At 26.3% G+C, this 72,089-nt stretch overlaps 2 protein-coding genes across 2 annotated transcripts; both read right to left on the bottom strand.

The window, feature by feature from the left end:
- Positions 1-24,675: 24,675 nt before the first annotated feature.
- Positions 24,676-33,489, bottom strand: LOC105362004 (acid sphingomyelinase-like phosphodiesterase 3a). Its single transcript, XM_011499329.1, has 5 exons — positions 33,457-33,489; positions 31,371-31,551; positions 29,254-29,363; positions 28,066-28,241; positions 24,676-25,370 (listed from the first exon to the last, which is right to left on the bottom strand). Exons 1-5 carry the CDS (start codon positions 33,487-33,489, stop codon positions 25,127-25,129), a joined length of 744 nt encoding a protein of 247 aa, XP_011497631.1. The 3' UTR covers positions 24,676-25,126.
- A 5,877-nt stretch (positions 33,490-39,366) lies between these two features.
- LOC105362003 (acid sphingomyelinase-like phosphodiesterase 3a) lies at positions 39,367-47,896 on the bottom strand. Its single transcript, XM_011499328.1, has 6 exons — positions 47,786-47,896; positions 47,623-47,691; positions 45,940-46,117; positions 40,910-41,115; positions 39,675-39,913; positions 39,367-39,375 (listed from the first exon to the last, which is right to left on the bottom strand). The coding sequence occupies exons 1-6, from the start codon at positions 47,841-47,843 to the stop codon at positions 39,367-39,369; spliced, it is 759 nt and encodes a 252-aa protein (XP_011497630.1). The 5' UTR covers positions 47,844-47,896.
- Between the last annotated feature and the right edge of the window lie 24,193 nt (positions 47,897-72,089).

Raw genomic sequence — 72,089 nt, 5'->3', positions numbered from 1 at the left:
TTTAAAAAGAGATAAAATAATATTTATACAAATTGACATCGTTATTTTGCAACATTCAAAGAGTTTGTTCGACTATGTATTTATTATTTTACCAAAATAAAATCTACTCCTTTCACTTTCTTTCAACTTTTTCTCATTATATTAATTGATGAAGATTTTAAAATTAAAATACATGTACAATACCACGTAGAAATAGAGAAAATTTAACATTTTATTTTAATATTTATTTGCAAAATTAATCGTTTTGAAAATATAATATGTTTAATAATAATTTGAAATATTATATAAAGATACATGCAAAATTCATTGTTTATGAATTATTTAATTTATACAAATTTTTAGGGAAGTTGAAATTTTTTTTATTTATTAAGCGATAGTCAAATGACTATTTGACATTTTTTTTAATGTTAATTATTTAATAAGAAAATGCTTCTTAGATATAAAAGACAGCATAATTCTTATTATTATTATTGTACATTTTATGTAATAATTTATTTTTCTTCTTGTAAAACATATTTACCGATATTTATAAAATAGTAATAATAGATATTATAATAAAGTATTTGAAAACATTAATTGCTTATATTTTATACATGTGTTAGTGTCTTTTATTCTATATTATATAAGTACGCCTATGTAATTGAATGAAAGTGAAATATATCGATATTTATAAAATTCTATTATGAACTTTAATTTAAAGATACAAAATTATATTTTATTACGATTCGATATAGATTATAATTAGTCTATACTTTCACGAAAAATACTTAACTTTTTAAAGATTGTAGCTGAGTAATACACTATTATGCATATTCAAATAACTAAGAACATTTATTGTTTAAAGTAATATTAATTATCGTGGAAAATTGATAATTATTTTCACTTAAAGGAATCAAAGGAAATAGAAATAATTTTGAAAAATTTTAAGAGCATAATTCATAATAGATTGTATGCATATGAATATGAAATTTTTGAGGAAATAATTGACGAGATGCAATAATCTTTTAAGTAATTAAGTAATATTTATAAGAGGTAAGCTTTGTTTTGTATATAACATGAGCTTTGAGAACGAACCAAATAATTAAGAATATTTCTTATTTTTCTCGATATAATGTCTGTTCTTTCGAAGGATTCGTCAATTTAATATCATGAAATTGTCTGTCGAGTGTTATAAATAATTTACATATATCGCGTTAAATTATTATGAAAAATATCATATTTTAAAAAATAATAATGGGTTGATACATCTTATAAATATATTTAAATATCATTTATTATGTAAGTTTAATTAATAATTAAGAAATCATAAAAAATTATATAAAGTTTTAATACCAACTTACAATTTAATCATGTAATTTAATTTTATGTTGAATTTTTAAAAATAATTATTATAAAAATTAAATAACAATTAATAGCTCAGACCGTAATAAGTTAATATCTCCTAGATATCTCTTAAATTCATATTAACGGTAAAATTTCAAAAGTGATCTCAGAAATATTATATCTTACTTGTAATAAATATTAACATCACATGTTACGGTAATACACAGAATGTACATTTAGACTTTATTATTAAGTATACTCCCAAATATATTTATGCAATAGGAATGTTATAATGTAAATATAATTTTGTGATTATATACAATTCAAGTCAATATAAGAAAGTGTACAATATTAGATTTTGAGAGAAATTGAATTACATAGTGGCATATTTTTATCTATGAGATAAGGAAATTTTTATTTCAATAAGATCTGTATTCATATGTAGTAAACAAAACATTATCTGTATAGAAGTAAATATGTATTTATTTTATAGTCAATCTTCATCTTGTATTATATATCAAATTAAAAAGGATAATAAATATAATTTATGTAAATAATGTGTGTGTGTGTGTGTGTGTGTGCGCGCGCGCGCGCGCGTGTGTGTGTAGCCAAATTGACAGATAAATAGCAGTATAAAAATAATTTCATATATAGTAACATAATTAAGCATTAAGTTAAATTATAAATATCTTATAAATTATAATAAATTGGTAAAAGAAAATTAATCTTTTGAGGATACGACATAACATCGTAGTAAGAATACTCATAGTACTAAATAGTATAAAAAATGTATTCGATTCATAAATAATATTTAATCATACTATTGAGAATGACTATAAAAAATTAATTTTCTTCAAAATAAAACGTAACAATAAAAACGGAAGTTTGTAGATTATATAAAATAAAAAAAAATCGCTAAAATAGTAGAGAAAATAAGTGTAAATATTTTTCAATAAAGTGTAAGTAATCGCTTAATATGTAATTATGATAACGGCAATAAAAAAAAATAAATATATATATATATCTTTCTCAACTTGTAGCTTCGTTGTTTCAATAAGCTTTCTCCACACTTAGATATATTTAAGGCATAGTTACTTTCCTTTGTAATATATATATATATATATATATTTATATATTTAATTCAATAATATTACGTAAATAATTATGAATTAATAAGTACGGATGTTGAAAATGTATTAGTAATCTTCGACAAAATTTTAAATTCTATTGTCTCGTCTTTTTTGTAAAAGATTTATTCTTATGACTAGATTTCCAAGGATATAATTATAATTTATAATTAGATTGTGTTGCACTAAATTTTTGTTCTCTAATTCTTCTAAATTAAAAAATAACATTTGGAAAATAATTTTTTACACAAATATAGAATAATAAATTTCGATATTCTATAAATAAATTATGGTAATAATATATGTCAAATTTTATACATAATATTAATAAGAAGTATTCTATATTGTCTTGATTAATAAACGTATAGAGTATATTTTTTTCTAAAACTTTTAATTTTCAAATAAGTAATTTGAATATTTTATCAAAAAAATTATATATGCGAATAACTATGGTTAAATTAGGAGAAAATATATTTGAAATTTTATTCTTAGAAAAGAAGTTGCGTTAAAAATTCTACTATTTTTAAGCTATTAATTATGAATGAATATTACGGTATACTTTCATATAAATTATGTCAGCTTGGATTCATTGGAAACGAAATAGATAACTGAAATTCGTATGAATTATGAAAAATAAATCGATTCTTCGATTAATTTTAGGCAATTACTTTCCTAAATGGTTATTATTGTGAGAGAAAGAAATTTTATGTTTTTATATACTTTTATGTATACTGTTATGCAGTACTTTTTAATTATCGCATAGAGATTGTTAGATTAAACAAGAACTTTTAATATTATATTTATAGTAAAATGTTCATGATCAAGCTACGAAAGTATTATTGTATGGAAGGATCATAAATGTCCTAATAAAAGCTAATATTAGTTTTATTTATTACATTATAGAGTTACTCTTCTATGATTTAAATCACTTGAAATAATGTTTCAGATATACATAGTCTGCTAATTATATACTGAAATATGTAAAGCAATTCATGAAATATCCATATACCGAATACATACGTCTATCAAATTAAATGTTGCACTCTCATTAGTGTGAAAGTTTAAGTATTCAGTATTTCAAATTTACTGTTACAATAGTTTTGCTTCGTATATAACTATAAACGCAACACTATCGTCGATTTTCACAAGCCTTTTATGTTGGTATTGGGCTTTGCGTATGATTTTGAGTTTACATACGCACTATAGAGGAACATAATACTCTAACGTATGTTGAGTTCTATCAACTTTGATGAAATACGAATTATGTTCTTCGCTAAATACTGTATTGATCCACGACTATAAAAGAGAATATCTACAGCTTTTGAATTAAGTAAACTCAATGTACTATACATTATGGCAGTAAATGTAGACGATTTATAATAAACTAGTATGTAACTGCTGATATAACACATTATATTGTTATACTTTATAATATATTATAATTATATTAAATTATAATTAGATTATAACTGATTATACTCCAATTTTCCTTTATTAGTTACAGGGTTTCATGTTCATGATAAGAAAAGCGTTGTACATCTTTTGTACATTTATTTATAAGACCGTATATTTTAGTGTAGAATAATTATAGTTATTTTAAAAGTCACTTATCTTGAAATGTAATCATATCCGTCAACCTAATTTCTAATACTTAATTTATTTATATCATATTCAGTGTCTAGAATAATCTTTATACAATACAATATTTTGAAATATATATTTGTTTGTAAGAGAAGTAGTATGTGAAATATCATAATAATAGTAGAATAATTTTGAATGTATGATTAATCATATTTCTAGTCATAATTAATTATGAGAATTGAAAAAACTATGTAAAAATAAAAAAAATAATAATTTGTTGCTATCCACAAAGACAGACATTACATTGTGAATTTAGAAGTAGTTTATTCCTAATATTCAATTGAAAAAGAAATATGGTGACTGTTTATGAAGATGTATATAGAATATAAAAAAATTAATTTCTCAAGCATAGTAACATTGCGAAGTTTGCGCGATTTCCCTACTAATTTATGATTGTCAAACGTTCACAAAGTTTTTAAACATTATTATTTACTTGTATATGTACTTATAATAACTGTAAAGCTTTAATACATACAAGAATTATTAATAAATACAAGAGTAAAGCAAGAGCTCATCAACAATATAAATGTATAATATACATCTAATATCAGAATACTACTTTTAATTAAAATTAATATGGACAACAATTTAAATGATACATTTATGAGAACAAATTTCATACTGCATTTAACATAATTATGTATAATCATAATGATAATGATAATACATTGTATAAAATAATATTAAATTTCGAATAGGTAGAAATTAATACAGATGTTTTTTTAATTTCTTTAAATACATATAATTTAGAACAGAATATCAAGGTTTTATTATTTATTCAATAATACAATTTAAGTTGAAAAAAAAAACATATTTGAACAAACGAAAATCGGAAAGAGAATAGGTCAGTGATAGATATATAGTGAGAGAGAGAGAGAGAGAGAGAGAGAGAGGGGGGGGGGGGGGGGGGGGGGGGGGGGGGGGGGGGGGAGAGATCGTATGCATAAATACTAGATAGATATAAAAAATTGTGAAAAATTTATTAAAAATGTTCTGCCTGTAAATCGTCATTGTTGTTTTCAGTATCCAACACTATTTTTACATAATAAAAAATAATTTTGAAATGACTAAATAAATGTTAATAAATAATTCATAAATTACCAAAACATGTCCTTATATGCAAAGATATTTTTCTGAATAATTTCTTAAAATATCGCTAATTAAAAGGCCATTATAGCTAATACACTTTGCATTACCGCTGTATATTGATTATCGTTATTGTTGTCATTTCTTATCTTATTCGTGACAGGCGACTCCGTATTCGTAATATTACTTTGACGTAAGTGGATGTGACGTTGATGGCTGTACGATGATCGGTTAAACTTCCCCTATGGCAGCTTGTTGGACAAAGATGTCTATCGTGAATGACTATTGGATAGTTGTGAATGTAGTCTAATGTGAGTGTTTTCGTTGCTTTTATCGATAATAAGTTGTTTATCAACTCAAGGTTTATCTCGATTCATTGTTGCTTATTGTAGGGATGACAGAGCTGATTTCTCAAAATCTCATATCTTCACTTAGGATCGTATCGATTGTTTTTAACTCTCTTACAAAAATACGGCAATTATTTTCGCTGACGTTATTTATTATTATATGGCGATGAATATTTTCTGCATTATAGTTTTTAATGGAAATCGTTTCGATAACTTATAAAGGGAGAAGCGTATTTCCGTCATTATATAATAATCCCTATCCCTAACTATCAACTTGTAAGAGCTTTCGCGTATTTTAAAAATCGCGAACTTATTTGCCTTTATGCATAGCAAACTTTTAAAGTAAAATTTTATCTTAAATACTGTATTGAGCAAACAAAATTGCATAAAAAAGGTGAAAAAAAAAAAAAAAAGGTGAAAGGTACTTAAAAAATTATGCGTACCTGCTTATAACAATTATCTGTTAAGGGGAATGTCTAAATTACATACTCCAAATAATCGGTTATTGTGTTTTAATTTTATTGATATTTGTTGCTTTAATTAACATTAAGAATTATATCTTCGAAGATTAAATATTATATTTAATGGGCTATTATAACTTGATTTAAATGATTTAAAATGATCAAAGTATTGCTAAAATCATAAATTTTTATTTTGCTCTTTTTTATTTTTGCTCTCAAATATCTGCTTTTTACTAAAGTTATAAATATATTTTTGGTTCTTATTTTAACGTAAGGTTTCTTTAGTTTTGATATAAAGTTTATTTATTATTTAAGGATTTATGTAAAACGCTTTCCTCTATTTGGCTATATTTATTAAAGAAAACTAATTTTGTACTTTAAGTGCTTGAATAAATATAATAATGTAGAAAGTTTTATTCTTGCTTTCCATTAAATGATAAAATCTCATAATTGAAAAATACCTTTTCCAATACTTTTCAAATGGATATTTAAATTATTATTTTATTAATCAGTTTCAATAAGATCATACCAAACAAATCATTATAATTATTAAAAAATAAAATTATTTTTAATTGAGGTAATATTATTAAGGTAATATTATCCTTCATATAATATTAAAGATAAAGTGTGGAATCGATTTGAATTTTAAAAACTTTTACTATTTAACTTCAAATTACTACTTTTAAACTTTTATAACTTTAACAAGTTTCCGTAGAAAATTTTTTCGTTTTTATATGTACATATACGTTCTGTATTGAAATAATGGAATAAGATTATTTATCATTATTAAAAATTTAATTAGTAAACATATTACGAATTATTTCAAAATTTATTATTACGCTCATAGTGACTCCATTGCGGGTTGAGAAGCAGAGAACTCGGACATATATTCGTAATACGTTGTTCAGGATTTTGTTAATAATTATTTATATTGATTAATTGAAGCATAATAAAATTACATCAAAGATAAATCTAAGTTAATTAATATCTCAATATATTCAATTATTTATGTGAAAATAAATTATCATTAATTGTAATATAATCTGTAGGGTAATATGGGTTTATTCCTAAATCATTGCATTTGTAGTTTTCAGTCGATCGTTTCATATTGAAATAAAAGTCTTTTATATAGATGATTCTGGAAGGAATTTCTTTTTCTTTTCTATTTTCAATAATAGTTCGTTATTATTTCTTATCAGTAATTTTATCTAAAACTTTCATGCAGTCTTTAACGAATATCGACGAATTCATTTATTAACCATTCCGTTTTCAAGAACTTTGAAATATAACATTGCGAAAAGTTTGTGCTTTCTTTATACTCTTTATTTCAAAATTTTTAATTTTAACTGTTCGAGGGTGATTATTTCTATATTGACACAGTTCGGTGAAATAAATATCATTATTTTAATCAAATGTATATTCATAAATCAATTCTATTTTAGATACTTAACAACATTTTAATAGGATATTTATAATTTATCTATTTTATATTTATAATATGTATAATAAATAGCATATGAGTGCTTACGGTGACGTTCTCTGTGATGTCACTTAACAATTAAATTATTTGTAAGAATGCATAGAGTTGAGCACGATGTAGGTTTTTTACAGGGGCCTTTATGATAGTTCAAACACGATTGGCACATTCCTCTTCTGCGCACTAGATTCAACCTTTCGAAAATAGAAAGGTTCCTAAAGCCGAAGCACATCGTGATGTGATGTCGTTTGGAGCAGCACGTGCAGCTGTTTGTATGCGCTGGAGCTGTGGATTTGTTTGCGAGTGAGTTGTTGGTGGATACCTGACTTATAGGAACTTGATGTTTCTTTTGTTGGTTTTATTCGTAATTTAGTGGGCATGTGAGCACGTTGGGTGATGGTTCTGTTTGTATTTGTTGTTGCCCTTAATTCCTTCAGCGTCCTCGCTCGAGCCATTAAGAATTTATCCAATCTTGCAAGTGTTGGATAGTCTGTGTTTCTTCGCCGATTGCTGTCTCCCATAATTCTTGGATGGCACGGTCAAGGCGACGCGAGGCGAGGTATACCAATATAGGGTTCCACAGCTCCTCGATTGTTCCAAGGGCTGTTAACCTTCTAGCTGTTTCTCCAACATGATAGTTTAGCGCTTCCAGATCTTCAGGTTCTCCCTTGACTCTCGAGCTGCTAGAGAATGCATGTCTGAAATATGAATGGATCATTATTCGCTTGTTATCATACTGGGATTTCAGCGATTCCCATGCTGGCATTAATGCTACGCCTGTTGATGGAAAGCTACGCATTAACCGAGCTGCTGTACCATGTACTGCGGTGCGGAGGTGATGCAATTTCTTCACATTAGTTTTTTCTGCGTTGTCCATGACTACTGCTTTAAAGAGGTCATTGAATGCTTGCCACTTCTCCACTTTTCCTGAGAATTGCGGTATGGTGATAGTTGGTAGTTTGCTCCCCTTAGGGTGTGTCTTGATTGTAGTTTCTTTATTTAGGTTCAGCTGAGGGTTCGTTATCTGGGAGACAGTGGGTTATGACTGATCTTGCTTCTCTATATAGGTCTGCTTCTTCTTCGAAGGTCTCATCAAAATATTCGTGCCCGTCATCATTATCTGTCCATTTCGACACTAGATATTCATGTTTCTTTTGGAATATCTTATGTTGTTCTTCTACGTATGCTAATGCTTCATTGATATCATGGATGGTTTTTTCTCCCTTAGATGCCGCAAATTCTTCTACCAAACGTTTGAGGCGTCCTACTCGGTTAGATTGCATGTTGATTCTTGTCCTTTGTTCAAAGGATAAGTTCGCGGATGAGGCCTCTTGGTTGTTCAGTATGTTCCTTTTTTTTTTTTTTTTGTTGTAGTTTCGCAGAAATGTGAGAATTCAAAGCTCTCGCTGTTTATTAGTATGATGACTTCTCTTGTGACAATAATAGTGATGAACTTGTAAAATATAATATTAAACTCTCACGGTTGCACAGCACTGTTGAGATATACTAATTGACACTATATTCGGGCAGTCGAGATTGAATTTTCCGTGAATCAGTTGACCGGCTCTTCCCGTTGAATCTGCTATCCGACGGTGCGGCTCTCCGAAATATCCGGCTCGAAGGACCAAATGTTCGAAAGATGTAGTAGTGATGTAATTCTTGGCAAGAACTGCCAATGCTTCAATAGATTAGTTTGCCGCCCGCCCTAGCAGACGCTCGGGAAGGAGTGAGTTGTAGGTGGAAGGGCTGTACGAGAGTCGTGAGAGTTAGTTAATTATATATTTATTATACAATTTATTACACAATTTACATATGGATGTTGTAGAATCTTCTTGAATCTTATATCAAGATACGATTTCTTGAAGATCGGCTTCTTATACAGGAGGTGTCACTACACAAGATGCCTTGAAATCGCTGAATTGATAATAATTGCACAGACAAATAATTACTACACACTTCTGGTTGGAGAGTGTGAGATAATCTTGTTGGTTGTCTTATGCCGGTTCTGCCGCAGGCTGACAATAATTGAAGAGATAATATGTGTCAACGTACTTACAGCGATGTCGTAATTCAATCTCTGATTCAGCGGTGAGTTGGACACAATTGCACGCAGCAAAGTGACTGCGTGCGGCGTGACTCTTATACTCATCAGGATGCAATATTCTTCCTCTGAATTACCAAAACTTATTTCTGCGTCGAGTGAATTTTAGACTTTGCTTCCATGGACCATTAATTTCTATTACTTGACTTTTCTTAAGATAGTCATAGACTGCTCACTCTAGCCCTTTCTGATTTGTCTTTGCGGAAAAAAAGCGAATTCCGCTTTCTTGGCCCTACTTTTAAGGCCTCTTGCCACGAGCCCCTACTCGAGGAGGCCCTGATCTTAGTTTTCCAATCAGAGCTCGCCGATTTCCAAAATTATGCTAATTGTACACGCCCTTTTCCCACTTCCGAGGAAATTAGGCATTAATAGGGAGATGTCGGAAGGGTATCTTTGGTGGCAACCCCTAAAGTGGAAGTTTTGTCCCCTCTCCTGGTGTTACCGTGGTGGGGAGTGATTCGTGGTCAAACGTCTTTGCCTATCCGATGCGAACGGCAACATTTGGCGTACTTGACGACAATGCATGCGTATGCCCTTGTGGCATTGAAGCCACACTTGCGACGCAAATGTCGAGAGTCCCGCGTGCCGAGTTTCGGGTTGCAACGGATTTTAAAAAATGTTTTTTATTCAATTGTCTTGAAATATTTTAATCCTCAAAATATACTAGTATAAACAGTCTAGACGAGTTTTGATGTGAGCTCTCAAGGGTCGTTTTATTGCTTTAAAAACAATTACTACGTCTGCAGGTCAAAAGACCATAAATGGCTGTTTATGAGTTCACAGATGTACAAACCTTTTCAAGTCTCATGTGATCTTGGCGAGACTTTCCTTAGTCTTTCGTATCCGTTTGATAATCCCCCTTTTGTTGATTATTGAAGGTTTTTCTAGTAAATATAATTCGAGAGATTTTCTTTTCACTCTCGAACATAATCTAATAATCCTTTATAATCTATTGCTACTAAATCATTAAATTTTCATCATTGATGGACTATAATTTCTGAAGTTTTATTTTACCATAAATATAAAGTTTTTGAGCTTACTAAATTTGGACGATATTTTATTATAATATTTAAATATTTTTTTATATTCTTATAAATATTGAATATTTTGTCTTACGATATAAATCACAATTTAGCTAATTAATTTAATTGAAAATACAGATCCGGATGTAGGACAATTGAATTTATATTGCTTTCATAATAAATATAATGTGTAAATAGGAATAATTAATATTTATTACTATAGAATCAATTCATTAGTTATATTTATAGAACTAGAGAAACGTTCTATATATATTTTCAAGATTAATTCCATTTTCAAATCTCGTTTTATTAGATCTCGTTGGTAATACGTAGGAGTTACTGTACACATATAATTCGGTAAAAAGATTCAACTACATTCTTCAAAGTATATGGCGTAATAAGCTTTAATAGGAATAATAATTTTGTATAAAATTTTGTTCCCAAAGTTTGTAGCGTGATAAGCTTTATTATAAATAACAATTTTTTATAAAATTTCTCCAAAGTGGGAGTCGAGAATGAAATTACTGATGTAGAAAAGTCGTCTAGCACCCATGAAGTTTTCCAGTAAGAGATACGTAAACTTACAGGATTATTCAACTTTTTAAATTGAATTTGAAGTTTCATCAGTCACATAATTTTAAATAACTAAAAGGTAAACGTTGACTATCAATACTGTGACTATTTTTTGTAAATATTTTCTAGAAAGTCAACTTTCTTTCTAAAAGTTTTTAATTAGTTTATAAATAAATACATCGTAACATTTTTACAAATATCTGGTATAATTGCGTTATATATATATATATATATATATATATATATATATATATATATATATATATATAATAAAAATATTATTTGATATACAATAATTAAATAAATATAATACAAAGAATGAATACAAATAATGAAAATGAGTTAGAAACCAGTTTTTATTACAATATATATACAATAAATACTTGTCGATTATTATGAATTTGGAAGCTTTTTTATTCTTTATTTTATACGCATATATCATTAGAATATTTGGATTTATTTGAATGGCAGCTTTACCATAAGCTGTTAATATATTGGAAATTTATTGACGAATTTATACATAATGAAGGGAGTAAGAGGTGGCCGAGGCGGAGATAAATTACAATAAATAAATAAATGGAGAGAATAGTGTGTGTGTGTGTGCTTGAGCGTGTGCTTGCTGCGCGACATAATAAATTTATAGTTAGACGACAAGGTTGCAAAAGTGTTAATGATTCGTGGAAAACTTCATACGAAATCAAAGTTTCTCTATCGTTCTTTTCAACGCTAGTTCAGCTTATGCTTTACAGTGAAAAAGAACATTTTAAAGCTTCGAATAGACACGTATAACTTATACTCAATGTTCTGAAACTTATTTGCTCAGGAGAATCTACTCGTCACCTCCCAAAGTACACTACGATATCCTGATATTGCAATACATCATACGACCTTCGGCTCTTTGTTGGTATTCGCATGTGCATTCATGTCCGAAGCTCCCACGAGTATTTTCAGTACCATCGTATGAGCTGCATTTCATTCTTCTTGATATATTCATGAGCTAATGCAGCCGGATATTTTGTCCTTTTCTATACTATATTTTTTATTTAACCTTTCGGGTTAGACTTCACTTAATTCTACAGCATTTGTCGAATAAAGCAATCAGCGAACAATCGTTGAAAACTTAATAATTGCATTTTAAAATGTGAAAGAGTATATTACGAACAAAAATTTCGTATGTATTATTCGTAAAAAATTGTAAATTTAAGAGAAAAATATATGCAGCGTAAATATGTTTATTATTGTATAATATTTTTTTCTTCGCACGTAAAAACGTATGAAACTGTCATATTTATAATAAATTTATGAAAAACAAGGAAAAATATTTTACAATTATTTTCTATTTAGCGGTGTCATATGATTTTAACTTTTTTACACAATTCATGTTAACGAAATTAACATCCATTTACTTTATTAATTAATACGATGTAAATTTTCGAATATAAAGACAATATTCTTTTATAAATAGTGTATATATAACTTTCGATAAGTCACTCAATTTATGTATAATTCACGTCCCTTTCTCAAGCAATTATCATCAAATATCATATAATTCAATGCGAATTTATTTAAGGTTTAACTATCATAATTATCGTAATATAAGCAATATTTTGTTATCGAGAGCCAACTAACACCAAATATAATATATTTTCTTTCGCGCCTTCGTTCGTAGCACATTCTATCACCGACCACAACCACTATTTAATTCTAATTGCCTTATCGAATTGAATTTGATTATATAGGTGTAAATTGATATTCATTTCAAATTTATAATCAAGCAATCTACCCTACATGCGCTTATAGTACAAAGCGGGAAATGCAGGTATTCGTGTAGATTTTACGCTCGCGGTGAGAGCGAGGCAATACCTATTGATATACAACCTTGTACATACATATGATGGTAAACGATACAAATATATCGCCGTGGACTGATAAGTGGGCCAACTCCCCTTTCGCGCATGTAGATACATCGATTTTATCATGTAGGTAAGCGTTCTACATGATATATAAACATTAGGCCGTGTCATCGTTAGTAGAAACCACTTATTCTACTTTTCATAATTATATAGAAAGGCGAAGCGATTGTTTCTTCTCGATGCATATTTTGCTCAATCAATCAAGTGTTGTTGTAGCATTTCTGTAAATAGCCATTGTTGTTAAACACTAGTCAAGTTAATCAGAATTTTTTATTACCCTTTTATCAATGTCCTCTTAGGTTATTAAACCGATGCTTACGAGTTACAAGCCCTTTGTGCTTTTAAAATTTTAACGGATACTCGAGCCCAGGTGTTTCTTATTTCGTTGATATATTGTAGCAACGTAACCCTTTTGTTTCTGCCATTCATCCATATAATCCAAAAACTTACCTGTGTGTGCCTTTATATGCTTGAAGTATTATCTGTTCAGTGCAAAGTGCATATTCCAACAAGTTATATGACTCCAATTAATCCAATCATTTGGAATCATAATAGAAATCAATTATTGTTCTTAAATGCAAGAGGACAAGATTATATAAATAAAATGGAAAAATTATTAATAACTTAAGACTATATTTATATGTATTTATATTTGTATATTTACTATATACTTATAATATCGTGTCTTTCATCGATAAGGAAATTTTAGTGTCATTCGGAAAGGTTTTACATTGTTCTACAATAATTTCTAATAAGATTATGAATATATTTATCTTTCTTTATGACCCTTCCCTTCTCTTTTATACAATCGAGCTATTTAAATGAGACAACGACAAAAAATTATGCTGTTTTTAATTAATTAGGCAATTTTTAATAGGAAAGCACGGAATTTATTACTTTGCTCTTCTTTGTTTAGTTTCATTAATCTGGCCATTCATAAGCTTATTACGATGGTAGCTATTTATTATGAAGTGAGAGGGAGAAAATACTTAATTCATATCAGTACAATAGTTGATGGAGGTTATAAGCGTGAAGGTGGAGGACCTACATTGAGAATAGTAGCGTGAACATGGGTTTTAGATTTAGAATTCGAATCGTAAAGTTTCACAATTATCACAATAAACGTACAATGGAGAGAACGTACAAATTAATTGAAAAATATACACTAAACGACATTTTTTGGATAAATTTTCAATTATTATCATTGCTAATATCTTTCTCAATGCACAAGTTTTTATTGCAAGAATGTTCAGATATGTATAGTTACCTACAATAAACAATGACTCGGTTATTAATAAATTATTAGTGCGTTATAAAAATAAAGTATTGTATAATATTTATTTAGTCACATAGGTCATACATACACAAAACCATAATTGAATTATCAAAAATTATAGTTATCTGTTATTAAGAGCTGAAGATAATGATTTTATTTTACTGAAAAGTAATATTTTTTCTCTTTTCAATTTTCTTTTCGATAATAATAATGTTAATCGTATTATTATCAAATATAAATAAAAATTTCAGATGCTAATCAACTCGTGTAAATTTGTATGTTGTAACGATCGTAGGGCATATTTAAGTAAAATTTATCAAATACAGTTAATGATATAAATTATTAAATGACTTGATAAGAATTTTTATACATACATTATAACATGTGGCGCATATATTAATATAAAATATGAATAACAATAAGATGAATAATTAGTAAAGCGTTTTTTTTTTTTTGCTTTTGATTTTCGTTAATAATAATAATAGCTTCATAAACTTAACTTATAATAAATATTATTAAACTCAGAATCAATAAGTATGCGTATAATTATAATAATATATATTGGCTTTATCCACCTAAAATTCGTTTGGATTTAATAATTTTGTAACCATCAAACTCTGAAATTAATTGTGATATACTATTTTTCTAATATTTAACGTTACTGTAAATTATGAGAAACATAAAATTGTATAAAATTACATATATTTATCGATATGAAAACCGATATATTTTGTAAAAGTTATAAACTGTCTGTCTTTGTATTGCAAACAATGGATTGATATTGTAATGATATTGCAAGCTTATTAGTAATAAAATTATTAATAATAAAATGAAAATTTCACAATATTATCAAGCATAAATTTGTCTTATAACTTAAGAGAATCATTTATTAATCAAACATTTAAAATTGGCGTATAATAATGAGAGCTTCATAAGAGAAATAACAGGATTGTGGTAAAATAAGTACTTCACTACTATTTCATTATAATTTGAATTCGTTGGAACAGTGAGTATAAGAGAACATTTTTATTGAAATGCGAATAAATTCAATGGCTGTTTTTAAATTTTTTTCATTGTGTTGCATAAAATGCTTGAAACACGAAATCCATTATAAGAGAAGCGCTAAATTGTCTTGTTACTTTTATCTCGTTGCGTTTATCTCACTTGTATAACTGAACTTACATTAATTTACCAAAATATAAGACTAAGATATTTATTTTATAGAAAATTTATATAAAGTATATTATATGTTATTATTTTAAAATATTGTTAATTTACATTTACGTTAAATCATTGACGGCTTGTTATTTATTACATAGAGATAAAAGTTATTCCAAGAAATATTATAAAGCTAAACGAACAGTTATTTCAATTAAATTCGGCAGCCAATTTAGTTATATAGTTTATTAAGAGTATCAATGGAGCTTTATAATTTTTATTTAATATAATAAAATTTAATCATAATAAGAAGGAGCATACAGTTTAAATATACAATTAACACGAGTTTAATCTCTGAATTATAATTTGGCTTGCTTAAATAATTAAATAATTTATGTATTTATTTGATTAGTACTATCATGCATATTATGATAATGTATAGCGATGTATTTATATTATAAGAAACATAAATTTTAATATTATTATTTATTTTCGTTAATGTATACCTTCATGATAATATTAATTTGTAAAGGATGTTTATTTTGCATTTTGTTATGTCATACGAAGTTATTATGAAAACAATTGAGATTAGTGTTCTAATTTTAAATTGACTTTCGTTATTACTACTGAGTTTTTTGAAAAGTTTAGTCTAAGAAATTAGAAATATTGTTAAATTAGAATTTTCATGATTTGAAATTAGAAATACAAATTTAAAATTAAACGATGGTATTTGAAAATTATTACGTTCAAAAATATTATTAAATAATTATAAATACAGTAAAATTATTGTAAAGTTTTGCAATCATTTATAATTTTTCCTCATTTAGAGGAATAATTAAAAATTTACACATTGAATAAAGCTTGCACGGCCATAACATTACTTCTATTGATATAATCTCGATGATAATTAAAAAGAGTGGGATTAATTTCAGAAATTTACATAGGGCACGCAATAAGCGCGATGAAGTGTATAGTAACGAACAGTCGCGAGTCCATATATACAATTCGAAAATTTTCACGTCTACGTCTAAAATAATACAAATTTATAAAGGACTAATTAAAAAGGACTCGTATATTTCAAGAAAGAAAGCAGTGGCTCTTAAATATTCGTTTGCATTCGGTATCCCCGTCCATGCTCGCATCCTATTAGGAAGAATTAAACGAGCCTGAAAAATAAACGCAGCTGCTGTAAATCAATGTATTACAAATGGGAATGAATTTTATGTGTACTTGCGTACATCCTCCGGCAGATAAATTCGCACACCCGACTGCATTGCAGCGAATTCTCTGCCACGTTCAATGTTTAGTGGCTGTTCATGTGTTTATGCATTGCCTATCTTACCATGTGCATACGTGTTACTTGTGTGTATAGCGTTGCCATTGTTCTCCATTTGTTCGCCGTTCCTTCCTATTCCTGCCTGACATACACTACACTATTTTAAAATTGAAATTGTCCGTAATGAGTATTTCCGAAATATTGTGATACGAAGCTTTATTCGATTACAAAATATTCATGGGAAATACGTAACAGCCCCCTCTTCCACGAAGTCCAACAATTAATTAATAAATTTTAAAGATAAAATATTGTTGCACTCATATGTTTTCGATAATAATTATTAAATAATATTTAAAGGATTTTTTTTTTTTTTAACAATGGTATCATATTTATTTGCTCAACGATGTTCAATGTTGTAACGGTTTATAAGGTTACGCTAATTATTGATAACTCATGTTATGATATAAAATTTTGCAAAACCATTTTTTCATGGAAAATTGAAGAGAATGAAGAATAATGTTTAATTTAGCGAACAATATATGGCTAATTATGTTTTAGCTTATGAGGATTTTTGTAATTGACAAGATATTATAATGAAATAAATGTCTTGAATAAAGTCACTCTATTCCGTTCACGAATACTGAGTAGCGTAGAATTAGTTTAATTGCATTAATAGTTAAAAAGAAATGTTTACTTATATATTATATAATAATTAGTTGAGTCGTTACGAACATTCTCGATGTCGACTTTACTTCACACTCGTATAGCTTTAGGTAAGTAGATCAAGCACTAAATTAATTCAGCATAACATTCTAGTCGAAGTTCTCACTATTTGTACATTTTACTTACATTTGTACATTATAGTTATATTTATTCATTATAGTTACATTTGTACATTGTAGTTAGAATTTGCACATTTAGAAGTGGAAAAGTAGAACAAAGTGAGATGAGTGGAATTTTATTATATTTATGTCCAAATTTTGTTTAACATTTTTCACTAAATAGATATTTAGAATAGAAAATGTTACTATTTTAAATAGAAACAAATCTACTTTCACTATACCATGTTTTACTTATTATTTTTATTCTTAAGACTATTTATCGTTTTGATACAGAAAAGCGAATGATAAAAACTTGTTATTTAATATTCTACATATTTTTTATGCCAGTCTTTAATGTTTACATTGCTATGTAAAATACGGTGAAAGCTTCATGATTATTTTAAATTATGATTTAAAAGGAACAAGCAAGTATTTGCGTACGTAAAAATTCATAATAAATATCATACTCAAATTACAAAGTTTCGATGAATTCGCAAAAAGTTTTCAAGCAAATAGGAAAAATTATTTGGCCAAACAATTACATTGCTTACGATTCTTATGCGCTTCTGTTTTCATTAATAATGTAGTTAATCAGCATTACAGTTTTTAATTTATACTCAAACCTTGGATAAAATGAAAAAGATATTTATTTATTAAAATTATTTTTCATATGTTACAAGGTTATTATAATATATATAAAGTTATAGTTACCTATTTATATATGTTTTTGACGTCTTTTTAAATATAACGTGTTTTATCATTTTTATTTCTGTCTAATTGCTTTCCTTCTAATAAATTTCATATCTACTAATTTTATATTAATTATTTGTTTATCCTAGCTATAACGTTACATTCACATATTAAATATGGCTTAAGGGCCAAAATGAATTGAAGTAATATAATAGTATAATAAATGATATATTTAATGTACATTTTCTTATTGGTTGTAATATTTTTAAATTTATTGTAATAAAACAAACAAAATTCGTATATTTTTATTATAATTATGTCACTTGTATACACATTTTTGTCATATTAGTTTTTTAAATTGTTTAATAAATGTACTTTTTTTTTTTTTACGAAAATCCATCATTTAAATTTATTTATTGAATAGAAGCTATTTAAAAAAATTTCATAATCTTATATATCTCTTTAAATATTGTAAATACAATTTTTTTTTATTAATAAGTAATTAAAATTTTCAAAAAATAAGATCAGTTTTTCGATTATAGTGACAGCGATGAAATCGTCCTCGCCATTCAATATCAACGAATATGAATACATTGTTTTTTTCTTAAAATTCCTACTTTGGCTTCCACTTTGTTACTCATCTATACGACGAGTCATAATAAGGAAAATAAATGTACATGGAAACTGAATATTGATTATATAGCTAAAAATATATAAATCGAATTTGATTATCCATCTATTTATATGAAACAGTGTTAGCAGTTAATATAATTTAATATAATTATTTTCAAATAATTTTCGAATACTTACATTATACAATGTATAGCTGATTGGGAGTATGTCATCACCTACCTACATAATTCCTATGGATATGCAGATGTTGATTTAACAATAATAACAATAAAAATAATAATAATAATAATAATAATAGTAATAATAATAGTAATAGTAATAATAATAGTAATAATAATTATTATTATAACAATAATAATGATAATAAGTAATATTAATAATAATAATAAGGATAATGATACTGTATAAGTACGTATTAAATGCTAGGAAAAATGACGATATAATTATAATTGCTTGAATATCATCTTTATTATCAAAATGAAAGTTCATAATTACAAAAATAAAACAATTACAGAGATAATCATTATTTATAAGATGATTTTATTTTTATAAAAGAATTTCCATAGAATATATTTTCATTAAATAATAAAATTAACATATGCATCTGCTTCTTTACGAAAAATCTTACAATCAACTATATTTTACATTTATATGTTATTGTTTAGACGAAAGAATACTAATCTCCACATTTAATTTTTAAATTAGCTTATTTGTGTAATTTCTTTTATTTATTATTATCGTATATCTACATGACAAATTCGTTGTTATTAGTCTTCTACTTACTTCCGACAAAATATAAGTTGGTGAAAAGAGTAGTAGCGTGTAGGATTATGGCGTTATCAAAGAATTATTATATATCATATTCTTTTGTCCTCCGTACAGATAATCTTGTTCATGCTCATTTTTACTTTAAATAATGTTGAAGCATAATAAAATATTTTTAACCTACAAAGAATGTACATGTAATATGAAAAACTATAAGAAAATTTTGTTACCCTAGTCTTAGTTAATATAAAATAAAGAGTTAATTATAAAATCATAATATAAAATCTTTTGTCATTTTATTCGTTTTAATATTTTTCTATAGATGGTAGACTGATAATTAATTTTCTTATTAATTAAATTATACATAGTCGCTTAGAAATCGGTTTTGTATATACGAAAAATGTGATTTAGCTTCAGATAACTAAAATTGATTTGATCTGAATTTAATTTATTGCATCAATTTATTTTGAAAGCAATAAATAAAAATTAGGAAGAATCAACAGAATACACGAAGTTCCTTTTTATTTTGTCAACACTCAATTATTTTTATGATTATAATTTAATCCACGTAAATACATTGTCCTATCTATTAACTAACAAAAAAATGACGTGAAAAATAATTCAAAAGCATTTAGTATTTGATTTTTTAATTTTTCACAATTAAAGTACTTCATATTGTAAAATTCAAATTATTGAATTAAAGAGAATGTTAGAATGAGGTCATTTTTCTTATTCTCTCTCTTTTATTGTGTTTATGACCCTTACATAAATAATTATTTATATTCATAAATAATCTATGAGCTACAGCTATTAAAATTATACTAATTATTAATATTGCTAACAAATATGTAAAGAGCTATTCTTGTATACTATCAATTTGTTTATAATTAGCATCAATTTCTCAAAATTAATGAAAAATTAATTGATCGATGAATGAAATATAGAAAATGTAAGTTGGATAAATTTCGAAATTTTTAAGAAATTTAAACCTGAGTAATGTCACGTTAGTAGTAATTAAGAATAATTTAATTGGCCATTAAATTTATTATATTGCAATTATATAATAAAATATAGACAAAAAAAAAAAAGTTTAAATAGGACATTTATAGCATAAGAATTTATTTAAAATTTTTCAATATGATTTAAATTATTTAATTCACTATTTTAATATTTTAATATGATAAATAAATTTTTGGTAATGATCATAAAATAAATATTTTATTTTTTCAATTTACATTTATTAAAGTAACATATATTCACTTATAGTCAAGTGTACTCGTACAATTACAAATACGTTTATATAATTTTGATGGAATACTTTAACTAGTGAATCTATTTCAAAGTCGAATAGATTTACATTTATTTATGAAATATAAATTTATCAGAAATATATCTTAACATAACTGTAGGAGACAATTTTTATGATATTTATTTTCTAATATTGAAATTTTATATATTAATTATTTTCGAGATCAGATTGATGCTTGTTATTTTGTTAATTAATTTCTGCGGTTAGCGATAATAACCATATACTTTTATTAGATAATAATTTTTACGATATAAAAGACGCTTAATTATTAGAGAAACGTTTAATATTATAAAAGGAAGAACGAAGTTATGATATGTGTTTAAATATATCGAAAGTAATATATTTTTCATCAAATATTATTTATTTAAACATTTATAATAATTAAGGACATTTCATACCGCTTGAATGATAATGTATTAAATGTTATATTTAATTATCATTTGTATTTTCACACAGGAGACATTTTAAGGATTAGTTTTCTTTTGGAGATATAATTAAAATAAATTTCGTTTATTAACTAATTCCAAACTATATATCATAGTGTGCTAACAATGATGATTATCATACTTATGCAATTTGTTAATTATATTATTAAATAACAGCTTATAGTGTAATGTATTAGAACATAATATACATCAGTCATATTATTGATACTTAATAATTTTATAAACTTTTTACCGATATTTATTGTTATATTTTATATTACAAATAATACGCTTATCGACGATAGGGCAACTATAACATTTTTTAATACCCTCGTATTCAGTTTCTATCTTACTTGTGCTACATTCTTATCTGTTAAAACATCTGATAGATATCTATATGAAAATTAGTTACCTTAAGAACGTATAAATAATTACACAAACGCACACGCATGCGCGCTCACACACTGACTCACTCGCTCGCTCACAAAACCAATAGGTATTGTAGAAACATGTCATGGAATAACAATTCTACAGCTATTAATGCTTGAACATTATATGCCGATATGGAAATATCTCTCGCTTTTTTCGCTTTTTTTTTGTGTATTTTTAGTTTTTCAACGATTACAGTCAACATATATACATGTACACTCAATATATATACACGAGTAATATATATATATATATATATATATATATATATATATATATATATATATAATACAAATATAGTGAGAGCTCAGTTTGAAAATGTTTATGACGGATAAGCGATGCGATGTAGAGATAGATGTACATTTTATTGAGTTTATGCTACATCTTTTGACTGTCGACGTCACTTATTCTTATATTTTCAGAAAGTAGATGCCATTTCATTAAAAAAAAATGAACTGATTATAAGGTTCTTTGTGCAGTTCGTGAACAGGTTAATTTATTGTAATTCCTGTAGAAGTTATCTTTTATCTTAAATTCTATTATCCATTCAAAAGTAGATAGTTTGATATGTTTAAAAGTCGAATGTAAGTCTTGCGATTATATTCTTCATAGTCAATTGTATTAACTCGGTAACCCGATTTTTATTTATTGAATTGAATTTTTGGTCTCTCTTCAATTTATTCAGTATTACGTATAATTAGATGTGTATGCTTATAGATTGCTGTTTGGATTACATCGAACGAACATCTGTTTATTCTATAATACATTAACTGTACTTATTTTTTTTTTTTTTTAATGCAATTTAAATAGTAAGTTTACGATTATAATATAAAACAAATACGAAAAGAGAAGGGTTTAATGCTATTTTCTATTTTTTGGAAGTTATTATATAATAAGTGCGATTAACATTCTTTACTGTAAATCATGAGAATTACTAAGTAAAATAGTATTAAAATTTTTCTTTAAATTATACAGTTAATTTTGTTTTTTAGTATTCGTTGTAAAAGCTGAAATTTTATAAACTATTGACGCGATAGTATTATAGGATTACTCATAGTTTATGCATGTTTTAGTTTTAGTAGGGAAATATTTGTTGGCGGAAAAATATATATATATATATATATATATATATATATATATCACCAAACATAATTATATATGTTTATGTAATTTATTTTGAATTTAATGTAAGATCACAATGAATAAATACAATTTATTTAATTCATATAGCTTGTATATTATAATTGATTGTATATTATGATTGTTTAATTTTATGAGTTACTTATTTTAATAGATTTAATGATGTGTACTAATTTACAAACGAAGACTCGATCGGTTATAATTAAAAGAAAAATAATTTATATATAATTATTATATATAGCACTAGATATATGAATTAAGATTTATGAATTATAAGTAAAGTCTTTTGATAATTATATTAAATTTAAAATTATGAGAACAAAAAATTTTTTTTTTTTTTTTTTGATAAACACACATGTTTTTAGAAAAATTTCGTATATTTTTTATACAAATTTTTTATACAAAGTTATGCCTAATGATTGAAATTCTTTATTACATACGTTTGCATTTATTTCCCTACGCGGATTATTGAAACTGCAAACATTTATTAAGGCTAAATTATAACTAAGGTAAACTTTAAAATAGGAATATCAATATTTGTTTTTAATACATTAGATATAAACATATGTGCTACAGCTCTATAAAGTGTTATAAATCTCTAATAATATAAATTGTTATATTTTTACTTATTTAAAAATATTATAATTTTGTCGAATAATTTGTAGACAACCGATATCCGATTATTTATTTTATGTTCTTTAAAATTCTTTGAGCATGTTTTTCACTTATACTTTTTAATGATTTCTCAATTTCCATTTTCGTGTATTTATTTATACCTTTGGGATATTAAGAATAGAGGTCGTATAAGCATTTAAATGAGTATGATAATCTAATTGACTTTGATAGCGATTCCTTTTTATGTTATGCAGTTAAACATTTTGAAGTAGTTCTTGAATAATTGATACAAGTTTTTGTTTTGATGTATAAATTATTAAATTAAATTATATTAGAGGATGTGCTAGCTATTCATGAATATTAATTTTAATAGAAATTAATTAACAAACGAAAGTCTTGAAATGTGGAGGGGAGCTCGTGGCAAGTCAATTTCTATACACTTTAAAAAAAAAAAAAAAAAAAAAAAAAATTCAGGTATAAAATCGTTTAAATAGCATTTTAAAATGAATTTCTATATTCTTATTGATTTCAAATGTAATTTTCATATACATATTACATAGAATTTTATTTAGCTTCATATTTCAAAACTATATTTGCAATTTTAAACACGTACCGCTTATATTTTAATAAATGCTCGTTTAGATAGATCATAGTACGTTTTTTAGTAAATTAATAAAGCAATATTAAATATTACTAATAATAACGTTGTAGATGTATAATGCAACTTAATTTATTGCATAATAAATATTTAGTATTTCATTATTTTTAGATCCTTTAATTTATCGAAAATTCAATTTTTTAATGTTTATTATAAAAATTAATTGCTTAAAAAGTAATTAAATTTTGATCATATGATTATCTAATCATATGATTTAGCTATTAATATATTAATACGGAATCTGTATGTAAAATAATTATATTATTTGTAATGTTTCTCTAAAAAATGCGATATATTAATGAAATATCATTGGAAATTAATAAAAGAAAAATACGTAAAGTTGTGGACTATATTAATGATATTTTTAATTTTTCACGACTTAATTTTCATCCATATTTAATTATCTAAAAGCAAATTGCTATTTTAATTATTTAGTAACAGTTAATCTGTACGTCAGTACCACATCTTCTCTCGAAGATATGTTAACCCTTCTCTTCTCTAATGTAAATGCTTGTCTAGCCCAACCAACAGCATCTACAGTAATAAGCAGATACTCAACTTCAATGGATATGCAATATATCGAAAGCTTTGATTTCGTTTAAAATACAAAGCAAATACACCCTAAAATTGAAATACACGAGCTTTGCGATTAATGATATGACCTTGTACTCCATGCACTTACAGATTCACATGGAACATCCTCGATTATCGAGGTAATATTACAGCAACATCCGATTTACGACGCAATTGCTCTTGGCATCCAGCTTTTCAGTCCTGGAGCTTTTGAGTATGTACCTACACGTGAGCAGTTATTCCAGGACCTCTGGTCCTACGTTCATCCGCTCTTCTACCCTCAATTTCTACCGTCGAAATATGAGGATAGCTATAATTAGGATGAGCCTGGTGGATCCGGAACTCGGACTCCTCGCGGCCGCTGATGCGAGGGCCGATGCGTAGGAAGACACGCAGTTGCTGTAGGCACGCGTCGTCAACCTCGTGACCGCGCAGTAATGTTGAAGAGCGCAGAGGCCATTGAGGGCGCCGCCGCAGCCCCAAATTTCCTCGACCTCACGGGGCAGGGATACCCGATTTGCCTCGTAGTATCTGCGGCAAGTTAGATAGACAGAGAACGACAAGATTTAATTTTAAGCTGAAATTTTAGCGATCGTTCTGATGTGAGTTTTGGATGACGATTTGTTTATAGAGGCGATTCGTTGTTATAAAAGTTTTGCACGATGGATAAAATAATTCGAAACACATGAGTCGATGATTTATCACAGAAATTTGACAGACGAAATAATAAAAATATTAATGGCTCATTATATCATTGGAATTGGAATTATAAATGACAAGCACTCGACTACGTGGAGTAATAGTATTTTATAACAAACAAATACATGTTACATAATACCTTCCGTAATAGCAGATAAAATAATATAACTGAATTTAATAATTGATACATGTTGGATTAAAATTAGTAAAATAACCTATGGAATTGATATTTATATTTATGTTATTTAGAAATATTTTGTTGTTTCTGTTTTATTTCATTGCAATTTCAACAAAATTATTATCCACTATTTATCTTTATTTTTAGATTCTTCACTATCTTCGCTATTAAGATATAAAATTTGTTTAAAGTACTTTAAAAATTATATAATTTTTAAAATATTTCAAGTAGAAAGAATTAATGTCGTTAAACTGATATAACAATATTAAATATGTCTGGTTGTGCTGAGTCTTAAAAATTCTGAAAATGAAGGGAAGATTTTTTAAATATAAACTACGTCCTTATTTTAAGGAAAATTTTTAAGTAAAGAGACAGGTAAAGGGAGGGCAAGGGATGGAGAGAAAGATGGAGATAGGGAGAGAGAGAGAGAGAGAGAGAGAGAGAGAGAGAGAGAGAGAGAGACAGCTTTAATGCAATTATTTTGTCAGACATGAGCGTTATTATCTTAGCTAATGATGGTCTAATTCTTTTAGGAAATTCGACTGTAATTGCTTCTATCGAGTTTATATTCAGTCATAGTTTGACTAAGCGAAATTACTTTATAAACTAGATGATTAATATTATGTGATTACAAATTTTTCTCTATTTTCGATTACATTTCTAAAACTCGATATTAATGAGATTTAAAATTAAAAATTACGTTAATATTATGTAACTAATATACAAGTATTAGGCTTATTTGTAATTATTCACAGTCGTCTATTTTTGGTGTTGCATTAAAGGTGAAAAGCTCAAAATTGAAAAAAAAGGTCAAAATTGAAAAGTAACATGGGCATTAAGAACTTTGTTTCATGTAACTGCAAATATTTTAATTATTAACATGACCTCTGACAATTACATAATAAAAGGCTAAACAAGCATTATTCACATATTCACTGATGCACGTATATAAAATTTTTATGTTAAATTAAATAATTATAACTTTACATTATCATTAATTAATAAATGTTAGATCATTGAAAATTTGAAAATAAACATTATTGGAAAAAATATTTTATATTAAATATATTTTTTACATTCATAATATATGCGATTAATTTTTGTCATTCTATTATATAATAATTATTCAGTTTGTAATTAAAATATTCACTTATAGTTATAGATTAGATATTTTCAATATTTATTGATTACTAACACTAATTACAATAGTTTATAGAGTCATTCGATTTATATTAAATAAATTTAAGTAATTTAGATAGTCATTTATTTCTATTGTCTTTAACAATGTTAAATTATACTATTGGCCTTTATAAAAATAAAACATAGGAAATATAAAATTTATTGCAGTCGAATGTTTAAATTGATTTGCATTTGGCCTATTTTGTCCAATTAAAGATGAAGATTTAGTCTTTATTTTTTTGGTTTACTTTAATGGCAGAAGAACGTTGTTAATTAAATATTAAAATTTTTAATAGTTTTTCAATTTTTTCTAATAACATTATATATAATGCTTTAAAAAATAAAGGATTTGTATTAAAATTATAGTGATTATAATAATTTGCAAATTATAACTATTAATATCTAAAATCTAAAAAAAATATTGTATTATTAAAATTGCATCGACGATTGTACGTAATACGTTTGTCCTATTTCTCTACATATAATACTTTATTTATACAATTAGATATTGACAAATCTAACTAGTCAGTCATTTTCACTATGTAAAATAAAAATTATATTAATAAAAATATTAGCATTTACTTAATAAATTGTAGAATTTGTGAATAATTTGTTCATTGATTTTGAAAACATTTCATTTTACATTCAAAATCAATATCCCTAAATTATTATGCGAAGGGCAAAACAAGTTAAGAAACATTCAACGGCGTGCATGTAAAATTATATAGTAACAAGTATAACGTGTTCTTACTATTTATCTTAAAAATAGAAAAGAAAGAGAGAGAGAGAGAGAGAGAGAGAGAGAGAGAAAAGCTGTGTTTGAACGAAAGAAAACCATTGCCTGAACATAAAATATCGTTGTTTTAGCATTTTACAAGATTAATGTTACATTTGCGTTGAAAGTAAATCAATGCTTCGAAACTTAATTTTCAAAACAACGAAATAACCATTCTTAGCATTATTTTCTCTCATTAATTAGCGTACGTATGAATATGTATCGCGCTAATTTGGAGAATTCGCATTGGGATTGAGAGAAGAGAAAAGAAAGTAACTGAAATAATAGCATGTGATTAGCTTTTAATGGGCTATCTTGACACTTGATAATTTAAGACTTAAAGAAATGGAAATTATTCACTGCATGCGGAGTTTGTATTGCCTGTTGCTTTTTACCTGACGAATGCATTGTGTCTTGGTTGCGTGAATCGATCGGCAAGGTCGTGGAGACTTGCCGCTGTTACTTCGTTTAGCTCGTAGTGCTCCTTCAAGTTGTACTCTAAGCGCCAATTGGCACGTTTACCTAAATTGGCTTCCGGCAGGTTCAAATAATATTGAGCGTAATCGACAATCTATAGTAATAGAATATATATTTGACGTAAGTTCGGGATCGAGAATAGTACTTAAGGGAGGAAAGAAAGCCGGTCTCCGTACTTTCTATAATATTCTCATAAATTGCCAAAAATTCCAAATTGATTTGTTAATTCTCCTTTGGCTGATAATCAAAGACAATATTTTATAGACATGAATTATGGGAAGCTTGAAGTGCTATGCTTATCAATTCGTGTATTTAAAATTTGATTTAAAATAAAAAAAAAAAAAAAACAATTTTCTTTTTAAGTCTTTGCTTAAGACATGTTAAGGTTAAAATTTATTTTAAAAATCGTAATACCTATAAGTGACTTATCTACACTATTTATTCAAACGCAGAGCGTGCAAATGAAACAGCAATTTAAATTTAAAATTAATTTCATAATTTCAAACTAACTATACAGCAAGTAAAACTAATGGCTAAAAATATACGACTTATTATGCTTACAATATGCAACATTAATTAAACATTAAAGAGAATAACTTAGGTAGTATTTGTAGAATGCAGGTAGCTACATTCTAGAGGTCTAACAAACTGGAATTCTTAACGTTAATGCGCTGACAATATAAGCATAGGTTAGATCTTTGAAAAATTCATCCGAATTTAGAATTTAAAAGTCTTGCATAGATAATCTAGAAATTTTAATTATTTCATACAATTAATAAATTTACTTTATCTTATTATAATGTACACAAAAATTATCTAGCGAATAATTTTCAAAAAAATATATATTTTTATAAAATATTACGCGTTTCTTTCTCCTCTGTTTGAATATCTATGAAGTTAATATTTTAAAATATAAAGGGGAAATTAATTAATTCTTTGACCCTTCTTTTTTTTTTCTTCATTATATTATAGGAAGTAACAAGATTCTCTTTTAAATTTTCTTTTTTCTGTGTATTCCACTAGACACAAAAGGCTTAGCGTAAGCTTAAACATAAAGAAGGTAATTCATTGTACGGTAAAAGTATTTAAAAAAATATCTGCAGTACCTGTCCGGTGTCGTTATCAAATTTGTAGAGTCTTAGACCGGGATTATTCGGACCGACAACTCTATACGGAGTGATAGAGGGAGTCACCATTATCCAAGATACCGGTTCATCTACAAAATACAATACATTTGTTTCTCGAAAACTGTTTTCTCGAAAAGTGTTTTCTCGAAAACTCTTCCTCTCTTTCGATTGAGCTCGCAATCAGAGTTTTGTTTTTTATTTCACTTAAATTATGAAAATGCGCCACTAAATTATTTTATTATTTGTATCAATAATAAATTCTTTCGCCCTTCGTTTATTATTGTCGACGATGATGATTAACAAAGCCTAATTACGTTAATAATATGAATGCCAAATCTCTTCATTGTAATGATAGATATAAAAATTTAATTAAAACTGTACTTTTTCAATTAAAAAGTAAAAACTTGAGCATTTTAATAATACAATACTATTGCATGTAATGTATAATTTTAGAACAATTTACGATTATTACCGTCTGAAATCATGATTAAAATTATATTACACAGAGAAGTAGTAAAAGGACACAATATATTCATTAAAAATAAAACAAAAATTATAGAATAAAAACATAAAGAACATAGAGCACAAAAGTATTTCTGCAATACGAATGCCCGCGTTATTAAACAATCAAAATAATCGATAATCTATGAAGTACGATTAGTGAAAATACATGACAGTGAAAATTCTCTAACTTACGCCATTTCATAATTCATGATAAATTTATTTTCTCTTCAAGCCCGATGACGCGACCTGGACGAGTTGTATCAAACTTTCCTTCCCACTTTGTCTCTCGACTACAATAAGGAGTTCTTAACGGAACTCCACTTTACCAATGAGCTTACCTGGAGCACTTGCATGCTCCGCCGCAGCTCTTGTACATATTAGTCACGAGCATTCGGCGAATTTCCTCATTGTAGCTGGCAGTATCCGGAGAACGGCCGAGTGCAATTAGAGGGGAAAAAACTTGGGGGACAACTAACATTTTGTTGTCCCAGCCACGTATAATAGAATTTCACCGACGGCATGTCGTCCTACGCTAGGCCGTTACTTTTGAGCTTAAAAATATAGGCGGCGCAATCCCAGTGTGACAACAAAGTTTGGCGCAATCGTTGTTGGATATCTGATGTCGTTGTACCGAGATTTTGTAGCGGCGAAAAAAAGAGAACGACGACTTACCGCTAATTGGGGCGTTTCCCAGATGCACTTCGTTACTCTACTTGTTCCCTCGCTCTTCCCCTCTCCTCATCCTTCTTTTCCCATTAGCGCGCTAGTGCTTACACACCTACCCATCCACCCAGGTCGAACACATACCCACGCATGCACACCAAAACACAAACGCAAACACATACAGAGAGAGAGAGAGACAGAGAGAGAGAGAGAGAGAGAGAGAGAGAGAGAGACCGTCTACGACCCCATCCGCCCGTACTCTCGCACATAACGTACTCGCTGACATACACAATTTTATATAAAAATGTATGACTGAAGACGACACCGTCCTCAAAACACTGCATGATGTGCACTTTGGAATTTTGTAAAACTAACATACGAGGGTCGCAGATTGTCGGAAGCTCCCCTACCTCTCAAGTGGAATAGATATGACTAGCACACTTCATCTTATCATCCCTGACTCTTTTTCAACTTTTTTTTCCCGACTACTTTTACTTAGTTTTATCGGGACGACGTCGGGGCCATATCTTTTTCCTTTAGTCTTGACGTTTTCTCAGTCTCGCCGCAAAACCACGGAGGATTATCTGATTTTTCCTTCTCCTTTTATCAATCACGTACGCGATAATAAATCTGTTTTGTGTTTGTCACGAACATCCGAACAGTAAAAGAAAACCTCTATCAATTTTAAGCTAACGTCATTAAAAAGTCGTTCCTTATGCTTTATTTTACCTTTCTAAAATCTCAAAAATATCGAGCCAATTAGGAATAACGTTCCTTTAGACGAATTTTCACGTCGATAGCGAATATGTCGGATAAAGCGCGGGGACGCGGGGAAAAGCAAAATATTTTATTTAAATTAAATATCGAGTACCATAAGCGGAATCTCCCCTCCCCGCCCCGCCAATGAGACAATACAATCACGTACTAACCATTGTCATTGTATATAATCCTGAAGGTATCTGAGTGCCAATGACCGAAGAATTGGCCGCGTATCATATCAGCATATTGGCGAACTATTTGCAAGTATCGGGCGTTATGTTGCTCAGCTAAGCCACTGGCTCCAACTTCGCGATCATCGACACCCGGTGGAGTGTGACCGACTATGTATACCTGCAATCATAATTAGAAATTGATGATTAGATATTTACAGAATAGATGTCTTTTCATGCAAGCCGATAGAATGTCCAGAAATTTCGCTCTTAATAAACAATAATATGTTTAATTTTAAATTGCTGTATAATGAGCAGTAGATCTGTGTCTTGACACTATTATGATTAAATTGAGGCTTAATCGACATTTTTTTTCTCTTCTTTTCTCTATACAACGAGTCTAGAGAGGTTATCTAGTAAAAAAAAATTCAATTTCTTATTCTTCGGCTATGCTCGACAGCACTAAATTCAATAATGCAATAATACATTTTCAAATTAACACACGCAAATAAGATATTGAGCAAATTAGTGGTAATAAACATTGTTAATACAAACAAAAAGTATGACAAAATCGTGACAAAAGTGGAATATACTACGTTTTCCTACAATAATTATTTCGATAGGTCATGTGCATGTCAGATTTTATCTTATAACTAAAATAAAATTCTATATTGTATGAGAGCTTTAATTCACGTAATATAGTTTGCGTTCGCAATACGTCGGTGTTTACTTTCGTTTGATTGTAATGCTATTTTGAATGTATATTGAAACTGAATGACATTTCTATTTCTATTTCCCTTTCTTTTTATTGTTATAAATCACATTACGAAAAGAAAATATTACTGACAGCTTTGTTGCTTATATGCTATAATAATAGTATCGATAGCGTTTTAAGTCTTTGTAAATTACATTTCAACATGTTACATTCGTCGGTTTATATATCTCTATATAAAGCAAAAAAGAATATGTGATTTTAAGAAATGTTACTTATAATTAAGCTATTAATATTATCTGACGTACGACTGATAACTCCAATTTTCACAATTAATTTCAAATATTTTATTCCGACAATAAATGATTAAAGTGCAAAACAATTTATTATTTAAGTCGGAGTAGCTTATTACCGTTAGAGAGATTTGTGCCATTAATTATAAAATATTAAAGCATATTAAATTACTTAATTACATCTATTTTATTCAATTATAAATAATAAAGACAATTTAAATTCATCCATATCCCGTGGTATATTTCCATTTACATTTTTTTTTTTTTAAATTAAAGCGAGCGAATTATTAAAAGATTTTAAATATTTAATTCAATTATTTTATGATGCCTTTAGTATATGACGAATGAAATAATTTGACAACGGAATTGTAAATTTTAATAAAATTTCTACTTTTAATAAAATAAAATTTTTAATTAACGATAAGTTTAAAAGTATAAAAATTATACTCCCATATAATAATAATAATTTGTCAAGGATGAGTTAATTAATAATCAAAAAAAATTCTTTATTATTTAATAAGGAACGCATATAACAATCATTTCCTTATCACTATTTTTACTTATTAATTTCGAAAATAATTGACCCATTGGTAAATTGATCGAGAAAAATTCGATCATACGAGAAAGATTATAAACAGCTAAAATTTAAGTACTTTGCATAATTTCTTTGTCAATTGTATGATCTACAGATTATTAGATTAATCAAATATTTAAATAAATTACTTTTTATAAATGAATGCATTTATATAAATAATAAAGTTAAAAATTTTATATTACTCTACTAGGCATCACATATCGTTAATTCACAGAAGTTACTTATCAGACAATCGTTAATTACATTATTTTCTATAATTAACAATTTATTTTCTTATTGTGTTAATAGTTTTATAGAATAATAGATTAGTTTTAATTAAGAGGAAATAATAAAAAATTGAATGAAATGATGAAAAAATTCATTTCATACTTTGAGCAATATTTTTCTCAAATAATATCATATCTAAATTACTCTATTATTAATCCATAAGCAATTATAGAAAAAACAATATTAAAATATTGCAATTGAAATATTTATTTAAAATACTTGTATTTCTTTAAGTTGTAGTTTAATGTTCATTATATTAATTCAAGGGCAAATTGACGCTTAGGAAGTCAAAAATTGTCTTAAGTTATTATGATATAATTATATTTATCACATTTATTGGTGGAAATCATGATATTAAGTAAATAAATTAATATTATTAATTACGATGTAACATTGACATAGTAGATATTAAATTTCTGTCTATCATTTATATTGTACTCGATAGTTTACTCGATAAGACAGAATGATTGTGAAAACGAATTCATTTGAATGATGTACTTAAGAGAGAGAAAAAAAACTACTTAAAGTATTAAGAAATTTTAATTGTCAAGACTATTTATTACAGGTATACATTGCATTATTGAAGTTTGCATTCGTTAAGCTTACATTTTACACACACTTGTTAAACACACATATTTCGATTTTGTATGTTTTTGTAATAATCCGGGCGAAATTGCGTAACATTTATTGCGTATCGAAGAAAATTAATAGTACATTTATAGAAAATTATTTTGGTTCTTATAGGCGAACTTTTAAGATTATTATAATATAAATCTAACATCTTTAATAAGTATTATATTATCAATATAATAATAATAATTATTATTATTATTATTAAATTCATAAAAATTTGGGCATCAATGGATCATTATGACTTTGTAAATATTTTGTCTGATTTACAAATTCTTTTTGATCAACAGTGTTAGCGTGTTAGAGCATGTACTATCGGTCTATTATCAAGAGTCATTGCCATTTAAACTTTCATTTTATTTTATATTTTCTATTCCCTCATTTGATCTCTAATGTCCAATACTTTTAATACCAAAATTTCATCTTGAGATATCAATTCTTTTCGTAGTCAAGTAAATCAACTCTCAAAATACTTCAAACAAAGATGTGCATTTGCGATTTTAGTCCATTCAATCGTCAGTTTCACTCGATAGATTATTTAGTGTTGACATTTTCTGAAATTTTCTGCATCACCTTTTCGGTAATGCTATTTTATCAATTTTACGCTAATCGACTTGAAAATTGAAAGAGGACGTTGAAAAGCTATTGTTACTCGATCTATTAACTGTAGGAGAAAGAAAGTAGATTGTGTCTCTATTAATTTTACTAATTTATATTAAAAAGAAAAATTGGTTCACATTATATTTGCCGTTAAACAAAAAAATAGGTAAGCACTGTTACATTTTTTTATTGCGATGAGAATTTTATCGAAATTACTGAAATGATAATGGAAGGAAAAATTAAACAGCGAAGGAAATATATTGCAACGTTCAAGCTTTAGTGCTTCGTAAAGTTCGCATAATTTTGCACTTTTGATTAATTATTGCATACACGATAGAAGCAAATGGATCGGGTCTGTCACTTTTTTTTTTTTAACAACTTTTCGTCTAACTCTACTATTTCATGCAATAGTATTTGCCTTAATGTATCACCATCATTAACGCCAATGACTTTCAGGCGCACTTCACAGGCTTTTCCGTTTTTACCTTTAACCTTTCTCCCCGTAATTGTATACCATTTTTATTTTGTGAATATGCTTACTCCATCGATATTTTGATATTCATATGGACATAAATATTTATAAATGTGCGAAAGTGCATGCGTTTACGTTGCAAAAAATATTTTCAATATCATATCATAAAATGTAGCCGATAAAATGTTACATAATTTAGGAAAGTTATGACTACAAAATATGATTTGACAACAAAATATTTCATTATAATAAAAGTTGATTACCACATGATGCTTAATGTGCATATTCCGATTAATGTTAAAGCTTAACCATTTACATGAAATTTCAGTTACAATATACTGAATAACTAATTTGTATTATTTATTAAATAAAAACCATGGTAAAAATTGCCATTCGTTGTATAATTATCATTATATAGTCATTAAAATGACGGTAAATCCTAAATATGCTGATGTAGCATCGAACTGTATCCCGAGCGTTGAAGTAAAGTTGAAACGTGTTTCTCGAGTATAAACTTCTAAATAAGCTTCTTATTGAAATCAAACTACTTAATTCTTTTCTATTCTATTTTATAAGCATTACTTGACTCGGTAACTCAATTTTTCTTTTTGGATTTTAATGAAATAAAAAAATTCAATTATTATTATCTATGTCAATGAAAGGATCATTTATGTTAATACGATAATTTTTTTCGGTGACGTTTAAGAAGAATAATTTTTTTTTTTATTCTTTGAATATAACATCTAATATGAAATCAAAATTCTTAATACAAACAAAACTCGGATATGTATAAAAAATCCATCCATATGTTAAATGAGAAAAGACAAAATTACAATAAAAAATCATTTTTCCTATATAATTTCTAAACTAATAGTAATATACTAATAACATTTAATAACTATAATCGCCAAATACATTACGATTCCAAGATATTATTATTCGCCGATATCATATTGTTGTAAAATTATATATACAAATGAAAAAGTCCATTAAATTAATATGATGAAATATCATGTACGTCATAAAGTACCCAATTTGTATTTACATTTTATATTCAAATTCATTTTTCATCTGTCGATATAATATTATTTTATTTATACAAATGTTTGTAAAATCAAAATTTTAAGAGACGTAAAATATAAATTCAAAAATATATGTAGAGGAGATAAATTTTAATAATATAACTTCCAATGACCTTTATTCTAGCAATTTAAAATTATCTTATCTTATAAAATTATGTTAATTCTTTGGCAATAATAATCTCAAAAATAGTATGATAGTATTCATGTATAAAAATATATAATATATTTTCATTTTGTATAATTACATTTGGATGTTTGAAATCTAGATAAGAAATTAAATAAATTTATATGTTAAATTTTTTCATCTATTATTAATAATGATATATGCAAAAACTAGAACTATTAAATATAGAAATTTTATATTAATTATGATTACTAAATTGTTGTTATATCTCTTGGTATTTAGTGGTATCTATACTGGATTATCTGAACACTTTGGTTTACTTTCATTACAAGTATATTAATAATAGAAAACCTTTAAATAAATTTTTTTCCGAAGTGTATGAATGTATAAATTGAAATTCATAGCGTCAAATTGTTAAGTATTTTACTAATAAATTGTCAATTATATATATATATATATATATATATATATATATATAATTAATATTCAATAGTATTGTAACTATTTTTTAACTTCGTTTTATAATATGAAAATTATTTATACAGAATTGATTTATGTTTACATGGTATATATTACAATATATATAGAAACGTTTGGAATTTCATGTTTTCTAAATACTAAATTTAAGCTAATTGAAAGCTTTTCCAAACAATCAAACACAAAGCGTTAGTTTTGGTTTGGTAATTTAGTGCTTTTGTTCACACAAGATTTCTACGAAGCCTGTGACAGCCAGTGAATATGCTCAATATCTATTTTCTTTAAAAAATATGAAATATAAATAATAATAGAGTAAGATATATATAGGGTGGAAGAGAGAGAGAGAGAGAGAGAGAGAGAGAGAGAGAGAACTTAAAAGAGCAATAAAAAGGGTAATAAATTCAAAAAAATCATTACTCCATTGAATGCTATCGTTGCGCGAACTATCGATTGGGAAAACGATGAGCAGCGATGCAATCGTTGATTGGTCACTTTACACTCTGTGTATCCTTTCCTTTTCCATTCAATTGGTTTGAACCATAAGGTACTCGGTGTATACAAATTTGACAAATAATAGATTAGATTAAAAGAAGTATAGGTCATTTTAAATATATCTCACCTACGCATGAAAACTCGTGCACAACTACACTAATCTTCAACATTATTAAAATTAGCATTTTTAAATACGGTTTTTGGTTATTATTTCGATTTTAAAATTAAAATTTCCTTTATTTAAAGAATTTGGAACAAATTTTTTATGATATTGATATTATTGATATTATTTAAGTTACAACATTTAATTTAAAACATAATTTCGATAAATCTATAAGGATAATTAAAAAGCTTCCTAAGTAATTTCTAATAAAAAACTATTAGTAATTTAGTAAAGCATAGTTTTTAAAACGATGTGATTTTTTTTTTTTTTTTTATTTAATTTATCTTGTATCAATTAAAAGTGGATTCTTTGAATTATAGTCGAATTTAAAATATTTTAAATATCTTTTACTTTTTTTTTTAAGGATATTTTAGGAATTTAGTACTATATTACTGGACTATTGGATTTTGATTAATAATTCAGAAATGGCCTCGATTGCTTAATAAATTTTTCAGATTCTTTGAAACTCATTTCATTTATATATGACAATTTGTTTTCGTTTACCTCCTAATATTCGTATAAAAAATTTATTTTGCTTTACTTCCTAAACATCTACCATAGCTCAAAACCTTTTATCGACTTATCTAATATAAACATATTATGTTCTCTTCATAAATAAGCTCAGCGTGATATTCTTATGTTCGATATAAACTTTTTTGTTTCCTAGTTATTCGTTTTATGAAGATTTAAGGGCCTAGTAATGTCTGAAATTATTATCTCCTGATGTGAAATTAATTTTTGTTTGTAAATATTCTTAATATTTTATCGGATTAAATTATGCAATTTTTCGTGATTGTATAGGTTTATTTTTATTCTGTGATTTTATTCTTTCTTGTTCAGTGGATAGAGCAGGCTTTGCGCTATTTGGTTGTACAGTTGAATGGTTGACCTCGTTCGACTGTGAAAAGTTGACGTGAGTAGCCCGTCAGAGTGCCGCACATTTTATCAGGAAAGCAGGTCTTAAGCCCACTATGCCATGTAAATTATCAATATCAATGAACATTCATCCCTTTACATTAAGTAATATTATAAATTCCTTTCTCTCTCTCTCTCTCTCTCTCTCTCTCTCTATATATATATATATATATATATATATCTGACCTCACACACGCACGAACACGCACGCACGCACGCGCACACACAAACACACGCACACACTCTCACTCTCACTCTCTCTATCGCTTGCAAATAATAATATTGTAATTCATACAATTTATATAATTAGTTTAAGATAAAATCTTAATGAACTGAATCTTTAAATTATATTTTATAATTAAAAACTGTATCTTCAAATTTTCAAAGGAATTATATTTTATATTTGCATCGCGCTGGATAATTAGCTCAAAAATTGGCAAAATGTCAAGTTAATTTTCATTAATTTACATTTTGTTAAATGAAAGACTTTCGTATTTTATTGATCTGAGTATTCAAGCATTCAAACCAGCATAATTCTTTCCGTTTAGGATCATTTAAAAAAAAAAAAAAAAAAAAAAAAAAACTATAAAAATCGATTACCATACCAATAAAAAATGTGAATAAATTAAGCGTATTGATTTTTATAGTGGCGTTAATATATAACTTTTTGGTTATTATAATTGTTAAATTATTATCGGAATGGCTATTTGGAGAAGAACAAACGAAGCTTCGTTGTAGTTTTTAAGTAATAGAAGATAGAAGACTACTACCCGTCTAATTGCAAATTACTCTCTTATTTTTCGTATTTATTTTAAGGTAAAAAGTTTTATAACTTGGATTATAACGGCATGTTATAGTTTTCCACATCTCTTTTTAACGAGTGCTATTTCTTAACGATTCGCGCACATCTTCCTTTCGATTGTTGATTTTTGGCTGCTCTTCGCTCTCCCAACTTCGAGTCCTCGAGAAGTAGTTTTTCCGATGACGAGCAAAGCAAAATTGCTTGACTCATACTTTTCGAAACAGATTCTTCTGTTACCGATGTGAGTAATTTAAAACTTTTGTTCTAGATCAATTTGTCCTTGAGTGCAATATATCGATTATACGCTAATTTTATCAAGTTAAAATATATTTATAATCTTGTACGCTCGAAATGTTTGTAAAATAAGCCAGATTATCGCGACTGAAATAGAATTGTATAATCGTTATTTAGGAATAGCTAAAGAAATATTAATAAATTCATTCGACATGAAATATAAATTTCATTAGTTCAATCTTTGAACAATATATATATATATATAAACGAATTATCGTTGAATAATTAGAAATAATTATCTAAAAAAGGAATTTACTTGAAATAACAATAACAACCACAATAACGTCTTATATAAATTGAATATATTGTTGGGGTTTGGTGGGGGGATGAGGAGGAGGAGGTTGGAGAGAAAAAAGATAGGTTTCAAAGAATGCAATGCGACTTACGATCTTTCCTTTTTTTCGGGCCTTGTTGAGTGTCGAGCCGAACCAGTGCCACTGATTGGCCGGATCAGCGTCGCTTATGACCGGTGATGCTGCAGCCAGGGTGACACTTGCACTACTGCCAACCGCACGTTGACTGGGCATACGATTGTCAATGCCCGTGTTTGCGGCGAGCCACAGATTCGTATTCAGGGATATAATCTGATAATTTTTGGAGCGCTGCTCGATCGTGTAGTAGCCGTCTGCGTTAATGTAACGGCGGCGCGATTACGCGATTAGACTTTTCTCAACGTGTCCCATGCAATTTTGTGTGTCTTTCTTTTGTGTTTGTGTTTGTATGTGTGACGCTTTGATTAGAGGGTTATGGTTGAATTCTCTGTGAAATTAAGTGTTTATTGATCAATGAACAATTCATTAACAACTAATTCACAAGCTTTGAAAGATTATCCCGATAAAATTAGGCTATTTATTTATATTTATATATTTATATTTATATTTATTCATATATATTTATGAAAGTGTCATATAGTGACGGTAGATTTTTTATTTTTTGTCTTTGAGAGAACAGCCGGACAGTGAAATTCTCTCGTAATTGTCAAATTCGTTAATACGTATATTGATTTTATTCGGAAATTAAGAAATTATATTGTTGTATTGTTGATAGATCGCAAACATTTGCTTAGCCAAGTTTGCCTATTTACACAATCACATGTAATTTTACGCATCAGACGCGCATTCATTTTCAATAAATTCATAATAAATTTTAGAGTATTGCACTCAATGAATAAACATTTATTCCTCTGATTTAGTGTCTTTGAGCAAATAATTATTTGATAATTTTTTTAAATTATAGAAACATGGATGGTACTTGAAATATTCGATAAAATAATTTTAATGAATTACTTAGAATTTATTAGTAAATACATAGGGATATGTTATAGAAAATTCTTGCAACCTTATACATTAGTGATATCGAATTCATCAACATTTGATCTATCAAAAAACGTGAAATTCTAGAAAGACATTTATTATGATATCCAGAAGAGATGTTTTGCGTGTATGTTTTTTTTTTTTTTTTTTTTTTTTTTTTTTTTTTGATACACAAAACATTGTACAAAGTCTTTCGAAAATTTCCAAAATAATGTTCGCAAAGAACAATATTAATACTAACGTTAAATTAAATTGTTCATTATTTTAGAGAAATACCTGTACATATATTCTAGTAAAATAATGCTTACTTTCTCTAAAAGTAACGAGCGCTTCATCAGGTAACCAGTTACTCCAAAGATTAGCGATCTGCGAATAGTTTAAACCGATATCTTCGTGACCCAACACCGGAAATACAAATTGGCCCGTGAAAGTGTGCGACAGAAGATCGGTAATATTTTTCAGGTACTGTAGTCGATATTCCTCTGTTATGCTTTCGTGTCGTGATAAAGCGTCACTGTAAAGATTTATGAATAGTTAATTTTTCTACTTTATCTTCTATCATAATTTTGTTATTTTTCACAATGAATATTTTATATTGATTAATAATAGCGTTCTTCGTTATCTTTTATAAATTTCACGCTGGTTTTAAGTGAACGATGGCAATGTGTCTGTGTATATTTTAAAAATTTTAATATTTAAAAGTCGATAAATAGCCAATTATTGTTAAGACAGGAATTTACGAAAAGTATGGCCTAAATATTCCAAAAAATATTTACGTATTATAATATATTCTTAGATATCTTCAATAAAAAATTTATTATACCTATTGAGCATATGATTTATTGAAAATTTAAATTACACGTGATTATTTAATAGGATAATGTTGTTACGCTATTACTTTTTATCACGTAGATTAACATAAATAACATTATAATGATTCAAATTTCGCAATAATATTTAATTTAATGATTATTTAATCGATAATATGACTTAGAAATTTTAAGATAAAACAATTTCAAGATAGTTAGAATTATTGGATATAATTAAATATTTGTGAAATGTTTGTTGCAAAGTATATTGAAAATTTAATATGTAAGTACTTAATAGGCTATTCTTATACACTTACCGTATTAAATTACTAAATATTTATAATGTATTTTTATTTTTATAAGATATTTTTTATCGTGTAATGCAAGATACAATATTTATCTGTTAAATAAAAAGATACTTGGAAAAAAAAAAAATAAATAAATAAAATCTTGTATTTGCAATCTTTTCTGATTTTCTCTTGATAAACGTATCGCTGGCAAAAGGAAGTAGCGATGGAAGTAATTATAGGTACGGAGAAAGACTATCTCTTTAAATGTATTATGAATTTTTAGAAAAGCTCTAATAAAGTGGGCAACCTTCATTTCTTTCTTACTCGGCTGAATGTTCGTTCAAGACAATAGACTTTATTTATGCACATTACTTGCAACTTCAAAGACTCGAATCTTTACACTTGTTTAGGAAGAATAATTGTTTTGCACATTAGTAAATTAATCGAGAACGAGGCCTTTAAGCTGCCTAATTAGTTAAGTTAATAAAAGAACTTATTCTACGTTGTGCATTCTGATTAGCGAGCGGAAAGAACTAAGTCTGAGCGGCAACTCCAATTAAGGAGTGAGTTCATGCCGAAATTCTCATTATACACTAGACAAGTTGAAATAGAAGGTTATCACTTCCCGACCACGTAATTGTCGGAAATAAGGCGAAAAGTTTTATCGCAACGTCTTTGCAAACTAATGGTCAAATAAGTCTCAAGTTACAAATTCACTGTATTAATTAAGCCTTCAAAAATTTAATTATATACATTTTTTTTTTTAAATGTTTCGAAATTTTCTTCACGCGCACCAAGATAACACGCAAGGTAACACTAGTTGCCTCGAATGGCTTAGCTTAAATATCAAATAAATTAAACGTTAAATAAATACTTAAATGACATTTCGATTAAAAAGATAATGTCTTTATTAAAATCATTTGGGAACTTGCGAATAAACATAGTCGAGAAGTTATTGAGTTATAGTGTGAAAAAACGACAACATAAATTGCGTCCGACAATTTTCAAGTTTTTATTTTTATCAACCGCTGGTAGAATTTTGTTACACATCAAAAGGACTGGGATCCTTCCTAGAAGTTTTATATATTCTCAATTTTTACGCTTGAAGAAGTCTGAAACAAATATATGAAGAAGATAGGGCTTTGGAAAACTTGTCACTACCTGTCTCAGGCTTCATCGGAAGGCAATATCATATATATATGTGTGTGTGTGTGTGTGTGTGTGTGTGTGTGTGTGCGTGTGTGTGTGTGTGTGTGCCTGTATATATATATATATATATATATATATATATAGATTATATACATTTGATACTACCTCACCTACATCTTTCTTTTCTCTGTAATAAAAACCATTTTTCTAAGGGCGGAAGCAATAAGATGAGAGTTTGAAAAAAAAGTGACTCCTCTAAGGACGAAGGAATAAATCGGCTTTACACATCGTCTTATTTTAATGCACAACCAACCTTCCTCCGATATCAGTGAATTTACTTAAGAGCGAAGATGTTTGAGAAAGTTATAATCAAGATATATAGTAAAGCCTTTGATGTTAAGGCGCCCATTAAATGAGATAGCTTAGATAGGGATATTTTTCACATGCTTACGCTTGGCTTTACAGTATAGGATATTATGATGAGTAGAAATTGTTTTCCTATCAAAACGATAAAATTGGGGTTAATTAGAGAGATTTTTTAATTAGAGATTATTGATCATTTTATATGAGTTTATTTATATAAAGTTATGCTTATACGGCTCTATTATATAATTAATGTATGATCAATTAATGAACGATGTTGACTTTTATTCTCTTTCTATGCAAATAAATTGAGTAACTTTGATGCAAAAGATAAGAGGAAAAAACTTTCGGAATGAAATTGACAAACTGTTGTATCGCGTTGTTAATTATACTAGTTTTTATATTGATTGATTTTTTAATTGATTTGATTGATAAAAAACATATTTTCTGATGTATTTGTAAGGTAAAATGAATCTTCCCAAATCAGATAAATTACTATTTATTAAAAAATATTTATACAAATAGATAAAATAGTAATTGATCAAACAAATGAATGTATTATGTATGATATTAAAAGTGTAAAAATTCATTAATTCTAATACATAAATATATTGTATAATACGTTGTATACAAGAATTTAATTTAACCATATCATATTTTTCATTTTTATTTTATATTATATCGGAGCCATTACATGAGAAACATTTCATTATACTTTTACTAATAGTTTTTCCATTTCTATTCAATTTTAATTAGTATTTTAATTACTAATTTGATGTTCTTATGAACATACTCACTTATTCAAAGATATATATTCGAAATAATAATCTTCATAATTATTTCTTTCATAATTAAGATTCTATAGTTCAACTTCCTTCATTATAATCATTTTTACAATTTTATTTTACATTAATCTACTTAAAGCTGTATTTAATCTTATTTCTTATGTATCCGTTCGCTTTATATATTTACATTTCTTTTTAATTATATATTTTTAATTTATTGAGTTATTTATCATTGCTACAAATCACATAATACAATAAATTTTGCTATACCTTTTTCGTTTGTACATTTATTTGATTTATCTCTTTTTTATTATCAGCAGTGAAAATCCTTTATTTTAGTCGAGAAATTCCAACTTACTTAAAATTTTGTATCCTTATTTATGTATTAATTTTAACATTATTTTCCTATTATATTTTAAAACTATTTTCTTTTTCCAATTATTCAAATTTCAAAAATTAAAATTTTATAATTCATTTATTTGGTCAGGTTACAATTTTATTGGATATATATTCTATCAGAATTTCCTCCATATTATATTATTTCCTTAAATACCGTATTCGTTCATTTTTAAAATGATCTATTTTTACACATATTATATTTTTAATATAATAAAATCAATTTTATTTTCAAGTAGTTCAATATTCTGTTTTTTTTTCTCTAAAATCATTCGACTTTATTAATCTTATGTTTTAAAGCTTAAATGTTATAAATTTAAATTTATATGTCTTAAACCTAAAATTCTTCTCCAATTTTTATCTTTTATATTCATTCATATTTTACTTTAAATTTTATAGAAATTTATTCATTTTATTTTTTCTTTTGTTTAGTATATTTTCAATATATTTTATATTATTATCAACATTTTATATCCAGTTTAAATTATAGGCGATGAATATTATATTGGGTTATTATATTTAAATTATATTAATATTCTAAAGATTCCATCATCACTTGTTTCATATAATACTCTGATTTATTTCGAAACTTTATCATTTTTTAATTATTGATGTGAATTTAAATTGTTACTATATTTATATTTTAACGATTTTAGCATTGTTCAGATATTATTCTACTGTAGTTAAAGTATGTAAATTTTTCTGCATTTTCGCTTCTTTTATCCTTTTTCCATTCATTTCTTATATTTAATACTATTTTATATTAGAATTTTCATGTAATTATAGAATTAATACTTATATTTTTATTATTATTTTGAAACATATTATCTTTATTGACATATATTTTCAATATTATTAAAAATATGCTTTCTATCTATTTTATTTAAATAATATTTATTTATATATTTTTTATGTAATAATAATTTATTACGCATTATATTATACGCAACTTTAAATAAAATTTGTAATTTAGACATTGTAATTTTTATTACTATAATAATAGTATACAAGTATATAATGCATTTTTTCATAATAAACATTTCATTCTAATTTTTATAATTAAACAATATTATTACTTCAATTACTTTTTCATGTTGTAGTAAATATATTTGAATTAAAAAACATTATTAACGGATACGCTAATGAATGGATAATAATTTCAGATTTATTTACCTAAAGAAAATGAGAAACGAAGCTTATTGCAATTGTTATTTATTCTTGTATGGTTCGCTAAAACATATATGACTTTTAAGAAAAATTTGCCATATATGCCAAGTATTTGCGATAAATATGTGTGTTTGAATGCGTGTGCGTGCGAGTGTATGCAAACTCCTCTTCTCCACGCTATTATGTTTATTTTTACTTGAAACGAATCGCGGTGAAATATTTTGCTTTCATTCAACGTATTTCCACTAAAATTCTTCAAGAATTATGCCATGATATTTTCAGAATTATATCATAGTATTTCGAGAATTTCATTATTTCTTGCACATAACTATATTAAAGATATTAATGCGATGATATATGTCAATGTGCGCTTACTTACCCAGTCCACAGAACGAATTCTATGCCATCAGCAGGATTCGCCTTCATGACTTTCGCTGCCGATTCAATAAGAAGCCAAGATGAATCACAGTTATAGTGTCCGTAAATACCGGCACTTGGCATCTTGTCGTTTAACCTCGTGTGGCCAATATCAGCACTGTTTTTTGTGTTCCAACATCCTGCGAAAAAGACTGAATACTTTCAGGACGCATAGAAAAGTCTCCTTTTCTTTAAATGATTACCTCTACGTGTTATTATGCACATGGAAATTAAGAAAAAAAAAAAAAAAAAATAACAACGCATGAATAATAGAAATAATCTGAGTGATGATAACACGGCTTTTTTCTGACGATTATTTTAATGAAACATGAAATCAATACGTAATAGATATCCTTTGTAAGCTGTTGAAACAAGAATATAATGGATAACATTATTTATGAAATAGTAGGAAAAGACTTGTAAGAAATTATTGCCCATTTATTTGAAAATCAAGTTTTCATGAACAGAGGTACAAATTAATTATTATAAGTTGAATGTATTGTAAAATATAGTTTTTCTTAATTTCTATTATATTTAAATATTACTAGTTACATATATATATATATTTCACTATGGAAAATACTAAAAAAATTTTGACAGTTATCGTCATCAAGAAGGTATTTCACTTAAGTTAAAATAGCAATAGTCATGATTTATTTTCCAGTTAAGCAATTTATATTTTGACTATAAATATTCGTAAATTATTATTGAATTTATGTGAGTATATTTTTAAATCTAAGTAATACTTTATTTGCTTTTCCTAATAAGAAATAGGAATATTTATCTTTTATTGAAAAAATATATAAAAATTTCAAAAACACATTGCTTAAGTTTACTCTGTTTAAGTTTAATGGTTTATAATAATGACGTGAAACGTAATATATCACGGATTTCAAAAAATTTTAACAAAACATTCAATACATTATGTACATTTATGTTTTGTATAATTTAAGCTGAATTTTTAAAATGAAAAATTTGATGATAAAGTTCGACGTGAACTTTAGTGTTGTTAGCCTTGAATTTAGTAGGAAAAACTTCGATACTAACAGTGTCAACTTCGCTAACAATTCTAACTTGAGGAACCATATTTCCCGTTCAACTATAAATCACAGATTATTTCGAAAATATTTTATATTATTCTAATTTTAAATAGCTGTTTTCATTTTTTTTTTTTTTTTTTTTTTTTTTAAAATAATACGCATTATAGTGTATGAATATGTTTTTATAGATATTATATGTAAAGTTTATCAAGTTTTGTAAAAAATTATGTATAATCACTGCACTTCTTACAATACAAGGATCTAGAAATTTGTTCAACGAATTTTTTCAATCATAATTTAAAAAATATTCCATAATTATTCTTATTTCAAATTATCCCATTAAAGTCTTTTTATTTATAAGATAAAAATAAATTAATGCGAACAGAGAATAGCTCGTTAATTTTCATTTATTACATCTTTTTAATTTTTATATCGTATGATATCTATCGTGTCATATATGAAAATTTCTTTAGTATTAAATACAGTGAAAGATAAACAATTATTTGATATTATTCGTTCGAGAAACTGTTTAAACTTTTAACATTCATAATAATGGAAAACCATGGTCGTGTCCAAAGTTAATCGATAAAAGATAATGTACTCACGTCCATTACCATTACCCTGAATAGAATAGCTTGGATCATAGTGTATGTCACTGATATGCCAAAAATATCCTACAACATGAAATTATTCCTTATAATAATTGACTGTATCGTATAAATTTCTCCAATACTAAATTTTTCGATATATGTTAGGGATTACACGTACCTTCTTTACCGCTTACGGTGCAGAGCCACGACAACAGAATTATATAATCGCGAATCATCTTCGCTTCCTTATTCACAGCAACTACTTCTACTGATTAATTTTCATGTCAAACATTCTGTAATATCCATAAAATGTCAGTATAACATCGATTAGTTATGCTTATATTTTTCAATATAAGTATAATATATATTTAATATCTAGACAATTATTATTAACTTTTGAAATGTAACGTATTTATGTAGTCAATATATTAAACTGTCTATGTTAAAACGTCCCTATGAGTTATAGAGCGCGCAATGCAACATTCATAAGTATTTTTTTAAACAAACGATGACTATTGATTGAAATTAAAAATCTATTAAGCAATAGATGAAAAATAAAATTATTCATATTTGAAAATGAATATTCTGCACATTGGTACAGATTTTCATAATCTGCCTTAGCTTTTTTCTTCGTACAGTGTATGATTTTAAATTTTCATATTTCTATATCTGAGTTATTTTGAGACATTTGAAGAAATTAGAATATATCGGAAGAAATGAAATAAATTGCATTTGACAAAAATATGATAATTTATATTCTTTATATAGAATATTCTATGTGTGATTTATGTCTGTTTATAGTAATGCTTCTAAATCATAAAAAAAAAAATATATATATATATAAGGTGGATCTTTCATTGAACCTTCGTTCATTGTATACAATATATCTTATATAAAATATGGTACATTTCAGAACTGGCTTTTCCCCTATTCTACATATTTCTATTCTTTCAGTTCTTAAATATTTTTCTTATAACCGTAGCTCTTCTCACCGAATTATGTAGATTTTGTACTCTGCTGAATCATAACATAAGAGATTGCAGTGTCGGTGAATTTTAAGATTTTGTATTTATTTATGAAACGTAATTGGAGTAGAATTTTTACAACAAGTATAGTCGATCAAATAGGTAATTTCAAGGTAATAATGATATTTTAGAATTATTGAAAAATTATCGCCCATTTTAAGTAGTATGTGAACGAATTTGCTGCCAGTACAATCGTAGTTATATCTTTATTGGCTAAAGTATAGATATTTAGATGTCTTTTGGATTAAAAAAAAAAAAAAAAAAAAAAAAAAAATAAAGAAAAAAACACTTGGACAAATTTGTCATTATAGACATAATTGGAGATGAACATTTACTATCTAGATCTAGAGAAAATAATTCCATATCAATTTAATAATATAGTTTACAGATTGAAAACTGATGTAATGAACTGAAAATACAAAATCCAATTTTCTACATTTGTATTTTAAAAATGTGGCGCCAAGAATTTTGTAAGGAACTATTTAATCGATCTATCGGCAATGTTACACACTGATTTTTAATATAAACTTCCAATCCTTAAATAAAGAACATTTTTAAGACGTATATTTTTATTTTAATATTAGAAATTGGATGTTCACAAAAATAAAAAATACGACATTTATTTAAAAATCTCTAAATAAGGATGTATATATACATTTTTAAATCAAACCATTATTTTTTTTTTCTATTTTCATCAATTTCAAATTTGATAATGATTTTTAAATAGTAAGTCTTTTCTTTGTAGTGGCTCACATATATATGTATAAATCAATTAAATTTCATACAATAAAGCTTTAAGTGTTTGATTAATATTTATAAATCTTAAATATAATATAGCTTAAAAAGCTGTGATAAATACTTTATTCAAATTACTGGATTAAATGAATGTAATTTCTATGAATAATATTGATATAAAAAAAGAAAAGAAAACTGTAAATTTAACAATTTATTTTTAAGTTTGGATATTGTTTGTGTAAAACCCAAATGCATTTATTGTAACACATAATTTTGTATAAACTTGCTCTGTTCATTTAAATTAATATCGCAGACAATTCGAACGTAACTTCAATATTGAAATTAATTATATAATTACAGATGAAAAAATTGCAAAAAATATGTATATACATGTTATACATTTATAAATATTTATGGCTATAGTACAATCATTAGAATTTACATTCTATCATTAGAATTCATTCGAAACCCAGAAAACATGTAATTGTCTGTAATTAATATTCATTCGATATAAATTATATTTACTATTTAATATGATAATTACAATTTTAATATTCGAGTCATATAGAAGAGTAATTTTAATTTAACTAATGTTCTGTGGAATTAATTCTCAACTGAAAATTAGCATTTTTTTTTAATAATATAATTATTTTAAAAATATATTATTAATATTTTTATTATAGTATTGTTATCCTTTAAGAATTTTCCTATATTAATAGAAATTCAATATTTAAATTGTAGCGATAAAATTTTATTATTACTAATTCCCATTTCCTAACGAAATATTTTTTTTAAATTAACATAGTATATGTTAACATAGTCTAAGCAACTATATAGTGATGAACTTTACATTACAAATAGAATTACAAATAGAAGTTTATTAGAAGGTAAGGATTAAGATAGTATAAAATATGACAAAGAAGCAAAAAGAGGAGAATAATAAATATATATAAACACAGAGAGAGAGAGAGAGAGACAGAGAGAGAGAGAGAGAGAGAGTGCGTCGACCAATGAGAAAGAGAATGGAATATTGGTGCAAGTAAAGGATGTAAGATTAATGCCTGCGTGGCAATTAATTTATTATGATTTCATTTCATGTTTCGATACTAAAATTAATTTCTAATGAAAGGTATCGAATTTATTGTCAATTTTGTCAAATATTTATAATATTTGTGAAGAAGCTGAGGCAGCAAAACTAAAGCAAAGTGGACTTTTATGATCTCTCTTTTATCTTAGTCCTTTCCGTGCTTAAATTTCTTTACTCTCCTTCAGGGTATACAAACTCTTCCATTATATTATACGCATAGTATCCTCCCTTGTCCATCAATAACAATAAATATTTATTTTAGTTTATAATAAATACCGCTTAGTCTTTTTTTACATAGCTTACAAAGCTTACGTATTTATAATATATCATAAGTTATGAAAACGTGATAAACAATGATTCATGTAGCTGCATTGTAAACGAGAAAAGTCTAGCAAATTTTTAAATATACGATAATTTAATTAATTTTATTTTGTTTCACTTTTATTCTAGTTATAAAATAATCTCAATACTCTCATTTAAAATTTTATGGACTTTATTTAAAAATAAATACAATTATAATATTATATTTCTATTATAGTAACTTTGATATTAATTTAATCCATATATAAATATTTAAATATTTCATTATATAATATGAGTTTATTTGCATATGAATTGCTTTTAATATAATATTCTTACAAATAGATTTTTTCTAGATAATATAAATAGTTTAACATAACTATGTGAAGGCATTAATCTTTATTAACTTTATATTGGTTATAATTTTTAACAGATTATTCATCGCACTGTATGAAAAATCAAAAATGAATTCACCAACTTTTGCGCAAATCTTTTTTTTAATCTTAATACATAATATATCAACATGTTGATATAAATAGCTCTTAAGTTTATAAAATTTAAATTCAAGCCAATGAATTTTTTTTTTTTTTTGTTAAATACATTCGTCTCCACTTTATTTAGTGACAATAGAAATTTATAGTAAAAAAGTATTTTTTATTATATAAATTTATTGCAATAAAAATACTTTTTACATTTGAATAAACACATATTTTTTAAATCTCAATCATGGCCTTCCAAATTAAAATAAAGTTTTTAAATCATTTATTTATATATCACGTGAATATATTTTATAAATTATGCATATATCTATAGTCACGATATTCAAGTATAAAGTGAAATATTTCAAGTGCAAAAATAAGATACATCGTCTGAGTGGAATATTAAGGCAACTTATGGATGTGAATATTTCACAAATGATATTAAAAATTTAGCCGCTAAACGAATAAACTTAGGAGACAACTGCTAAATTTAGCAATGGTAGTATAAGAATGAAAGATCATGTTATATTACAATATTTACTATTCAACAAATTTAAGTAGAATAATAATATCGAAATAACAATAGATTTATTTTATTGTAATTAAATATTTCTTTTTGAAATTTATATATAAATATTTTAAAAAATAAAAATTTTCCATTATTACAAAAGAGTTAAAACTATTTAGAAATAATATTTTCAGATAATTAATGATTTAATTTCTTTGAATTTTAAGGATGAAAAGTTATTATTTATATAATGGTATATTTGTTCAAGTATATATCGTATTTAATTAAGCATTTAACTATGCACAATTAAAATATGTAATTGATAATGAAATTTGAAAATTTCCAAATTTCCAACATTTTCTTATACCCTGTTAATACGTATGTACCGGTTACATGAATATAGTTACACAAAAATATTTTTTTTTACATGGATCTTTTCTTTGTTTTGTTGCAAATGGATGTGTTAAATATAATATCGAAGATGAAGAGGCATAGAGGTGTGTTGAGTATGCCTCTTGAACTACTTAAACCCGAAGTAGTTTAAGATCGAGAAGATATATTAAGTATGAAAATTAAATAAATATCTATAAAATTGTAAGTTCAATATCCATTTAAACGTATATATGTATAAAAGAGATGGAAAAGTGAAACAAAGATGATATTTATATGTTCAAAATGAATATATTTCTGGTATGTGGATAAATTCATTACAGTCTGAACGTAATATGTATTTTATGTCCCATACTTAGATGGCTAAATTTAAACATTTAACATTAAAATATAAATTTTATAGTATTTTGAATTTATATATAGTATTCTGAAGAGTATTTTCTTATTAGAAAAAATATTAAAATGAGGAAAGACTGATGTTTTCAAAAACATAAATATAAAATTATATATTGTAAAAATCGAATACTTATATTCATTTAATATTTTCTCTTAATTTTATAACTAATCTTAAGTTTACAATAAAATGTAGTTGATAGAGAATCCAATATTCCTTCAAAAAATCAAGCAATTAAACCTGCAGTCTTCTGCTTACATGAAAGTTAATAAATTTTCATAAATAATATATATATATATATATATATATATGAAAAATATTTTGAATCTATAATTTGTTTTAACTTTTAGTTTTCACATTTCTAACTAATATTAATGTAAAACAATATTAACTATTATATATTTCCGATGTAAATATTGTAGATTTATCGAATTATCTATATTTTTTAAAATCATATTTAAGTATTATTTATTGATTGTAAGTTGAGATTATATAGACATTTTTATTCTACTTTCTGTAATAAATAGAATTATTAAATAGAATAGAATAGAATAAATAGAATAGTTAATAGAATAAATAAATAAATATGTATTATGTTTGAGATAATTGTTAGTTAAAATAATTTAGTCATCTGGAAGAATATTATATGTTTGAATTTATTCTATCATATTGTTGATTTACTAAAGTACGAATTAATTACAGTTCTCATTAATTAGTAGGTTAGTTTATAAAATTGTACACCAAATTAAATATGTAATTAGAGGTGTAAGTACGGACATATGCGAGACGCGCGAACACATATGTAATTTTAGAAATATCAAGAAAGATTAATAAAAGAATTTTCAAATTTATTGTTTTAATGATAGTCGACCTTTTTCATTTTCACTTAACAAGTTTTAATCAAAAAGTTTTTTATCTCTTATATATATATATATATATATATATATATATATATATATATATATATATATATAAATAGAAATTCCCTTTGACTTTAATTCTATTTTACATTTTACTATACGGATTTAAAAGTTTAAATACATTTTACTTTAGGGGATAACATAATAAAGAGCGTTATAATTGAATTTTATTTTTAATTTTCTATAATCTTGTTTCATTACCATATCAATGTAATTTTAGTATGTTGATTTAGCCCTTTTTGATTTACTGATAGGATAATTTTTTCACATTTACAGCTAATTATTAATATGATAAATTATATAGTTGAAACTTGAATTATTTATAAGCACATAAAAATTAAGGAATATATACAAATAATATATACAAATACGTTATTTCCTGCGTTATTTGCTACATATTGAAAAATTATGAAGTTTTTGTATTCATGAAAGTATGTTTTTCTTGCGTTTAATTTTTCCAGTACTTTCTCTATGTTATTGAATATATTACTTATGATCCTGTTTAATTCACAAATATTATTAGTGTTAATTTATATACAAATAGAATTTTTATTAATATACTGTTAACCGAATTTGTTGGTAATATAAATATTTGAAAGATATGCTTCATAAATGGTTGAATAATTGTCAAACATTAAAAAATATTTTTCTATATGACATTGTCGGTAACATCAATAAAGGAAGTGTAAGTAATTGTAAAGGTTAATTAATTTAATACGTTAAAAAATAACATCTTACAATTATTTATCACATATTTTTAAATTAAATTATTAATTATAGTGGAATTTTACTAATGAGATTATTGAAAAATATAATTATAATTTGCATAATACGATAACGCTGTCGGTTCACAATAAATATGAAGAGAATATTGTATTGTTCAAAGAATCGTAATAAAAATTTTTCAAGTGTTTCTTGATTATTCATATTATTTTTTTCATGCATTTTGATTTTGTTCAAATATCTTGTAATTTAATCATACTATATTACAAAATAAATTCAATGAAAATTTTATTATAACTTTCAAACTCATCTTTTATTTAGTTTATAATACGATTATATATTATGAATAGTTTTTAACATTTATTATTGATAATTATAAGAAAATTTCGATAAAGGAATATCAAAAGATTTAAATAATTAAGAAATATAATAAAGCGAAAGAAATTAATAATGAAATTCATTAAATAGTAAACTTAATTTTAATCTAAATTATGAATTAAAATTTTTCCTAACTAAGCACATTCAGTTATTCATGGATAAATACTGAATTTCAGATGATAAATAATTATGTAACTTTTATAAAAACATTATCTATGAATATATAAAAACGCGTAGTAAATTTAAATAAAAGTTTTCATTATCCATCATTAAAATGAGAATTAAATATTTATTCAATATCATAATTTACGTTATTTGCAGTGCCATAATTTAGACTTAGAATATATTAGTGCAAATATCATTTGTGTAATATTTAAATTTAAAGTTTATTCATTCCGAATACATCAATAAAAATTACAATTGTTATTCAGTTGAACACTTAATATTAGCTATATTTTTAGAAAATTCTAATATTTATATTTTTATAAATATTCCTTTGGCCATTCATTTGTTTTCATATTTCTATTTTAAAAATATCCATATTTTCAAATATGGCTTATGTATTGATTTACATTATTGTTGTTGAATTTTTCAAAAATTTTTTTAGCTTATTTATAAGAGGCGTTAGTTACGTTAAAAAATTTAGACAGATGTTTAGGTCTGTATATTTTTACTGAATATTAACATGTAATATTAACAAATGAATATTAACATAAATAATATTGATGTATTTCATATTAATAATATTTATTTATATAATGCGACATGAATCTAAAATTAAAAATTCATTACATTTTCCAATTACTGGAATTTATATCTGACTGAATAAACTTATTAAAGTTTGAATGTGAATTAAACTATTAGATTAAACTTTCTTTAATTTAGAATTAATAACTAATAATTTATTGTTAAATTCAACATATTTTCTTATAATCTTTTTATATTATACATATATATATATATATATATATATATATATATATATATATATTTCTTAATAATATTGAATCATGTTTGTGTTTACCAATATTATACTTTCTTAATAGTTTTTTTTTTGTTTAATACAGATAATTAAATATTAATAAGATTAAAGGTCGATATGAAAGATGATATTTAGTATATTCAATATAAATATATTTAATGCACAATAAACAAAATTTATTTGATCAATAAAAAAATTTCTTTGTACTACATTGTTATTGAAAATATGTCAAATTAAATGTAATAATATTAAACTATTAATATTATAAAGTTAATATGTCATTACATCAACTATTGAATATAATTTTCGTTTAGGACTAGAAAATAAATTGAATGCCCATGATATTTTAAATTATGTTGTTACTATCTATAGATTTTATTATACAGTTTTCTTTTAAAATTTCTTATTTTCCGCTTTCTACTCGTTATATAAATATTGCAAAAATGATGCGAACGATCGTTTTATGTTGATTTTTTTTATGTTATGGGAGTTTAACGTTTAACTGGCACGCACAGCTCTAGAAATTTGACAAGAATCATAAAGTTTGAGTTTCGCATTTACAATGAAATATGTAAAAAGGAATAAAATTTTTTTTTATATTTTTATATGCCTTCAAAATCTAGTAAATTTATAAAATGTTAGCAATTTATTGTAAATTTGGGAGAATAATGAATAAATGAAATGATTGAATTTGGCTTTAGAGTTTAGCTTTAATATACTTAACTGGTGAACTGTGATATTGAATAATGGAATATTTTCTGGATGTCAAATAATTTCAATTTCCTCTTGTCTTTTAAAAAGAAAAATGTGAAATTTTTCATTCTATTTAATTTGAATTTTTATTAATTATGAGCCACTAATTCAATTTTCTGATGCGTGAATTTTTTCTTATAAATGTGAAATAGTTTTTTATTATTTATGCTAATAAAATTAGTTTCACAATTAATATTTAATATAAAAGGCCATAAATTTATAGTCTTATATATAGAAAGAATCGAGTTTGGAAAATATAATGATCGCATCCATAATGTGACTGTACAATAATTAAGAATTGAATAAATTCATAAATATTATTGGTCGTTATGAATAAAACGATTTATATTATATTTGGAGCAACTGAGCGTTTTGAGTAATATTTAAGAACTAATACTTTCAGCTTAAATTCCCGGAAATAAACATAAATAATGGCGTTTCAAACTAATTTAGGGATTTTTAAATTCGATTTTAGTTATAACATTGTGTTTAATTAATTTTTTTAAACGGAAAATATCAAAGTAGCAACACCATATAAATGTAAATTAAAAAAATACTTACTTACAATATCTAGAATGAATAAACTTTTAATTGTTAAAGCATCTTTATAAATTATTGCAAATGAATATTCAAAATCATGACATATTATAGTTGAATAATATTACTTTCGTACAATACAATCGAATATTAAATATTAAATAATAATAATAATAGAAATACAAATCGTAAGAAATTATTGCAAAAAAAAAGAAAGAATAAAAATAACTCGTACATTCTTATTTCTTATTTCCTTAATATTACGATAGATAGAATAATTTTGTTTATTTTATTTTATTTATTTATCTTAATTTAATTTAAATATATTTAATATCAATTTATTCAATGATTTTATTCTGTTTTCTAAAAAATCGCAGTTTTTAATAAATGTATGTTAAAGATGAAATTTAAAGTACATAGAGACTATTAATATAAAGCAAACACCTTAAGCGTTTAATATTTTTTATAATTATAAAATTTAAATCTCATAATTGCTTTTTTAGAATTGAGTTTTAATCAGTTTGAGTATTAGATTAGTCTGAGAAATGAATAAAGCTAACCGCTGTACTGCTAATTAAACTTAAAATTTAATTCAGTAACACTCGTATATACATATCTAAAATTTCGTTATGCATACATGAAATATTCAATCAAAAAAGCGAACGCCATACGAGAATGCTAGGTAAGGGGCAGAACAAAAAGAGGGTTACCGAATAGAAGGGGATGGGGAAAAGAGACGCTAAACCAACATGTCTGCATTCTCAGATTGACTAATAGTCCTACGAAAGGACCTTGGCCCGAAGAGACATTAATCTTGTTATAAAGCGCATGCAAACCCTGATATACCTTCCTTATCCTACTGCTTCAACTGTTTTTTTTTCCTTTTTCTTTTTCTTTTTTTTTGTTTTTGTTTTTTTTTCATAATAAAATCCTTTATTTACTTGTATGTATACTCAGCAGAAAGACTGACATAAATATTGCATGACTCTCGGGATATTGGGTCACCTTAATTGAAAGATTGTGCAGGATACGCGAGTGGAGGATATAGAATCGACGATTTTAATTGCGAATTTTTTTATAAGAATTGTTTATCTAGAAAAATAACATTGTTTTAAATGTTATGATGTAAGTCTAGCTGAGATATTTTAGTTTAGTATTTTACACGACAGGCGTTACCGTAAAAGTTGGCGAAACTGTAAAAATTAATATCACAAGCCTTTGAAAAAGTAATAGGAATTCATTTACCGAGGCAACCTACTACTACCGCATTTCTTAAAGATTTCAGACAAAATCAATGCTATAAATTCTAGTAAACCATAATACTGCAGCCTGTATAGGCCTTTGTATAATTCTACAATAATTTGATTATCAGTATTAAATAGATATCTTGATTGCATGCTGTACATTGTTCCTATTATCATAACAAATACGTTCATACGAGCGGAAGTGGGCGGTTTTGCAATCCAACCAAGGTATATACAACATACAATGTATGCATATACTGTTGATTGTATATATGTCAGCGAGTGCAGTATAGAAAAACTTATGTCTTACATATTTTGTGACTCTGAATTTTCATTTATTTTACCTATAGTTTCCGCAATTGTTGTTATCTCTATAATCACTCCTTAGATATTAGAACCTACGGAACAACGGTGAATTTTTATAATCTGAGCTAGAAACGAAGTTGAATTTAGTTGGGAAAGATAGTAGGAAGCAAATTACCCATTTACGCGTACGACATTCCAAAGAACTATAATGAGGCTATCGGACTTTAAGTTTCTCATTAAATTAATCTCCGACATCAGATTGAACTACAATTGATCACCCCTTTGGATTGCAATGGATAAGAAAAATTTATAAATTTATCAAATAATTGTTATAGCGTGTAAGAGTGACTTCAACAAATTGCAAGCTCGAAGTATTCGATGCAATACTTGAAAATTGACTAATTAATTTTTAAAGAAATATAATTATATTGATAAATCAATCAATTAATATTCAATCAATTTTTAATTAATTGGATCACTGCATTAATGCATGTACCGTGAATATCGAGCACATGATGTCTGAGCGAATGAAAATTGGGAAATTGTAACAAATTCTTTCCAAAATTTCAGTCTACATTTAACTTTAACTATTCGGTATTAAAATGATTTCTATAACTAATTGCGAATTTCTTAATACAATTTTATCAACAATTTTATTTTAACAATTTTAACGATGTTAATCTTTTAGTGGCGAAATACAATTCATAAATAAAATATTTTTAAGAAAAGTACAAAGTGGAGCTTTTAAACTTTTAAACGAAATATAACAATAAATGTATTTTATGAAAATTATTCGGTATTTTGTTATTATCAAATTATTACTATTAAAATAGCAATATAATTACTTTGATTAATAGATTTATTGCTAGATTATATATTTTAGTGGAAATATTTTAAAATTGTTTACAAATAAGATTGTTAAATATAGTAAATATAGAATTATTGTTAAATCGAAATTAGTAATTTATATAAATTTTATTTCTTAAATTACATATAGTTTACATATGTAAAGTACCAAATAGTTTTATATCCTTATTTTCGTTTACTTCAAACAAAAATCTATTTAATGCGAATACAAATTTATTAAGAAAATAAAGAAAATAAGAACTTTGGCTTTATAACTATTAATTTCTAAGTTAATATTATTTAAAATAAAATTTGTAATAAGTTGATAACCATTGATTTTGTTATCGAAAGAATGATTTAAGGTTTTTATCTATAGACAAGTACGCTCTTGAATTGTAGCGATAACTTCGCTTTCTCTCTGTCTGTCTCTCTCTCTCTCTCTCTCTCTCTCTCTCTCTCTCTCTCACTCTCAATATATCTTTTTCTTAAACTTCCTTTCTATTTTTTTCGATGATCGTGATTGAACGAATCGAATTTCGAAAGATAAAAATAAAATAATCTCTATATTTTTTGAAATATTTGTTGAAGATCGATCTAAAATTATCTGCTAAGATTGGAATAAAGAATGATATTGAGAATGTGTAGAGTCTAGAAAATAATCATTTCAATGAATTCAATAAATGATTTATTCTCTGCTTGGATTTTGCACATGTCTGGATGTTTTACTTAATGATACGTAATAAAAGCAATTAAGCTAAGCTGTTTGCAGATTTAGGGGGCGAATGTTTAATAAATAACTGTCGCTAAATTTCGGTCATCAATTTCATTTCTCAATAGTTTGTTGGCGTATATTGTATTTGTATTGCATTGTATTTGTACTCGCTTTTATCATCAATTTTCTCTTCTTGTGCTCTCTATCTCTTTCCATTTCCCTCTCATTGCTTCTCAATAATTACATAAATATGTAATATGCAGAACAGAAATTGTGAATAAATTAAAACATAGGATAAGTGAAGATCTGTCTAAAAGTAAAATTATTTTTTGATATAATCTGAAAGCGAATTAGGATTCCTTCACATTCATTTGTTATTCATTTATTCCTTTACTTTTGTAGATTTACTTGATAATATTTTATTCATTTTGTATTTGTATAAGTGGACATGAAAATGTCTCATTCTTATGACATTTTGCCACACTCGGTTGCATAAATTTTATATAAATAATACACGGAAATATTGTATATAATAATTGGAAAAATTATTAGACAATAAGTTTGTGGCAAAAATAGTTGTGAATAAAGGCGTTTTAATGAACATCGTTTAAAAATTGTTAAACAATTAATAAGGAACACATAATTTTTCATATTAAAAAATTACTAATTAATACTTTCTTTCTTTCGGAAAAAATAAATAAGCACAAGGATTTATTAAATATAATTATCCTGTTAAAACGTTCAATTTCATTCTCAGATATAATTACTAGACATAGTCGACAGGCGCGAATAATAAAAATAGGATATTGCTTTAACGGAAATAAAAGATTGTCACTTTTGAATATGATACAAGAACTTTAATTCTAATTAATAATACTAATCGTTTTTCTTCTTCAAAGCGAATGATGCAATCAATGCCAGAGAGGTGTACAATGAAAATATAAAATGTCACGAAAAATTGAATATTATATCTAAGTAGATAAGGATTTAAAATTTTAGATGCCAAGAAACTAATTTCTTTAAATTATCATTGAAATATATATGTATAAATATCGATGAATTTCAATTTTTTTATTATAAAGTTGAACAAACAAATGAAATTAATTTCTGATCTACACATATAAATAATTTTCACGAATATTATTGAAAATTAATCGACATTGACAATGCATATATATTAAAATTTATTAGAATTGCCAATAGCTTGACATTGTTTTGTAAATTGTATAATAATGATTTTTTTACAAGAGCTAAATCTATAATTAAGTTTTTTTACATTAAATTGTCTACGCTATTATATTATTATTAATAAGCTATTAAAATGTTAAACGTTTTATGAATTAATACAATCGTGAAATCAACAAATTTGTTACTTTATCTAAGATGACCAAAATAATTGTGGCGCACATAATGAACGAGTGACTTCTAAAGTTTGAATAAATTATCAAAGTATTATACTCACGGACTTTGCCGCCAAATCAGTAAGTGAATGTGTTTTAATTAGACGAAGAATTAGATAAAAAGATAATAGTTGATTAGGCTTAAAGAGTAGTAGCGAATGATGAATTATGTTGCATACAATGGTTGTACAATACTTCGGTATTCCAGTATTCAAAAAGCGATAAATTTCGAAAATCAACTAATCGCATTAAGTGCATGATAGATAGCTGAAAAACTTGGAAAACGTATTTGCAGTGTGTAAGTTTAGTATGACAAATTATCCGGCGTATCGTTGCTTAACCAAAGAAAATACATATAAATTCGAGCTTAAAACGTACTTTTGCCATATTTTGTTTACTTTTTCTTTTGAATTTTTCATGTTTTATTTATTCACACTGTTAGTATTATAACGTAAATTAATTATACAAATGATAATTATCTTTCCATTTTAATTACTAAGCCAAATTCAACTTACGCTCTCTAATACGTAATGCGGCAATGAAAGTAAGCGCTGCCGGAAAGTTTAATATTCACGGGCAAAGTACTTGGCTGGATTTTAAGGTCCACTCTTACCTTAATCATTCAATCCTCGTTCACGTTAATACCCTCTCAACAAATCATTCGTATAATTTTGTCAGACTTCATTTACTCTCTAGGTACTCGTACTCAATACTTATGCCTAAGACACTTTGCATATTTTTAATTGGATTCATTTTGCAATGCCGCCTTAAGTGCAACGATAGCGAATTTAAGGGATCGCGTTGAATGTCAATGGGGCGATCGCGAGCGAAGGATCGCGAAGGATCAAAAGAGCATCATTAGAAAGAAGTTCCGAGTGCCGAACATCTGATAGTAGGCGCGTAAAATTCGATCGTTAGAGGCTGCGAATACTTCGCGTCGCTCGCGAAAGATGAGGAAAGTGATAAGGTAGGCGAAATCGTTCGCCACGCCTTCGATGCGCAAACTACTTGCGTCTACATCCGTTTACCGTACCTACGGGCTAAAACTTCTTGCCGGGTAAGGGTTGCCGAGGCGGTGTTGCATTTAATCGGTGGTATTATACCCGGCGATACCCAGCTCCGCTCTATCCTTTCTCAAGACCAAGGCTTATCATTCCCTCTCACCTCTGCGCCCTTATAGATGCCACGGGATAATCGTGCTTGCAAATCGTGTCACGTCCTCGCGAGCGCGACACTGTTTCCAACCACAACGCCACGCAATCGCGGCAAGAATTCACGTACTTATTGGCTTGATTAATTCAAGGATAACCGACATCTGCGGGCATGGAGATGTGCCGCAACCACGTTCTCGTGCGACGACAGCCGACGAAGAACTGACCTGCGCGCACCCCGGCGCCAACGCTACTCCCGCTCTCCCTCTCCCGGCTATCTCTCCCACCCTCCTAACCACCCTTCCGGTCCACCTTTTCTCTCTCTCTCTCTCTCTCTCTCTCTCTCTCTCACTCACTCACTCACTCTCGCACTCTCTTTGACTCTCAAACCTTCGCCCTTTCATTTTGATTCGTTTCCTCTCGCATCGGTGAATGTCAAAATAACAGGGGCCCGGAGGGCTTACAGTTAGCTCCGACTTTCTACCTACCGTGTCCTCTATCCCTGTCCTTCCTTATCCATTGCCCTTCTGTTTTTCTTAAGGTGAGGCGCCACTACTACTTACTTCCACAAATTACCAATATGATATAAAGTTAGATTTGCTATTTTTCTTATTGACGCATTCCTTACTTATCTAATATTTTATTATACCTTTCATCTCTTCTGTATTCCTCGACAAATATTAGCTTCATTATTCTACTTTGTTTTTGTTGTATATTTATCTACAAAATCGCTCACTTTATACGGACTATTTAATCCGAGGCTAATTCAAATTCCTCAAACATTGAACCCAATATCGTTGGCATCAGAATACTCGGAGATGTGCTATTCATAATTTTATAAACATACTATTTATTTACATTTCAAATACTTGGAGTATAAAAAATTGAATGAGAAATTGAGCTAATAATTTACAAGGATATTTTAGATACGAAAAATTTTAAATGATAAATTTCAGTTATAAAGTACCAAATGCTTCATTATAAAAGAAAAATTAATTATTTTTATTTATATGAAAATTAGCTGAAAATCAGATTATAACATTATAAGGCAATCTTTTTATTTTTTTCTCTGTCATTGGATAATATGGAAATATGAAAAATTCATTGGTGAATTATATACATAAATCTAAGAAACTGTAATAAAAATATTTGGAATAAAATATATGGAATAAAATGTTCGCACTTATTTCTACAAATTTTTCATTTAAATAATTTAATCTACCTTAAAATATTTTATTTTCTATTTCTTACATTAATACATTACATTAATTTAGATTTATTTTACATAATTTCAAGAGTATTGAGTCTCTCATCGATGCATAACGTTGTTATTTTGCGCACTCGCATTGAGACTTATTATCCAAAGCAAAAATATGAATTACAATTCAAAATGTGACTACGAGAAATGCAAGTTATAAATTATGAATACATTTGATTAATTATAAGTTTTTTTTTATGTATAATAATCATCCTCTTACATTAATATTCCATGGACGACAATATTTTTTTTTTTTTTTATTATGCTGACACTCTATCAGTACAATTGAAATTGAGAAACAAAAATAAGATTTTCCACAAACTCTATCAATTATGATAAACTTATTATGTAAATCGAATGTTAGAATTACAAATGCTGCAGTGAATAAAAATAAAACGAAATTGAGTTTTTGCAAATAAAATCTATCGTAAAATCAATAGTTTTGTGAATTCAATATGATTAAAAATTTATTTTTAAACATATATTGCCTTTTAATAATACCCATTTAAACATTAAAAATCAAATATTATTTGAGAATAAATACAATATTCTCTTCATTTTCATTTTTAAAAAAATATAATTTTATGTTGTCTTAATTTACCACATTTTCGAATTTATATATTTTGAATTTTAATATATTTTACGTTGATTATATTTATGATATAAAATTCATGTTTGCATATATATATTTTTAAATAGTATGCCCTTATCAAGTGCCGATAAATATGAATTATTAATTATTTAAAAATCGTATAAATGCAAGGCATATTGGTAGATATGTAATTTTTTACGAATTTTCTGCTTTCCATAAGAGAAACATAAGATGATATCTAATTATTAATTATAGAAGAATCATAAATTATTTTATATCTTTTCATTCATCATTTTATTATGCAGAGATAAGATAGTTTATCTCGTCCTTTAAAGTAATGAAAATCTATTCTTCGACAGTAAAACTAATTCGAGGTCCATTATTTATCAGCTCCGTTATTCATCTGTTATTTTACATTCTTTATTTCCGACTCGTTTTATGTTTTTTAGTGCAGAATTGTATCTGATTTTGACTCACCGTTGATCAATATTGACAACTCCGACAATGATGCGAAGCCATCTACTTTCGCCAGTCGATCGATTTTCTTTTGTCATTTCGCATTTCTTATGGGAGCTTCCACCGCAGCAGCTGACAATGGCGTCTGATACTACTGCGGGAACAGCTCTCGTATATTTCGCTGCGAAACGCGAGACTTTATGAGAGCTCAATTACGTTTTTTGTTTTTGTAAGCTAATGAAACTTTTAGAAAATATATTAAATTTTTATATTAATTTCATAATTCCAGTCGAATCGTATGACAATTCAAACGTAATTTATATTATGCGCGCACTTTCTCGGGCGCGCGCGCGCCCACACACACGCACACACGCACACACACACACACAGAGAGGGAGAGAGAGAGAGAGAGAGAGAGAGAGAGAGAGAGAGAGAGAGAGGCAGACAGATATTCAGACACATATATGTTTCTACTAAGAGTCCATTAATATTATAATAATATTTACTATTGTTTATAATGATTATATGTAGTTTATGACTTAGAACTATAATTTTCTACTTTGGTAACACGTATTTTCCAAATTTTACATAATAGTAGTTTCATAAATTAGGGGATAAAAATAGTAATATTCCATTGCACATAAATTCATATTATATATTTTATATTGCATATAAATATATGAAGCTATATTTTTATTGTTGCGAAAAATAAATAAATATACGTGTTATATAATTTTTTTAATTATTATATAATTTTTATACTTATTACCTATTCCATAGTTACATGGTAATTAGCATTATCTGCGATGATTAACGTTGAAATTAATAGGCATTTAATGCAAAATATGGTACTTAATTACAAAAATTAAGCAATATGTCATTTTAAAAAGTAATAGGCAATATTTTTATGTGCATTGTTCACGTTTAATGTAAATAAATGCATTTCATTTCGTAAAAATATTTATACTAAATAATCAGGCTTTGCAAGAAATTAGGCATTCAAACTTCGATTAGGTTCTATAGAATAAGCTTAATTGTTACTGTTAATTAAGTGTTATCACAAAATTATCTGCTAAATGTCATAGGCGGTAAATTTTTGTTTGTTTATAATTTTATTACGTAATTAATTTATTATTTCTTTTGTCAGAGATAATTAAAAATGTTGTTTGATTTAAGTAATTCATAAGCATAAATACATTTACATATAATATGCAAACTTTCCTAAAACATATTCTGTAATAACAAAAATATTTTACCTTTTGTACTATTAAGTATCATTCGAATGTTTCAGATAAATCATGTTTTCTTGTTGTTTGTATTTCAAAATTTGTAGATAAAATATGATAACTTTCATAAGACTACGAAATATTAATGAAACGTACATATATCCATTATTATTACTTAAGTATGCAATTATTTTATCGCTTTCAATTATTATACGGTTATACGGAGAAATGAGCATACAATTACCGCCTAACTTATTTATCCTTAATCTATGAAAAATATATAGAATTGATACATGATACATTAGTCAAATAAATTCTTTACGGCGAAATTTTCATGATAATTGAATTTTTAAAGTTGAGTGTGTAGGGCCAGTAAAAATAATCATATTTTCTAGACTTTCAATTATTTAAAATAAATTCATTCCAGGATAATAAGACATAAATGAAAATTAAAATTTTTATAAAGTTAAAAACTATTTACTCTTTATGCTATTTTATAAGTTCAATGGTTAAATAATAGTGCGTAAGTAACAATATGCCATTAGCATTGAGTATTGAAACATGAGGTATTATATTCAAACGTATGGAGAATTTCTTGAGGATGGAAGTTTCTTTGAGGATGGTCAGTGAGTATTAGTACACATGTATTTATGGAATATCAAAACAAAGCGCATTTTAAAAATAAAAAATTAGCCAATAAGCAAAGACTGTATTTTGCTCGAAACAAATTGCCCTTATCAGCGATTGCAGTCCACTGAATTTCACGCAATTTTCCGGGAACGTTGCGTGTTCCGGTTTATCATCGTATTCCGCTTGCAGACAATTTTCTACAAATCCATGATTGCTAGAATTTTCCCAGATTTACATATGAGAATATGTATTAGTATGCAATTCATTGAACAATATACCTAAACAATTGTATAAATTATTTGATTATTTGATAAATTTTTATCTATACCTACTATTAATACAAATATATACATATTAAATATACACCAGGATCGTATAATAAATTGTAATTAGCATTTTAAATAACTATATCTGACAAATTAATTAAACGTGTAATTGTGAAGAAAATTTAATTGTGAATTAAAATGGCCATTAGAATGATTATTTAATAACAGACATCGTGCATTCGATAAATTTAAGTGCTAATGATGATGTCCTATTTTATCAAATTCCATTAGTGTTTGGATAAATTATGAATAAATATTTTTTATAAATTAATAATTATTCATTATATGTACATACGCATGAAAACTTTTATGCTTTATTAAATTTTTCTACGGAAGAAGTTTAAATTTTTAAACATTAAATGCGTTTTCGAAATTTTAATCTAGCATTTATTGAACAAATTTTCGTCAATAATACATAATGAGTGAAGAAATCATAAAATTTTTAAACATTTTATATGACTATATAGCATTGTTAATTAATTTTATTAAATTAACGTTATCCTCTAGTTACTTCGCATCTTCTCCCTATTTTCAAATTCTGCAATTTTCTCAGCTGTTTTCCTTGACTTTATAAAAGTTGTCTATATAAACTGCTGAATTGTACAAAGTAAATAATAAACTGTTTTAATAAAATTGACAGAAATTATAGAATGAAAAAAAAATCTTGAAATATGTATGTGACTATTTGAGAAGGATACATCAAATTGATTGCATTGAATGTATTCGGAAGAGTTTAATATTATTAAGAATATTATTCGTGTAGTGATAAACGGGATGAGAAAGGTAACACTTAATTAGTTAAATTATTTAATTATTTTTCATTAACTGTAAGCGTCACATTTAGAATATTGCGAATGAATAAAAGCTTGAAATTAATTGTTGTCTCTCTATACAATTAATTTTATATTTATATCTTAATTATTACATGTCGATGCAAATAGCATTTTTTGTTTTCCTACGTAATGGTTTCCTCGCTGTTGATATGTATATAGTGCATCATTTAATGATGCCATTTATCAAATCGATTCGTAGACTACAAAGGATATGGTTAATTATAGTGTGCAGAATGCAGTGGAGAATTAGAAGACCAAGTATATTGAGAAAGGAGTAAATTATAGGATTAGTATTTCGGAGGAAAATAGTAACAGAAATGGAGATTATTAACCTCGTGGATTAAAGTGTACTACATAAAAGTATTTCAAGCAGAGAAAATTCTTTATATAGAATTTATACAGTAGCTATATTCTAATATTTGTATAAGAGTTTATGCAAAAGTATGAATAGTATAAAATCGATCAAAATCATTAATGAAAGCAATTGCTAATTGTATTTTAAGGAGCAACTGTTATCGTAAGCCAAGTATTTGCTCAGCAACATGGAAAAGAGTGACGCCCATTTTCATTTGAAATTTTACTTTAAAAGAATAAAAAAAAAAAACTGTAGAATACATTTATAGAACTTCTTTGGAAGGGCTCTGATATGAACTTGCTGTAATGAATTTTTTAAATCTATAAGTTTAATTTTTCTGCAAATTAAGTTTCGTAATCAGCTCCCCACTAATTTGCCAGGTCGTTGTTTAACTTAATTACCATGGAAATTAGAATTTAAAAGTAAACTGATAGAAAAACTCTTTCAAAAGAGAAATACATACATACACACACACACACACACATATATATATATATATATATATATATATATATCCAAAAAATCAGGGCGAATTTGGCGTTGCTCGTTGTTTCGGTTCGATGCTTACGGGAGGAAAATGGCGGGTCAGTGCACATCATTAAAAGGACCCGTTCTCATCAATCTTCTGCAAACAAAAAAATTATTTTGTCCCCGAGCTTTTTTTGCCCGAATCGTCGCAGGTGGCGCTGATCCTGTTGTCCTGTATCTTACTGTATTCAAAGCGCATACGTGCGTGGTTGAGTGACTGGCGAATCGGAGGCCGCGAATTGGCGAACGGGAAGCGGATCACTATGGCGCAAGGGGTTGCTTCGCTCGTTGGCACGAAACAAGGACATCCGAGTGGAATGCTCACATCGACCTGCGAAGTGCGAGATGATAAAAGAGGAGGCACGGAAGTGCCCGAAGCCTTGTGTGATACACACGGGACGAAGAGGGGAAGATGGTCGTGTTGTCGGGCGCAGGTCGAATGTCGCCTGCGCGACGTGACACGCCGTACACAGCGCGAGAATAGTCGCGTTGTTTAGGAAGCAGACGCGCACGCCTAAGTCTTCTCTAGGAGTGGCGTGGCGGTGTGAGGTCGGGGACCGAAGCAATTGTCAGAGGTATAATTTCAAGTCGTTGGTCGTGGCGAAATTTAGTTTGCATAAGGTTATTTGTTGGTACTTTTCGTGATCGTGTACTGTAATAAAGAATTTCTTCAGTTTATCGATATTCTCGATTTCAGTTCATTTTGATCCCGTCGCTTTATTTTAACGATAGAATGCGGTGGCGCCAATAGAAAATCCCGGATAGTTTTGAAAAAAATTAAATAATGGAGGTATGCGAGTGAAATATGTAACCGGAAACTGCGCTCTATCTTTCCTTTGCAAACTGAAATGAGAACGGGAGAATAATCGAATATCACTGACGATGCATAAGGATCTTTATAATTAATGCTAATTATTAAGACTACTTGCTGAAAGTCATTAAAATTTAGAAGGAATCTTGGATTAAATTCCAGATCGAAATCCAGGTGATATTCCATATGATGATGTTTATTTTTCCGCTAAGCTGTTTTCGATGAAGAGAGATTTATCGTTTCTTTATATTCATTCAGCTTTTATGAATAATCACAATTGCTCTATGTAATCGTCTATCATCAATATTATTATCTAAGCTAATTAATATATTATTTTAATAATAAAACCAATACATTCCATGTATGGATAATTAATAGCTTTCAATGATTTTTAATCTATTAGAATCACTATATAGATATACAATATTAGATTACTAACTAAATTTGTATTTTATATTAATTATATTTTATATTAATGTATATTTATAATTTAATAATAACTTTTATTTCATTATAAGGACATTTATAATGAGTAATAAATCGAGATTCTGATTTCTTGGTTGACAAAATTTCATTACATTTTAATTTGTCTTCATTTTGATCTATAATCTACAGACTGGTACATCCTTATAATTTATATCGACTATGTACTATATGTAGTAAAATAAATTTTAACAAGTTTAAAATTTACAAAGAACTTTTGCGAGTTATTTTAAAGTCAGTATAATTTAAGTTAACTCATAATATTGATCATTAATACGTAGTTTATCTTATCGATTTCACGTCAATACCTAAATATAATTTGAAAAGTTTCTACCGATACATGACATATAAATTTTTCAGTTTCATATAAATAAATTTATAGCTTAGTAATTTAACTTTAATTAAGTGCATAAATTTAAGAATTTCATTAAATACATAATTTACGATAGCATTATATTAGTTATAATAATTCTTTTAAAACTTTTAAATATAATCGATATCCAACATTAAATTGTATGCACACGAATTTTCTGTCTAATTATTGTTCTTTTTTTTTTCTTTTTAAATAATTGTCCGAACAATATTAAATATCAGAGTTTCTTATTATTATTTATATACCTAAATTCTCTCCATTAGCTTATAAGGTAGTTTTTACATATTATCTGCTATTAAACTAGAATACCAATAGATTATCATAACTCCTGTACTAGTTTTTTTTATCTAGTTTTTTTTCTTCCAGTTCTATCTAAAGAAAGCAATCTTTTTAATAAAGTTAAGCAATAATCATTTTTACATAAAGTTAAGACTAAGCACATTTAAACGTTGATGAGGAAAAATTACAAATAACAACTACTATGTTTTTTATAATGTGAATTACTTTATTTTACAATTATCGCAATGAAATTACGTATAGTTAAAAGTTAAATTTTTAAAGTCAATACATTAAAGATTAAAATTTCAGTGTATTCTAAATTACTCAATACTTTGTTGCAATTTAATAGGAATATTCAAACCCATTAACAAATGATTTCCATATAATACATTGCAAATATTAATACGCACATACAGCAATTCTGTTTAGTTATCATTGTCAAATGTCATTGTTATATAAATGACAATAATGTATATAATAGAATTATTTTTAAATTCGTCGGTTACGTATGTGCGGTTCGTATAGCGCGATACTAAATTATGTCGTAATGACGGTTTAATATTAATATTTGTGGTGGTAACACTGTGGTTTACTTTTACAGAACCTCGAAGTTTCATAGAAAAATATTCGCTTATTGATTTTCTTTTTATATATATCAAGATATCTGTATTGGGATTTAATCTATTTTATGATTTTTAACTTAATTGGTATATTTCAAGATTCATTAAGTACTTTTTCCCATTCGAAATTTGTTCAACTTATCTAAATTATATAGTAATATTTAGAATTTAAGTTTTATTTCTGTTTTATATAATCTTATTTCTGGTCACTGCAGCTACTTGGATTCCTACTTAATCTGTATATATAATTAGATACGTATAAATAGTTTTAAGAGTTAAATTTTCATAAGCATTAGTAAACTACTTTTAGATAATTTATTGTTAAATATAAATATATATATATATATATATATATATATATAAAAGAATTTATTTCTATATATCATATTTATTATAAATTTAGCAGCTATAACTAATATATTTTTTTATTAAAATCTCATGGTAATACAATTATAATTTCAGTTTTGAATGTTTTATTTGCCTTTTAAATTACACGAGTTAAGCGTACGAAAGATATAATAGTGTAAGTTAATGTAATTAAAATAATTCATAAATCTTCATATTAAATTTATGTTATAAAATTATAGAAATTAAATCCTACCTCCATAAAAACATATAATTTATAATAATACTTCTGAAAGTATTTAAGTAAGAATAGTCTGTTAAGAATTAAAAATTATGTTAGGAAAGAAGTTATAAGAAACGACATATGTGTTCTCAAATATGCCGTTTAGATTTCTTAAAATATATTAATAATAACGATCAAATATTTTATTGAAATTTAAGATTTCGTAAAATTATATTAAAATATAAATAATATATTAATTTACTTATATTTGTAT

This window comes from Ceratosolen solmsi, unplaced genomic scaffold (genome assembly GCF_000503995.2).
Source record: "Ceratosolen solmsi marchali unplaced genomic scaffold, CerSol_1.0 scaffold2, whole genome shotgun sequence".
NCBI classification, from domain to species: Eukaryota; Metazoa; Arthropoda; class Insecta; order Hymenoptera; family Agaonidae; genus Ceratosolen; species Ceratosolen solmsi.
The sequence above is the reverse complement of the archived record's forward strand: the minus strand, read 5'-3'. Positions and strand labels throughout refer to the sequence as shown.

Excerpts from the sequence above, each read along its gene's own strand:
- LOC105362004 (XM_011499329.1), bottom strand. The coding sequence starts at position 33,489 with ATGAACATTAAACTACAACTTAAAGAAATACAA. Across the intron at positions 29,364-31,370 it reads GATTATATACAATGACAATG|ATGAACCGGTATCTTGGATA; the intron begins GTTAGTACGTGA and ends TGTATTTTGTAG. Across the intron at positions 25,371-28,065 it reads AGACACAATGCATTCGTCAG|ATACTACGAGGCAAATCGGG; the intron begins GTAAAAAGCAAC and ends AACTTGCCGCAG.
- LOC105362003 (XM_011499328.1), bottom strand. The coding sequence starts at position 47,843 with ATGATTCGCGATTATATAATTCTGTTGTCGTGGCTCTGCACCGTAAGC. Across the intron at positions 46,118-47,622 it reads TCAGGGTAATGGTAATGGAC|GATGTTGGAACACAAAAAAC; the intron begins GTGAGTACATTA and ends TCTTTTTCGCAG. Across the intron at positions 39,914-40,909 it reads GCTCGTTACTTTTAGAGAAA|ACGGCTACTACACGATCGAG; the intron begins GTAAGCATTATT and ends ACATTAACGCAG.